General features: G+C 37.1%; 5 protein-coding genes across 7 annotated transcripts; 4 read left to right on the top strand and 1 right to left on the bottom strand.

Moving 5' to 3' along the window:
- Nucleotides 1-28,501: 28,501 nt before the first annotated feature.
- LOC110737536 lies at nt 28,502-29,020 on the top strand. The gene has a single exon (XM_021917881.1). The coding sequence runs from the start codon at nt 28,502-28,504 to the stop codon at nt 29,018-29,020; it is 519 nt and encodes a 172-aa protein (XP_021773573.1).
- A 16,129-nt stretch (nt 29,021-45,149) lies between these two features.
- On the top strand, nt 45,150-46,329 carry LOC110737535. Its single transcript, XM_021917880.1, has 3 exons — nt 45,150-45,510; nt 45,594-45,691; nt 45,820-46,329. The coding sequence occupies exons 1-3, from the start codon at nt 45,150-45,152 to the stop codon at nt 46,327-46,329; spliced, it is 969 nt and encodes a 322-aa protein (XP_021773572.1).
- A 1,003-nt stretch (nt 46,330-47,332) lies between these two features.
- Nucleotides 47,333-55,652, bottom strand: LOC110737758 (tRNA dimethylallyltransferase 9-like). 3 transcript variants are annotated; one of them, XM_021918103.1, is made up of 11 exons: nt 55,262-55,652; nt 54,310-54,363; nt 53,935-53,977; nt 53,386-53,494; nt 52,867-53,065; nt 51,693-51,906; nt 51,046-51,140; nt 49,994-50,088; nt 48,200-48,275; nt 47,968-48,107; nt 47,333-47,846 (listed from the first exon to the last, which is right to left on the bottom strand). In XM_021918103.1, the coding sequence occupies exons 1-11, from the start codon at nt 55,532-55,534 to the stop codon at nt 47,744-47,746; spliced, it is 1,401 nt and encodes a 466-aa protein (XP_021773795.1). In that variant the 5' UTR covers nt 55,535-55,652; the 3' UTR covers nt 47,333-47,743. The 3 variants fall into 3 exon arrangements, 2 of the variants coding, with proteins under 2 accessions (XP_021773795.1, XP_021773796.1); XR_002514442.1 differs by lacking the exon at nt 47,333-47,846 and adding an exon at nt 49,257-49,294 and having other exon boundaries at nt 47,982-48,107; XM_021918104.1 differs by lacking the exons at nt 47,333-47,846; nt 47,968-48,107; nt 48,200-48,275 and adding an exon at nt 48,282-49,294.
- Nucleotides 55,653-56,994: 1,342 nt separating this feature from the next.
- LOC110737757 (protein trichome birefringence-like 31) lies at nt 56,995-59,435 on the top strand. The gene is made up of 5 exons (XM_021918102.1): nt 56,995-57,682; nt 57,916-58,087; nt 58,180-58,379; nt 58,517-58,663; nt 59,068-59,435. Exons 1-5 carry the CDS (start codon nt 57,288-57,290, stop codon nt 59,414-59,416), a joined length of 1,263 nt encoding a protein of 420 aa, XP_021773794.1. The 5' UTR covers nt 56,995-57,287; the 3' UTR covers nt 59,417-59,435.
- A 5,591-nt stretch (nt 59,436-65,026) lies between these two features.
- On the top strand, nt 65,027-66,848 carry LOC110737534 (protein FAR-RED IMPAIRED RESPONSE 1-like). The gene is made up of 3 exons (XM_021917879.1): nt 65,027-65,527; nt 65,626-65,818; nt 65,863-66,848. Exons 1-3 carry the CDS (start codon nt 65,027-65,029, stop codon nt 66,846-66,848), a joined length of 1,680 nt encoding a protein of 559 aa, XP_021773571.1.
- The last annotated feature ends 5,241 nt before the right edge of the window (nt 66,849-72,089 follow it).

The following is a 72,089-nucleotide window of genomic DNA, read 5'->3' as shown; positions in this document are numbered from 1 at the left end:
AGGGGGGTTTTGAACCGGTGCGCATTTCATATTTTCTACTAGTGCATTAATGTAATTGGATTCCACCTTCCCTAGTATTTTGTTGATTGCTTTAAGTAGTGTTTTAGTTGTTCCTCTTTCTATCTCACAACTTTCCTATTAGTTTAATTAGCTTAAATTGATACACTTAGTCCTTGTGGTTCGACCCTAGCTTACCACTATCTTGTGTAAACTTGGTAGAGTAAGATTAGGAATATAAATTGCTGATTTAATCTAGGATAGTAGACCACGACCTATTATCTGGCGATCAGACAATATTCAAAATAGGGTATCAAGACAATGTCTTGGATAAAGAAACACCTATTAAGTGAACGTTGAATATCATATCGAAACTATCCCTAATCGAGGTCATCTGAAAGTTGGACAACTAATGACCATGTGAGATTAGTGTGTAGTATGATTTATAGCATCGTTGCTTGTGCTATAAGGACAAGAATGTCATAAATCATTTGCACAGATATTGGTTTAGAACTACACCGGATCGACCTATGAGAATACTTTAAGAGACTTAACAATTGTCATAAGTATGTTACTCATTATGGCTATCGGAACCTCTTTCCTCAACCTTGAGTATTGTAATCTCTTGTTTGAGTACTAGTCCGTTTTGATGTTGTCAGACGTTTGTCGTACAAGGGGATTATAAAGGCAACACTCGGGCGGCTAGGGCCTCTTAGTAGGGGAAGCTAACAATGCAAGACTGGGAATGTCCCCATATTGATAAATAAGGAATATGTCTTTGTTTTTTACAAGGCCTCTCGAAGAGCGAGACTGTGAAAATGCATGGCCATGCTCAGATGGATTTTAGAAATCATCTGTTTATTAACAGTCGAACTCGGAATTCAAGAAACACTTCTGGACGTAATAAGGATGACAAAAGAATCTTACCTTATAGTTCATGAAGAAGCATTAAGTGACATAGGAAATAGGATATACACAAACAGCACACTTGTCCAGAAGGACAAGTGGGAGATTGAAAGGAATGGTGTCCTTCGAACAAGTGTATTATTCCGATAGAGGGTTCGAAACTAATTAGGAATGCTAATTATTCAGTGAGGTCAAGTGATCGGAAAGCCTAGCTGGAGGCCGCTTTCGATCAGTAATATTAATTTATAATTAAAATTACAGCTTAATCTTGACTGAACCCTCGGGTCACACCTAATCGTGTAACTAAACCGAAGCGAAAAATTAATCCGGAGGATTAAATGAGTCAATAGAGATTTTACGAACTAAGACGTCGGATTCCGAGCTTAGAGCGTCGAAAGTCGAGTCGAATGTAGGAATTGACTAGACGGAAAAATCAATCAAACGTGCACGAAAATCCTAGCCTTGCAATGGCCTAGCCATACGAGGGATAGGTAGGCTAGCATGGCTAGCCAAGGTTCATGCCTCAAGGCCAGCACTGGCCGCAAGCCGAGCTTGGTGCGCGCACGCACAAGCTAGGATTGTTGGCCGAGTGCGTGGTGTTTCGGGGTTTTTGTCCCTTGGGAGAGTTACGTAACCAAGACTAGATTTCGGGCGCCTGTACCTACAAAACAACGGAGAGTCCGGTTGGGTGGAGTTCCGCCTCCGACGATCAAGTTAGAACGTGTACGGAGAAAGTGAAAAGGTGCGGAAACTAAAGTGAGATCTTCTCGGATTCCGAGATCAGGGGATTTCTCTTATGTGATAGAATTGCTTGTATTGTAATTAATGAATGTATGAATCCCCAAAGTGGGGTGAATCTCCCTATTTATGGGGTCATTGGTGCCCCTATCTAGGTCATTCTGACCTAGATTTGGGGGCTGCGCCGTTTTGCAGCTTTTCTCGGGAATTGGGCCCTGAAGGTCGTCTTTTTCCCCACTGATTGGGAGTGCCACGTGTCAGCTAAGGATTGATTCATTTTGAACCTCTCCTAAGGTGACACGTGTCACCCTTTGATTGGACCACATGTCCTGGGTATTTTTACCCAAAACATTTGCCCCTCAAAGGTGTGACGTGGCATGCTACGTGGCGCATATAACACTTGTCACTTAGGCATTGGTGAACAGTTATTATTGTTCACCTTCGGGGAGAAATTACAGGGGTGCCCCTGAGTTTACCCCCTTATAAATAGGGTTTTACCCCCACCTCATTTTGTCATTTTCAAAAAGTCTAGAGAGAGAGAGTCAAACGTCCTAGAGAGAGAATACCCGACAACCGCCTGTGAACCTTCCAGAATTCTCCTTTCTTGCCCAACTTGTTACAGCCGGTCAACCGTCTGTGCATTTCACAAACAATTGCTTGATTTCTGCCCGCCTGTTACAGCCGGTCAGCGCTTAACACCCCATTCAGGATCAAATCTTTGAGGTACCGTCTCTCCCCTTCTCAGCTCTTTCATACTTTTTCCATTAGTGTACATATCATTCTATAATGGATTCACCAACAGCACGCACAGCATAGCCTAGGTCAGTAGTCAGCTGGTCCCCTGGTACGACTGAGTCTAGGACTGGGGGTGCCGCCTCTGGGTGTTTGGATCACCCTTACTCATCTCCAAATCCGACCGTCTCCGTGTCTGTGCAGGACACTATGGCTCGGACGATGTGGATGGCACTTAATCCGGACTATAGAGAAGAAGGCACAGAAGGTGTGCCGCCTGAGGAAGAGACGACTAAGGTGGGGGCACCAACTGAAGAGGAGGGAGGATCTCCTCCTGGTGCACCCACCACTCCTAGTGATGGGATCCTTGAATCAGAAGAGAGAGACGGTGAGGGAGCCGCCTCTGCATCTGGTGTTGAAGAGGATGATGCTGTCTCTGGGAGAGATGGGGGAGAGACCGCCTCTGGGTCTAGCTCTGGGGAGAGCAGTAGTGGCTCACTATCGCCGGCCAAGGATAGTGAGGCAGAAGAGAGAAAAAAGTGGAGCAACGAGGGGGATCCGTTCCGAATCCATGTGTCTTCCAAAGACAGGGCAAACATGGAAAATGGCCTGGCGGACTTCAAATTAAAACATTCTCTTGACGAGGGCTATGACATCCGGGTGCCGCCTGCTTTGGGTACCATTGCTTAGAAGGATGACCAGCCGAATGCCAACAATTACTTCGGCTGCTATGAGGCGGCCTTCCTAGCCGGTCTCCGCTTCCCCCTTCACGATGCAATAAAGGCTATCCTACGAGGATATGGCCTGGGTGTGTGGCAGTTAACCCCAAATTCTTGGGTTAACATTCTAGGCTACATTGCCGCTTGTGAGATATAGGGCCTCCATCCTGGCTGGGAGGCTTTTGCCCACATGCACTATCTTAGCCGTAGCCCAAGCGGCTGGCGGGCCTGGTACACCTTGACCACCTACCCCAATTATTTAATGACCTTAGACAAACCGTCTAAGTGGTCTGACTGGAAGAACAGGTTTTACCTGGTTTCTGCCCCCAAACGGCAAGATAAAAAGCTCGATCTATTGGATCAGAAGTGTGCTCTCCCAAAGGTTGCGGACTAGGATTATGAGAAAATAATAAAGCCGGGGTTCTTTGAGCTTACAACCACCCCCTTCTCAACCGCCGAGTTAATAAGGGTGCCCAAGAACTGGGTACCCAAACATGAGTGGCTGAGAGACGAGGCGTTCTTGTCCGCCTGTGGTCTAAGCGCCATGTTTGAAAAACGTACGTAGAGCATGCATTCGACAATTTTATGCCATCTTTATTGTTTCTAACTTGTGAATTCTTGTCTACTTGATGATCTGACAGACGGTTCTTTTTGCAGAAACCAGCAGAAGCATCAAGATAAGACGCCTGCCTGCTCTGCAGCTCAAATCTGCAAGGATAATGCGGAGAAGAAGAAAGCCAAACTGGCGGCTAAGGGCTATTATAAACCGCTTGCCCCTGCTTCTCCCATTTCATGTTTATATATACAGACGGCTATAATCCGACTGTATTCTTAATGTCTGATTTTTTTTCTTCAGGATGGAGACAAGGGGGCTCCCAGATCCTTACCAAGCTGATCAAACGAAAATCGGATGACGAGGTCACCAGCTCGGCCAAGACCCGAAAGGTGTCTTCTGCTCAGACGGCTCCTAAGTATCCGCTTGGGAAGGGTCGTCTGACCATCGTTGAGAAGAGTATCAGGAACGCTGGTCTGGGGATAGAACTCTCAAACAAGCCAGGTGCCTTTGAGGTGCCGAAGGGTGGCAAGCCACCCAAAGCTGCAAGCGGTTCTTGTAACACCCCCAATTTACTAGCTAATAATAAATAATAAATAAAGGAAAAATAAACAACCTTTGAATAAAAACTGCGGAAGCATACACCTAAATCGGAGGTATTACCGCCACACTCAACAACTTGTCATGAGCTAAGGCTTACAAAATCCCAATAATTACAACCCAATAACTAGGTGAGCTATTTATACAACTTTACAAACTTGTTATAAAATACTAATCGAAACAATTGAGCTCCTTTAGCTACGATCACTTGATCAACCTGTTTAGATAAACTTGACTGCTCACCATTAAGGACAAATTCCAAAATAGATCGTCGCAGGGCCACCATAAGAAAAAGACATGGCCGCAAACACAAGTAGCACAACAAAATAACACACACGTCAGCAAAAAGCTGAGTACTCACCACTGATCAAAATACAAAGAACAATAGAATAATTAATATAATTAACTCACTTAAAACAATGTAGTTCGAAACTACATTACACATATACACCTCAAGGGTAAAATAACTATGTACTCAGAAAATAACCCCTGTCAAACTCAACCTCAAATAATTATACGATCCTTTACTCAATAAATTCATCTAACCAATAAGTGTGCCGTGCTCTTTGTTCAATACCTAGCCTTGGACATGGGCGATTCGAATAAATAAACCAACAAGTATAAAAACTTGAATACTCTCAATAACCAGAAAACACCTCTAACCATGACCAATATGGGTCAAATCCCACTGTAGGGGACCAAAAAAAAATATAAATATAAATAAAGATTGTACCTCATTCTTAACTTATGATTATCATCTCCTTACCAACATGCCAAGGACTAAGGTAATTAACATCGAGCCTCGAATCAAGAACAACATAATAATTCTCAACCTTTTTGATCTCATAATTGATCAAATAACCATTCAAAAATTAATGAAATAGTATCTCAATAATGGCACGGGTTCCCAAATAATGTAACACGACATTTCCGGTTTATAAAATATCTCAACTCTTAACGGACAATAAAACTAGTTTCCAAATATAATTAACTCACAACCCAAAAACAATACTCTGCATTAATAACCCTAAAACCTCAATATAACAATACTCCCTATAGCAACAACATGAAAATCCTAGAAATAATAATAACACGATCAATCAATACAACAATTATATCATATAATACAACACACTAATCACATATATGAAAATCGATCCTATAAATAACAAATTATAAAATTTTACACACAATAATACGAAATACAATCAATACTAACAATCTATAATCAAACAACTCCAAGAATTAAAATTGTGTGATTACATAAAATAAATAATACAATTAAATTATAATCAAACAATTCCGAAAGATTGATAGTGTGATTACATATAATAATAAGAGTAAGCAAGCAACTCTAAAACGACGAGTGTGATTACCTTTCAAGAATTAACACCCAAATATTATTACTCTACGCAAAATTAGAGCAACTCCATCTTCGATCCACGCAAAACATGAGAAACCATAATGGGTTTCTAAAGTAATGATAATATATATAATTATGAGATTGATCATCAAAGAATTATATTAGGAAATTGGGTTTGGTGATGATGCGATGGTGTATAGAGATGGGAAATTAATCTTGGCTAAAAGACAAGACCTTCTTTGCTTGCTAGGAATAAAGATGGAAATCACGGCTACTATACATAAGAAAGATTAATAATTAAGCTAGGTTAACAAGTATTTATAGTTTGGTAAACAAGAGTCCAACTAGATATAAAATTGGGTTTAAGATACTTTTTATAAGATAACAAAAATAGAGTACAAGATCGAATTTATAAAATAATTTAAAATATCTTATTTTAGTCATAAAATATATCTGATAAAATCATAAAATATTCGGGTATTACAGTTCTGCAGCGACTGTAGGCGATCTAAGCCTTCAGCCTCATCCCCAAGGTACGGATGACCCCTTCGACTCCCCCTTTGAGCTTGGTTGGCCCATGCGGGTCAAGTCACGTTCTCAGCTACAATCGGAGGGTTCCTCAGGCAGCCGACAGTCTGTTGGTGGCGCCTATGTAGCTTTCTCACCAAATCTACCTTCTGCTGCAGATCAATCCTCCTGGTGGCCGGATGTGCAACAGTTTTCTAAGACCATGCTGAGGTCTATACCCAAGGAGGACAAGGAGGCCATCCCTGGGATTCAGTCATTTAATGTCGACCGCATCTTTCCCCTACTGTTTGAGGTATAATAACTTTATTCACATTCCTTTAAAGTATAATGCCGATTGTTTTTTCTAACACACCGTTTGCATGTATACAGGCGATGCTGAGAGTTGATGGGCTGAAGAAGCCGTATGCTCGGAAGTAGGAAGAGGTAAGGCGGGCAAATAAATGGGCGAATGAGTCCGCTGACGTTGCTCAGTATCAAAATACAATAAATGAACTTGAGACTAAAGCTGAGCTAATGACGCAGGCGGAATCCATCAGGTGGCTAACGACTGCTCTTGCTGAGGCTAACATGAAGGCCACCAATCTTGAGGCGGCGCTCAAGAACGCCCAGGCGGACCTCAAAACTCTGAAGGGTGCCGAGCAGACGTCAACCGTCTGAAGGGTGAGATGGATGCCTCTAAGGGCAACTTCAGAGCAACTCTAGAGGCTGAGCAAAGCCGCCTCATTGAGGAGAATGAACAAGACTGTGAAGATCGGATGAGGATGGCATGGGACCTTGTGCATCAGGATGCTGATTATGGTGTCTGGGCCTAGGCCTACAATTACGCAAATCTTGTTCTTTCTACAAGGGTTGAGGGGAAACCGGAGCCGGATTTGTTTGAGAAGTGGGCAAACAAGGTGGCCTCAGACGGGGAAGAGCCAGCTCAAGCTGCAGGAGAGGAGAGGAGCAAGAGCAACAAGGAGACGATGCACAGGTGAACTCTGCTCTACCTCCACCTGAGAAGGATGCGTCGGTGGCCCCCCCTCAGGAAAATTAGCTTTCCTTAGTTCTATGCGGCCTTTGGCCGTACGCATTTTTGGCTTGCGTGCCGAGTATCTATTGTATTTTTAAACAATCTCTTTCAATTTCACGGACGTAGATCAGGTTTAATAATCACTCTCCCGGCCTTTTGGTCGGGCTTTATTTATGAATTGACCGACTGAGTCGGTTTTGTTAAATTTTTCGATTCTTGCAATTTTTTATTTGCTTTGATTTGTTATATATATATGCTTGAATTTTGCCTAACTTGTTAATTGCATGTGGCAACTAACAAACCGACTGGCTCTTTTGCCCCAAGGCGGCTGTGTGGGTGGTTTCAAAAACTTGATTGATTGACTTGGGGACTTTTGATACTTTTAGGAGTATGATGAGTTCCTAAGCCAATCAATCACAACCGTGATTGCCCCAAACCAAGTACACATTCGTCCAAGGTTCAGGCGGTTTGAGCCGACAACCCAGGCGGTCTTCGGGGATTGCTTAGTCTATTGGACTAGAATCGTTTTAACCGTCTGGGGTATTTGTAACCCATTCATATACTCAGGCGCCCTTCTGCCCCATTGGGAGGACTATAATTATATGATTCTTAATGCAATCTAAGTTGGAATAACGGTAGGTTACCGGCTGAGTCTGCGGACACGCGGTTTTTGTATACCGTCTAGGTTTCCTTTAGATTGCTTATGTGAAAAGGCTATGAGTGCGCCTCATTGGGCTAATCAATCTTTGTCGTTTGCAATAAGTTTATAGAGCAATGTACCACCCGGATGGGAGATGCTCTCTGCGACGAATTCACCCGGATGGGCGTCGTCGAATGTCTACTCATGTTGGAGCAGACAATGGGCTTTAATAAGGCCGTCTGCACATTGCACAGACGGTATTCCCGTTGGGAGATGTATATAGTTAAAACAATAAATAAACAGAGTTGAAAATAAAAAGCAACTTTTCATTAATGGGCTTTTATTTACAAAAAATTTACAAGTCTTAGAAGTAGTACTTTTTAAAGTTATCTACATTCCGAAATCTGGCTAGTTGCTTGCCGTCTGGAGTTTCCAGGCGATAGGTGCCGCCTCTCACTTCTTCATAGATCTGGTAGGGGCCTTCCCAATTGGGAATCAACTTTCCTTGCTCATTGGCCCTACCGGTTGCCTCCATTTTTCGTAACACAAAGTCCCCTACTTTCAAGGGTCGCTTGTGTACTCTTTTGTTGTAGGCTCTTGTCATTCTCAAACGGTAAATCTCATGACGCAAGGCGGCATTGCCCCTGCGCTCCTGGAGTGAGTCCAATGCTAGCCGCATGGCCTCCTAGTTTGCCTCTTCGTCATACAGCATGACTCGAAGAGTCGGCTCATAATGTTCAATGGGCAAGACGGCTTCTGCGCCATATGCCATGAGAAATGGGGTTTAATCGGTTGCCCCTTTTGCTGTTATTCTGATGGCCCAAAGGACATGAGGTAACTCATTCGCCCATAAATCGCCAGCTCTTTCAATTTTCTTTGTAATGTCGTCTGAGATTAGCTTGTTGAAGGCTTCAACTTGGCCGTTTGCTTGGGGACGACCGATTGACGCCAAAAAGTGAGAGATCCCTTGGTCTCCAAGCCAATTTTTGAGGGTAGGCGTCTCAAACTAAGGGCCATTGTCAAAGATCATAGACATAGGTACCTGACAGGCGTTAAATCGGTCGCTACAATCTAACTCTCAATCAAACAATACTTATACGAACACCCTATAACCAAGTACAATGGCAAATAAAGGTTCGGTCCACGAGGAACGAGAGTAATTGCAAATCAATCTTAAACCTAAGCTAGTTCGAAATCAATGGAAAATGGTGTTCTAAAATACTACTAATAAGATGGAATAAATCAATAAACTAAGACACTAGGGAGAACGGGAATTCACCAAACCATCGGTAACTACGCAACAAGGAATCATAGAGACAAACGGGATATGCAAAGACTATATGTCTGATCAATATCGTGTGATAGGAAGACAACGGGCAATACTAAGCTTGGATTTCTCATGCACTTAACATTACTCGATACAAAATCAAACCACATTCAATAATGAAATACTCCATTCACAATCTCTTGTTCAAATCAAGAATATCATGCAATCAAATTCAAGATTCTAGGTTAGCTACTCCTATTATAGTGAATTAACATGCAATCGCATATAATCAATTTAATCACAATCCGCTTATCAAAATCAATCCTTAATTACGTAGATTACCTAGGCCGGGTTTCATCCCGAAACCCTAGCTAGGAAACTACTCACACATATTCATAATCACAACAATAATAGATTCCATAAACATCATAGATCTAAACATAAATTCTGATTAAGGAATAATAAAGCTAGATTAATAAACAAGAATGAATAATACCAATTGTATTGATGCGAATCAATGGAAAAGTTTAGAACTTTGATATCCGTCGTCAATGAATAATACAAAGAATCTTCACAAATCTTGCTTCAAATCAATCCGAGAAACTAAAATCGCTAGAATAATCTTTAAGAAAACTAATGAATCTCTAATACCAAGAACGTTCTCCAATAACTCTCTACAAAAGCTCTCAAAAACTATCTCTAAATCTGTCTACAAACGCCCCTTAAAGTCGGGCCTTATATACGTCTTCTAATTCGGAGAAGTCAAGCGCGCAGTCAACCCTGGATCAGCGCCGTGCTATATTTTGCACGGCTGTGCTAGCTTGTCAGTAGCTAAACCAGATTTCTTCTTCAATTTGGCACGGTCGTGCAGCTGCCTGGCACGGCCGTGCTAAAAATGACACGGCCGTGCTGAATATGCTCTAGCACGGGGCTCATACTGAAGCTGACACGGGCACGGGCAACATCTGGCATGGCCTTGCTAATGGCCTGCACGGCCGTGCTGGTGCGTGGATACTGACACGGCCGTGCTATTGGCTTGCACGGCCGTGCTGCCTTGCCTGGGGCTGCTTGCTCATAGGCCAGCACGGGTGTGCCTATGGTAACACTGCCGTGCTGCCTGTGCTATGTAATCAATGCACGACACTTGAACTTCCTTAACTCATCGGACTTCGGTCAAGGCTAGCTCGGTTACGCATCAAGGGCTCGGGATCTGACTAAACTCGGTTGATATTACCTGAAAACACATCAAAAACAAACCGAAAACCCGTGAAGCACGTAATATAGGGGACATAAGCATAACAAGGTAATAATCAGCCAAAACGGCCCCAAATACATCCAAAATCATCCTAATATATGCTCTAAAGCGCGCCCTAAAGTGCGCTTGTCAGTACCCCAAACCGGGTGATGATATTCTTCCAGATGAAGGAGATGACATCCTTTGTCTTAATGCCTTTGACCGCCTCTGCCTCTACCCACTTGGTGAAGTAGTCAACGACGACTAGAATATACCGCTGTCCGCCTGGCGCAGGTGTATACGGACCTAGAATGTCCATGCCCTATTTGGCGAATGGTACTGGGCTGTGAATGGCCGTTAGATCAGTGGCCGGATAGTGTATGAGTTTGCCGAATCTTTGACACTTATTACACTTCTTCACCATTTCCATGGCGTCTACTTCAAGAGTGGGCTAGAAGTAGCCTTGTCGCCTGGCCCTTTTTGCTAGAGACCTTCTGCCTATGTGTGAGGCACAAAAGCCCGAGTGTAGATCCTCCAGAATCTCTTGCCCCCTTTCTAGGGTGATGCATTTCAAAAAAGGTTGCAGAAAACCCTTCGTGAAAATCTCTCCATTATGAATTTCAAAGTTAGCCGCACATTTTTTCATTGCAGCCATTTCTGGATATGTATCCGGTAAAGTGCCGTCTAGCATATAGGCTCGAATGCCATCCATCCAGGTTGAACTCCGGTCTAGTATTCCAATGGGATCTTCTTCAATACTTTGCTTTTCCATTACTTCCCAAAAGACCGACCGAGGTGTATCACAAGAGGTGGATGATGCCAGCTTAGAAAGGGCATCTGCCTGATTGTTCTCTGACCTGGGCACCTGACTTAGATGAAATTCATCAAGTGTCCAAGCCTCTTCTTTGACCGCCTGCAAATATTTGATCATGGCCAGATGGGTGGCCTCATATTCACCATGGTACTGGCTAACGACCAATTGTGAATCAGAGCAGACGTCAATTTTTCTTGCCTTTGTCGCATTGCACATGCGGATATCGGCTAGTAGGGCTTCATAATCCGCCTCGCTATTTGAGGCTTGAAACTTGAACCGTAGTGCATATTCATACTTGTCCCCTTTACGGGACTGACATACTATCCCTGCACCACAGCCGTTCATAGTAGAGCTCCCGTCTACATACACTTTCCAAACCTGGTCGAGATTCTCTGGCTCAGCTGGCCTTGTCATTTCGACAATGAAGTCGGCAAACGTCTGACCCTTCATTGCCTTCCTTGGTTCGAAAGAGATTTCAAGACTTTGCATTTCAATAGCCTATTTGAGCATCCTACCGGATGACTCTAAGGTTGTCATTGGCCACTTGAGGGGTTGGTCTGTGTATACCACAACTGGATGTGCCAAGAAGTAAGGCTTCAACTTCTTGACTGCCATGAAAATAGCTAGGCCAAATTTCACAACCATTGGGGTACCATAGTTCATCATTTCGAAGAACATGGCTAATGAAATAGACTGGGTGTTGGATGTCGTCTCTTTCAACAAGGAGAACGACACTTAGAGCATGGTCTGAGACGGCTAAATACATGTAAATCGTCTCCTTTGGCAGAGGGCTAACAAGCCTCGGTAAAGAATGTAAATGTTGTTCCTTCAATTTCTGAAAGGCCGCCTCAGCATCATCCCCCCATTCAAACATAGTCTTCTTTCTAATAGCTTGGAAAAAATAGAGGCACTTGTCACCTGACCGACTGAGAAATCTCCCCAATGCCGCCAGACAACCTGTTAACTTCTGAACTTCTTTGACAGTGCGGGGTGACTTTATGTCAATGACCGCCTGTATCTTCTCTGGGTTGGCCTTTATCCCCCTTTGATCAATTAAAAATCCGAGAAACTTCCCAAACTAAACACCAAAGACACACTTCTTGGGATTGAGCATGACCTTGTGCCGCCTGAGTGTGGTGAAGGTTTCTCGGAGATCAGCAAGGTGATCCGTCTGTAGCTGGGATTTGACTATCATGTCATCAATGTACGCCTCTACATTCCTCCCAATTTGATTAATGAAGATTGTATTAATCATCCGTTGGAATGTAGCAGGTGTATTTTTCGCATAATAACCCCGATCAGTGACGAAATCCGTCATTTCTTGATCTTTCTTCCACAGGGTTATCTAATGAAAGCCAGAATAGGCGTCCATAAAACTCATCAAAGCATGTCTGGTTGTTGAATCGACCAGACTGTCGATCTTTGAAAGCGGGTAACTGTCCTTCGGACATGCCTTGTTCATATTAGTGTAATCAATACACATGCGCCAGGTACCATTCGACTTCTTTACAAGCACAACATTCGCAACCCAATCCGGGAAGTGACATTGCCAAATGAACCCGTTGCCTAACAACTTTTTCACTTCGGCGGCTACTGCCTGACTTCTCTCCTCGCCGTGGTTTCTTTTCTTTTGCCTAACAGGCTTCATTTTTGGATCCACGGCGAGCTTGTGGACAGCGAGATCCGGGCTGATGCCTGGCATCCCTTCCACTTCAAAGGCAAAAATGTCCTTGAATTCTTTCAAGAAATTGTGCAAGTCTGCACCCAGCTTTGCAAGAGCAGCCACCCCAACCTTAATATTACGCTCCGGACGTGTGTCGTCTAGAGCAATATTAACATGTTCACCAGGCGACTAGGAATGGAATTCATTTGACTGTTCCCCGGTCAGTGATTGCTATTGCTTCTCTTTTTTCACTACCACCAACTGGTCGACCTTTCTCTTCTTGTCGGCTGCTATTCGAGCAGGCTCGGCTTCCTTAACATCGTCAAGGTCTATTGGATCCTCATCCCGGCCGGCTGCGGCCACTATGGGCTTGACGTCTGAGAGGTAGCACTCTCTAGCCGTCTTCTGGTCCCCATTCAAGGAGCCACAGACCCATAATCCTTCTCAAATTTTAGCAGCATGAGGGATGGAATAATGACGGCCTTGGATTCGTTCAGAGTCGGACGAACCAATATCATATTATAGGCGGTCAAATCCTCCACTACCAAGAACCGGACAACCATGTCGCGTCCCTCTCCTTTCTGCCCCAGCTGGATGGGTAGGTCAATCCGTCCGACTGGGTGCACAACCCCACCCCCAAAACCAACCAAGGGGTAAGACACCTTGTGCACGCTGTCGGGCTTGTACTTCAACTTTGACAAGCACTTCTAGCTGATAACGGCAGACGAGCTACCAGTATCAATGAGGATCCGGCCAACCTTCTGGTTGGCTACTTTGCATTAAATGACAATGGGTTCATCATGCGGTCGGCGAACCTTGCCCTTGTCCTTTTGAGTAATGATGACCTCAGGGAAGGTGTCAATAGACGCCTGACCCTCGTCAATTGAACTGACATCCAACTGTCTGACATGGTCCTTGGTGCCCCTGATGGTTGGGCCCCCTCCAGTAAAACCGCCTGCTATTGTGTAGATCGGCTCTTTGTCAGTGTCCGAACTACTAGCAGGTTGGGCATCCTTTTTGGACGACTGCCCGGGGTTTGTCTTCAGGGTCACCTTAGACTTCAAGATGTAAGACTTTAACACCCCCTTATTAGCTAGACGGTCCAACAGCCGCTTGAGACTATATCAGTCGTTGGTGCCGTGGCCAATATCCTCATGGAAGTGGCAATACTTGTTTTTGTTCCGATTTTAGGCGGAACCTTTCATAACAGCGGGCTTCTCTATGGTCACATGATCTTTTACTCCATGAGGATGGAGTAGCAGTCTTTGTTAAACTCTTACTTTGGAACGTACGGTTTAAACTCTTTCTTCTTCTAGAACGGCTAATCAGAGTCGTCAACCGCCCAGATTTCTTTTCTCTTCTTACTCTCTTCAGCTTTCTGAGCCGGCTGAGCTTGCCGACTCCATTTTTTGTCAGACTTCTTGGAGTCCCCTTGCTTGCTGACAGAGCAGAGCTCGGTTGCTTCTATATAGGCTTCTGCCTCCCTCAGCGCTTCCTGGAGGGTGGCAACCCTCTTTCTGACGAGGTCAAACTTAAAAGTTGACCCGTCCTTCAAACCCTTGAAGAAGTCTGTATAAGCCACATTGTCAGACAACCCTTGAATCTGGATTCTCACCAGATTGAACCGCCTGACGTATGACCGTAGCCCTTCTCTATCCCCCTGCTGCACTGCACTCCACCTAAGTCAAGACTTGTTTTCTTGACAGGGATATTTCATAGAGAAGTTAGAAGCAAATAAGAACGCAAGCGTCTAGGAGCTATTGATGCAACCGGCTGGCAAATTGTCGAACCATTGTTAGGCGGTGCCCTTCAATGTAGCCAAAAAGCATCGGCACCAGGTGGCGTCATCCAACCCCTGCAAGTACATGAGGTTGGTGTAGGCCATGAGGTGGTCTTTAGGGTTGGGAGTACCATCATAAATACCCACCAAAACATTATTAACCTTGGCGGGCTGTGCCGCCTCGGTTATTTCCTTGGAGAACGCATAATGTTGTTCCCCAAGTTTTAGCAGACGGAGCTGCTAGTCCAAAGGTTGAACGTTTTGTGCCGCTTGACCCCCAAAGAAGGTCGGTTGCATGTAAGGTTGTCCATATGGCATGTATGGCTGCTGAGGCACATACGGGGCCGAATGGATCATTTGAGGGCCGGTGTAGACGGACGGGCCGCCTGACTAACTCTCTCGTACAGATTGAGAATACCTCATTGAGGTATTCTAGAAGTTGTCTGGGTAACTCGACGTTGAAGCCGACTCAGACAGTTGTTGGTTTCCCTTCTGCTCTATATATTAGGAACCGGGCATCAGAGTATGTCTTCTTTGAGCCATCCGGCTAGACATGCCGAACGACCTTCCTCTTCCTTGTCTCAGGGAATCGGATCTTAGAAAGATCAATCAAGGGTCGCTTCCCCTCCTTTGATTTAGGATGCGGAGTAGGCTCTTGGTCAATGATTAGCTTGTTCTTCTCAGAGTGAGAAGGCTTCTTGGCCGACTGACCCTTGCTTGGACCAGCCGTCCTCTTTGTGATCAAATCCTTGATCTCTCCCTTGAAACTCGCCATGAGTTTCATTAGCTCATCTCGGGTAACAGGTGCAGTCTCCTTTGCCGCCTGGGGCTGATCAGATGGCTGGCCGGATGACCTGCCTAGACCTGATTGATCATTGCCCCGTTCCCCTATATCTTTGGGCCGGATGCAACAAGTTCTGAGTGACCCATCTGCGGCCACATACGTTTCGACTTCAAAGTGATCAGTATCATGGTCCGAATGGACCCTAGCTTCGGCCGTAGGCCGTTTCTCATTAGGAGGCGGTACAGACTGTTGTGAAACTATCTTAGAGGTACTCTCCCCACAAACGGCGACAAATGTTTCAGGGTTTTTGTCCCTCAGGAGAGTTACGTCACCAAGACTGGATTCCGGGCGCCTGTACCTGCAAAACAACGGAGACTCCGGTTGGGTGGAGTTCCGCCTTCGACGATCAAGTTAGAACGTGTACGGAGAAAGTGAAAAGGAGCGGAAACTAAAGTGAGATCTTATCGGATTCCGAGATTAGGGGATTTCTCTTATGTGAGAGAATTGCTTGTATTGTAATTAATGAATGTATGAATCCCCAAAATGGGGTGAATCTCCCTATTTATAGGGTCATTGGTAAGTGTGCCCTTATCTAGGTCATTCTGACCTAGATTTAGGGCCTATGCCGTTTTGCAGCTTTTCTCGGGAATTGGGCCTTGAAGGTCGTCTTTTTCCCGATTGATTGGGTGTGCCACGTGTCAGCTAAGGATTGATTCATTTTGAACCTCTTCTAAGGTGACACGTGTCACCCTTTGATTGGACCACATGTCCTGGGTATTTTTACCCAAAACACGTGGTGCTAACACTAGGCCACCAGCAGCCATGCAAGGCAATATGCTAGGCAGCCTAATGTTGTCGCAAGCTCGCACCCGCATGGCCTGCTAGAAAACCTTAAATATTACTTTTGGCATTTTACCAACTATCCCACATTGAAAAATGATGGGAATTCTCAGGGATATTTCCCTATAAATACCAATCATTTCGTATTGGGAACTTCACTTGAGTTGGTGAACTGTAAGGGATCTCCAAAAGCGAGAAAACCTTAGTTCGTAAACTCTAAGTTATTTTGGTCTAGCCTCGTCTAAGCTATGGGGTAGGGGCTAGTTACGGTTCGGTAGTGAGGGTGTGAGCCGTCGGAGGTTTTCGGACTTGCGGAACTTGAAACTTTCAAGTCCGAGCTCATCGGTTGAGCGAAGCACGCTTCCAGGGTGAGCACTCTTTCTCTCTCTCTCTTCTCTTGTGTTTGTGTTTATTTGCATGCTTTTGTTTATGTTGTAATTATTATGCATGCGATCCGGTTATCGGGTTTTGTTTCCACGCGATGTCAGACACCACAAAACTCAACAGGATTTAATTAAACTTTATTTAATAAATAAGGCAAAATTGTGTATTAATAAGTAAGCTAATTAGGATGATTGTTTACGGAAAAAACTCGTGTGGATCTGGTCCACAATAATATTATTGTGGACCTGAGGTTTATAAGCACGCAATTGACGTTATATTTGAACATAGTGACCCTAATTTTAACATATTAACCTTATTTTTAACATAGTAACCTTTATTAAAACTCGTGTGACCTTTAATACTATTGTGAACCTGAAGTGTGACGTTATGTTGAACATAGTGACCCTAATTTTAACATAGTGACCTTTATAATTCATATTGACCAGTATATAAAATATTTCATATTAAAAAAAAACAAAACAAAAAAAAAAAAAAACCTCTTATAGCCTTTATAATACCACAATGACTTGTCAAAAAAAAAAATGATTATGATCTTTATTTCAATTTAATAACCTTTATTTTAATATAGTGACTTTTTTTTTTTTATTAATAAAACAACCATAGTGTCTCTAATACTAGTGGTCCATAATAAATTAGTGTGAACTAGGTTCATTTAAGAGTTTGTAACCTATACGTAACATGTTGTAGCAAGTCAGATACAAGTTGTGTCTTGTTTATTTATTAGTGATAGTATGTATACTTCCTCTGTTCTTTTTTATTTGGTCTATTTCTTTATCACGCTTGTCAATGCAAAACTTTAACGATCAACAACTTTAATTAATCTTCGTAAGTAAAAATTATAAAAGTTATATATTATGATAGTACTTATTGAGACGAATTCAAATAGATCCAACATGAATATATTTTTTCTTACATATTATTCACAAAAGACAGTCAAAGGAGGGGTGGTGAATAAAAGTCAAAGCGGGTCAAGTAAAAAGAACAGAGGAAGCATATATATATATCACTAATAAATAAAGTCGGTCTCGTAGCCAGGCCACAAGACAACGACACTTGGTGTAGACACCTGATTGTGTCTCCCCAAAAACCAAACCCAGTGATGTGTACCTTTCACGTCTTTGATTATCGAGTTCAGGGAAGAGTTGAAGAGTCTCGTGAATTTCCCTTTATCCCCGACCATTTCCAACCTTACCTAAAGTGTTTTAAGCCAAAATCATTTATTTTGTGTCTTTAAACCCAAAATCATTCATTCCGTGTCCTGAAAATCATTCATTTCATGTCCAATTTATAAAAACGTCCAAACCTAATTATTTTGGTCCATAATCTCAGTCCAATTATTGCTTAGTTGTATGGGGTTTGAAAAGAGATTTCCAACGATATATTATAAGCCCAAATCCAAGTTATAATGAAGAAGTTATGGCCAAAATACTAAACCAAGCCCAAACCGAGCCTTACCTGCGACCCAATGATCACGTGGAGGGTCCATTAACCTTAACCTCATTCCTAAACCCATTAGGATTTATTACAATCTTCTAGAATCTTCTAAGAGGCTGTTTTCACTCCTAAATCCATTAGGATTTATTATTAGCTTCTAGAATCCTCTAGAAGGTTCTAATTTATCCTGTTTTTGAAAGATAAAGATTAAGAATTTTATATCGAATAAAACACTTGTTTTCAATGATTTAATTTTGATAAAATTAGAATACGTACGGTAATACGATTAACCTTATTTGATTGAAAGTCGGATTCCGTACGGATTCTATCTTCTGCAAAATATCGCATCGCGATAGAAATATCGCGTTGCGTTGTGCCTATCGCGTCGTGATAGCTCCAGTTTTACTCCGAGTCGGATTCTGACTCTTTTCTGATCTTTCGACTCTCGTTTTTCCTTATAAATAGAAGTCGTTTTCCCCCATTTTCAATCATCAACAAGCTTGATCACCAACAATCATCATCTAATCCTCTCTCTAAGCTAAAAGCTTTTCTCCCTCTTTCTTAGCCTAGCCTAAACGCATCCCAATACCTTCTTGATATCACACACCATACCTCCTTCACGAGCTTTGAATACTCCAAGCCGATCTCGTAGTTGTCTTCGACCTTGACGTGAAAGGTTGATAGTTCTGAGGGTTTGGTCCCAAATCTATAATTCAATTATTATTTGATTTATTTGATTATTTCTTTCTTGAAGTTACTAACGTGTGTATTGTTTTGATAGAAAGAGATATGAGACATCAAAGTAAGTAGATCTACTATCTTTATTCCTTGCTTTTGATATAGAAATCATGCCTAGAATATTATTTTAATTCCTAGTATCATGTTAGGACGTTTATTTTGATTCCTAATATCATGCTTAACTAATATTTCTAATGTTATCATGCTTGCTAGTATCATGTTTAGGGTGTTAGCTAATATTTCTAATGTTATCGTGTTTGCCAGTATCATATTTAGGGTGTTAACTAATATTTCTAATGTTATCATGCTTGCTAGTATCATGTTTGGGGTGTAAGCTAATATTTCTAATATCATGCTTCCTAGTATCATGTTTAGGTTAAAGCTTTGATCTTTATTATTAGTGACACGACTAAATAACTTTCCCGTGGCTAATAAAAACTTGTGCCACGGGTAATCTAATTCCCGTGGCAAATGGACACCGCTGCCACAACTAATATTATTCCCGTGGCAAACAAACACTTGTGCGATGGGTAATATTTTCGCCGTGACATTCATTCTAACACTTGTGCCACATTAAAATTTATTTTCATGGCAACAAATACATTAATACAAATAAACAAGCTATGCTATTTTTACAAAAATAAACTTAGACTAATGACATGAATCTTATAACATGAATATTATTTTATGGCTAAATTTACGTATACAACTTAGTTTGAACCATGAGATACATACTAGTTAAAACTTACAAATATTATAGTGACAAACTCATTCTAACTTATGATTATTAAAAAACTTAAAACTATTATAAAAGACATACGGTATTAATTATGCTTAATATTGACAGTATAATATTATATTGATCCAGAGATATTGCTAGGTTGATTCTTTTTTTCCAGGTTTATTTTCAATTACTAAACTACTACTCCAAGTAGCGGCTTTCAATTTTAGGAAGTAACAATTTTTTTACAAAATAATTTTTACTCTCACTCTTTGTAAAACTTCCTCTCTGGTCCTCTGTGAAAAAAAAGTCTCCCACACAAACAAAAAATAACACACAAAAATTGCAAAAAGTAGTTTAGGTCTCGTGCCATGCACGGTAATTATCAATTACGACTCTATAATTATTAACACTATATTTAATTATAAAAAAAATCTATTTAAGTTACTACTTTGTAAAATGAATTAATTATGAAAGAGTCTATTATTAGCAAAATAAATAATTTAAAATACTTATATATGTATATTTATATATATTTCACTAACTAATTTATATCATTTCTTCTTTTAACCAAATGAATATCTTACAACTATGTATCTAATTCGTAAATAGATTTACTTTTTACACACTATTAATCCTTTCCCTCTTACGCGGTATTTATTTTTCTTCTCAATAATCAACTGGCTTAAAAACAAAAAAAATTCATATCTTTCTGAGCAAGCTATTCAAACATACTTAAATACAAAAATATTTTTTAAAAAAATAATCCTTGTTGTAAAAATGGTAAGAGTAGTATGTAGTACTATGTATGTCACAAATTATGTTAAGAATTTGATTTTCATTTTTTTAACTTTAGCTTATTGTATCAATATATATAGTGGAAGGATACATTAAATCTTTTTAATCTTCTATTTATATATAAGATTTGTTTCCTAAATAGTAACCTTTTTTTTTTTTTTTTTTTTTTTTTGACACACCAGAAAATGACACGTGTCATTGCTGGTGTGTCTTTTAGTATATAGTTATTGATTGATTGATAATATATGCGCTTAATCCCACTTTTGTCCCAAGAATCTGATTAGGCGCTTAAAACTTTTCCATTAGCCACCAATTTAGAATAAAAAATCCCTCTCAAAATCACAAAGCCTGATTGCTTGTGATTCACAACCGTTCGCGATTTCTAATTCCAAGATTCAAAACACAAGTCATGCTTCTTAATCGGGATTCTTGCGGAAAAATTTTAAGGTAAGATGCGTTAACTGTTCGTTTTTCTTATATTTTGTATTTTAATAATGTATGAAATCAATGGTAATGGCTATTTATTTCAATTCGAATATGGTAGCCTAGTCGAATTTAATTGTAATTTAGGTAGCCTAGTGTCCTACTCGGATTTAATTGTAGTTTAGGTTGTATTATCATTGCGATGCTTGAATAGAATTATACTCCAATTTTAATTTTATTTTTGCAATTTTCTGCTTCAATTTCGTATGGCTCAACTGAATTGTGTTCTTTGATTTTGAGAATTTCGTATGACAGTCGAAATTGATTCAATTTAATTATTTCATTTTTTTAGAGTAAGTAATTCGACCTTTATATATATATATATTGTGTTTAATATGTATATTATTCTGATATGTTTATGGCTGCTCTTCAGGTTATTTATTTATTTATTTTATTTTTTTGAGGAAAAGGTTATTTATTTATTTTTAATATATGCTAAATATCATATAATTACTTTAATGCTGTATATATTTGAAATGCTCATCAGGTTCCTTCTCGTTCTTCAACCATTATATTTTTATTTTATTTTTGTGGGAAATTTTGGATTTTTGTGGTGAGTTTTAGTGTAACTGTGTGTTTAAGCATTCAAATCGATTGTTTAATTTTGGGGACTTTAATTGATTTGCTGAAATATTTAGAGTTTTAGACTGCATATGCATGACATCCCTATGCTCTGTCAGTCGTAAGCCTTGTGAGACTGTGGGTGGCACTAAGTTCATAGTGAATATTTGTTCAATTACTTGTTTGTTTTTTTGCATTTATATCACCTTTAATATGTTTTAAAGAGGATAGTGAATTCATGGACTTAATGTTGTGATGAGATGACATTCCATGCTAATGAAAACTGAGATATTAGTGTGATTTGGACTTGCATAAGGTACAATGGACTGCTATTTGTTGGTTTTTGCAGCATTTCATCTTTTGGACCAATTGTATTATTGTTTTCAGTATTTCTAACACCCATTATCATTAGTGGTTATGAGATAACAATTAAGTTGTCAAGTTAATTGTCAAAAAAAGTTGAGTTTGTTCATATATCAAATGAGCAATCAACTCCTTGTTTATATATCAAATGATCAAACAATTCTTTGCTCATTTATCAAATGAGCAAACAATTGTTTGCTCATTTATCAAAGGGGAATTCCCTGTTCCTCATGGGGTATGTGTCAAGAGAATTCCACTCATTACACATAGGCGATCCCCACAAGTGAAAAACATCACATTAATTTCCAAAATGCCATTACGAGGAACACTTGAGGAGTCGGGGCTCCCTCTTTATCAAATGAGCAACAATTCTTTGTTCATTTTGTCAAATGAGCAAACAATTATTTGCTCATTTATCAAATGAGCAACAATTCTTTGTTCATTTTTTCAGATGAGCAACAATTCTTTGTTCATTTTGTCAAATGAGCAAACAATTCTTTGCTCATTTATCAAATGAGCAACAATTCTTTGTTCATTTTTTCAGATGTGCAACAATTAACTTGTTCATTTATCAACTGAGCAAACAATTCTTTGCTCATTTATCAAATGAGCAACAATTCTTTGTTCATTTTGTCAAATGAGCAACAATTCTTTGTTCATATATCAAAGGAGCAAACAATTATTTGCTGATTTATCAAATGAGCAAACAATTATTTGCTCATTTATCAAATGAGCAACAATTCTTTGTTCATTTTGTCGAATGAGCAAACAATTCTTTGTTGATTTATCAAATGAGCAACATAGGGTTAAAAATTTATAACATAGAAAAATGATTTAAAACATATATTTAGAGATTAGGTAGAAAGTTTTAAAGAATAAACAAACAAAATTTAGAACAGTTGTAGTAAATTTTCGAGCATATTTAGTAAATTTTTGAACTTATATGCAAGAAATATTTATAACATATGATAAAACCTATTAGCTCAATTGGTAGAACACTATGCAAATGCATAGGGAATCTAGGTTCAATTCTACATAGGTAATTTCTATAAAAAAAAAAAAAAAAAATTAATTAAAAAAAAAAATCAAATTCGCATTAAATTATACGAGCAACAAATTGGTTTTAAATGATTTATAACTATGTAAACTTTGTTACAACAAAACTCTCATACAAACGTGTGTCTTCACATTACATAAATGAATCTACGTGGGATTTGAACCCACATTTTTTGTGCATTTAATTTGCACAATGTTCTACCCATTAAGCTAGTAGGCTGATATATATAAAACATTTAAACTAATATTAAACCTCGAACTTACTTACTACATCAGAAAATATAAACAATTGTTGGACCATAAGAGACCAACCATGTACTAGTTTATATTATGCACTTCATTTGCTGCCTAATTTTAAAGTAGAAAATTCATAAGATTAATTTATACATGTTATTCTGCTCATATCCTTCACAAATGCTATAATATTGCCATACCTATACAACACCAGAAGTCTATAAGAAACAAAGCTTTAGGTTTTTGTTTTTTATGAAGCCTTCATAACAAAATAAAGCACATGCGAGCGCCACATACCTTACTACTACCCCAATAATTTAATCTTAGCTTTGAACTCGTTACATTGTGGGAAAAGGTGTTCATCTCTGACTATGTTGGTGATGTCGCTAAGACTGTCCATAGGAAATGTTTGTTGTAGTGATACATTGTTGTGTCTAAGCACAATCATCTTCTGTGGGCCGGGGGAGCACTTGCATTAACATTTAACCACCTAACTAGCTAGGGTAGCACATAATCATGTGCTCCAAGTTCAAGAAATAAAGTTTTTGCAGGACAAATTCATTCAGACAGCTTCAAAGGCTACTATGCCAATATATTTATAATTATCATAGTTGTAACAACCATTATAAATAAATTGTCAAGCTAAGAACAAACATACTTGCTAACACACATTACTATTCTCAATTCTGTATGAAGCAAATTGCAACATGTCTACAAGGTTAGTATCAGTTCAATCACAATATCTTACTGCGTAAATGCAACATAATTGAATTTCACATTAGTGCTAGGTAGAAATTCGACAATTAATTAACTTATCATAGTATATATTTTTGTATAGAAAGTACTATGTCTCTAAAAAAATCTTTACTTCAAAAATGAAGGATATGCTACACTCTATCGTATTTCCAACTTATCGATTTGCCTAAATACTTGCTCATTGCATCTCACACACCAATGACCTATAGCCTGCCTCTACACAGTCACACATCATCACCTACAACTATGACACCACCTAACCAATCACACTCCCTCTTACACACAACATACAATAGCCCATTTATAGGCAAACTCACAAATCTGCACATCACAACATACACTGGTGTGAAATCAACACACTCACAAGCATAACTTCACCAAATTACACACATGTACACAAATGAGCAACCTACTGTTCATTCACACACTCGCCCACATCACACCACCACCACACATAGACATGAGCAAACTAAATTAAAATGAACAAACTAAACTAAATTAAAATGAGCAAACTGAATTCAAATGAGCAAATTAAAATAAAATAAGCAAAAACACATAGTAAAAATGCATAAAGGAAAATCAAAGGAGAAAACGTAACTATATTGATTGAAAATGAGCAAATGTAATCATTTCTGAAATGAACAAATATAATGTAACCATATCTTAAATGAGCAAATATAACCCAACCATATTTAGTAAAGCATACCACACATAGAATCTCGTAGCTAGTAATTGATGAAACTTTGTCATTTAGAACATGAAATACTAATATAAAGAAAAGAGGAAAAACAGAATCTCGTAGCTAGTAATTAGTAAAGCATACCACACATACTCTTTCTATCCTAAATATTCAAAAATTCACCCAAAATTCACCGATATACGCACAATTATCCCAAAATACTTGCAAATTACTTCAAAATCCATCTACAAATTTTCAATTTAGTCTATAGTTTATCAAATTTACTCTTATTTTTTTTACAAAAAATGAAAATGAAAGAAAAATATCTTGAAATCTAAAAAAAACAAATGGATGTTAGTAAACAACACGAATAACAAACGGAATCAACAACATTAACTTCCTAATCGACAATTCAATAAGTTATAATTTATGAATTTCAATTAATTTTGACATTTTCAATTCGAATTTTTTTATTTTTATTTTTTGTAATATGTGTTGATGACCTTAAAAATCGCTTTAATGAGGAGATAAGCTTAGAGGTCGCTTCAATGGGAGAGAGAAAGCTCAGAAGTCGCTTCAATGGTGGAAACAAGTCTTAAGAATCTGCTTCGATGGAGGAGAGAGAGAGAGATGGGTACATAAAAAGTTACTGAATGTTTTTGGAGAGATAAATCAAATGACGTGAATAGTAAGATTGAGAGTACATGTTCTATAATATTACGAAAATGCCATTACTCACCAATTAATCTCAACCTTCAAATGAAATATAATTAATTGTCTAGATTTGTTCTCACGTAAGGAAATGTTCTTACATAAAGGATGGGTTCTCACAAGAGTCTCTTATATATATATATATATATATATATATATATATATATATATATACACACACACACACACACACATATATAACAGATCAAATCCGCTGCTAGATTGTACTTTTCTGTCGCTAAATATAGGTAGCAACAGATTTTGAAACGGAATTACTCCGTTGGCAAAATTGTTGGCGCTAAATGAGACTAGCAAAGTTGTATTTGTTTTCCGTTGCTGAACTTAGCAACGGATTTTTATTTCCGTCGCTGGTTTTAGCAACGGAAAAAAAAAACCATCGCTCATATCAGCAACGGCGCTCATATCAGCAACGGAAAAAAAAAACCGTCTCTAAATTTAGCAACGGGAAAAAAAAAACAAATAAATAAAAATCTGTCTCTTAATTTAGCAACGGTAAATATTATTTTGTGTCTAAAAGTAGATGCTATTAGGTTCGACCTCACTCGGGTTAACCCGACTCGGTTTTGCATGTAAGGCTCCATAAATCCCCAATCTCAAGAATCGCAATAGATAGGAATCGAACCCGTGACCTTAAAGTCACATAGTGAAACTCTTACCAACTATACCAAATTTTATTTGTTTACTTCTACGCACACAATTGATAATAAGTGAAAGAAATATTAGAGACGGAATTTAAAATCCGTCTCTAGCTTAGAAAAGGATTTTCAAATCCGTCTCCAGTTCAGAGACGGAAACCTAGAGACGAATTTGAAAATCCGTTTCTAGTTTAGAGACGGATTTTAGTTTACATAATTCGTATCTGAAGTAATATTTTACGTAATTCGTTTCGAAAATAATTTAAAGACGTAATTAAAAATCCGTCGCTAATATCAGCAACGGAAAAAAAAGAAAAAAAAAAAGAAAAAAAAAGTAAAAAAAAAAATCTGTCTCTAATTTAGCAATGGAAAAAAAAAATATGTCTCTAAATTTAGCAACGGAAAAAATCCGTTTCTAATTTAGAGACGGATTTTCAATTCCATTTCTAATTTAGAGACGGATTTTTTAATTCCGTCTCTAATTTAGAAACGGATTTTTTTAATTCCGTTTCTAAATTAATTTAGAGATGGATATTTTAATTCCGTCTCTAATTTAAAAACGTATTGAATTCCATCGCTAGAATTCCGTTTCTATATGGACATTTTTTTGTAGTGTATTATATATATATATATATATATATATATATATATATATATATATATATATATATATATATATATATATATATATATATATATATATATATATATATATATATATATATATATAGACCAATGCCACTTACAAATATAGAAAATAATAACAAACGTGTAAAAAGAATAATAGGTAGTGTTTCTACTCTCTTTTTGTATCTAACATCTTTAAAAAATATAAATGCTAATAATAATAACTATTATTATTGTTATTATTATAGTTATTAATAATAATAATACAAAACATGCCTACAAATAAATACACTCTTTAAAATGGGCGGGGCAATGCTCGGGGCAGGTACTAGTATATACATAAAGGGGAGTTTTTTCTTGAGTTGTTAGAGAGCCACGTAGGATTAAATTTCTCAACACGCCATGTAGGATTATAAATTTTAGTTATAACCAATTAAATAAGAGATTTGTAATTTCTTTTAAAATTAAATAATTCAAATGCCACATAAGTGAAATTGGCGAATGAGTTTTTCAGGTGTAAGTTAATTAAATATAAAATTATATCTTTTGAGATTATAAATATTATCTAAATATAAAACGAATGAAAGAAAGTTCACAATTTATTTTAAAATACAAATATTAAATGATATTTTAAAAAATACAAACAAATCGTGCATCGCACGGGCTTCATCTAGCATATAATTAATAATGAGTGTTTGGTAAAGTAGCTGTTAACTAGCTGTTAGTTGTAAAATTCTAAAAATATAGAAGAAAATTCCAACAGCTGCCTAGCTTTTCACAAAAGCTGTTCCAACCACTAAACTCTACTCCCATTGCTACATTGCCAAACACTCATATTTTTTTTTTACTACTAGGGACGCTAACGATTTTTACTACTAGGGAGGCTAACGAGCGCGATGCGCGCGCCATAACTAATAACTTTTGGGAAGCTCTTTCGATTTGTCCTTACATCATAACTTTAGTTGTTAGTACCATTAATGAGAGAAAATATATAAACAAATATTTATAGGGTTTTAAATGTCCGCACATTAATTTTAAGAGTTTAAAAAAAGAGCTAATTAACATTAATGGGAGCAATTAAGTAAATATTAAATAAACATTTTAGAGGGTAATTGTCCAAGCACTATTCATAAGTGTTATCTCATACTTCCTCCGTTCTAGTAATATTGCAACAACTGGACTTTTACACTGTTCACCATGCTTGTTTGACCACATATTGTGATTTATACGTAAAGTAAAATATATTCATGTGGAGTCGGTCTTGTTAGATTCGTCTCGGAAAATACTTTCACAATATCAACTTTTTATAATTTTTATTCTTATATAATTATAGATATTTAACATATAAAATGTGTTTTGGGATGCGTAATTTCATCCTTGCTGCAATATTTGTGGAACAAAGAAAGTACTTTTTAAAAGGTAGGGAAGTAATGGTTTGAATAAGTCAAACCACTAAAAGCTACTCAAACGCTAGTGCAGGACACGCCCTTAATATGAGTAAATATAAGGACAATTTCAAATTTGGTACCACTAAAAGTCATGCACCTCAATTTTGCTACCTCTTAAAATTTTTTTTTTTATTATACTACCACTCAAATCAGTGTTGTCAAAATTCAGTACCATTTGACTGAGGCTGTTAAGTTTGCCGTTTGGTGGGCCCCACTTCAACGGTACTTTTGTTTGTATCCTGAATATAAGTAACTGTTGGTACCCCCATCTTCTCCAGCTGTTAGCTTAAAAAAAAACGTAAGTTGTTAAAATCAATCTATGATGTTGGAGAATTTGTCAAATTGGATCAATTGCGAATAGCAGAGAAGGTGAAATTGCTGGTTGTTGTTTACTGGTGTTAAGGTGAGCACTGCCATTTAACCCAATGATTTCATTTATGCGACACCAATAAGGAGACGAAATAGGTGTTTTTCGTTGAAATTATTGCTGGTTAATGGGTGATTTTAATTGGAATGAAGCATAATACAATAATTCTTTTTCAATTGTGTTAATTTAGTACTTAATTTCATTCAATCGAGTTAGGGTTCATAACCTAATTGAAATTGGGGGTTTTAAGCTGGGAAATGAGTAGGTGAAATTGATTTTGATATTTGTTAAACAATGATTGTACGAATAAAATTGTTGATAATTCTGGTTGAATTACAGGCTGCAATGTCGTTCATTAGGTCTTCTCCCTCCAAACAGAGGAAGTGTGACTGTGGGATTCCTATGGCTAGGCTGACTTCATGGACAAGAGAGAACCCTGGAAGAAAGTTCAAAGCCTGCAAATTCTATGATCCTAAAACAGAAAGTAGGGGTTGTAAGTGCTTTGAGTGGGTGGATGAGGAAGAAGGCACTGAGTGGCAAAGGGATGTCATCAATCAACTTCTACTGGATAAAAAGTTGATGAAGGGGGAGATGAACTCACTGCAAAGAGAACTTGAAGACTTAAGTGGCCAAAGAAGGTGTTTGCTAACTGAAAATGACAACCTGATAGTGAAGTGCAAAGCTCTAAGTTCTGAGATGAAGAAATACAACAAGGAAGGGCAGAACAGTGGTGTTGGAGGAATGCTTTGTGTGATAGCAAGTGTAATGTGTTGTGTATTTGTGATTGTTGGTGTGTTAATTGTAATGAAATGAGATTAGGGTACTGTTATTGCTTCTGTACTTAGGAGAAGTAGTTTTGTGAGTACAAATTGCAAATGTAAGACTTTGAAGTATTTTGAATAAAATGGTGGAAGTTTAATTGTGTTGGCTAAAAAAATGACCAAGATTCAATGCAACTTGTAAATATTTGCAGTGCAATGACAATTAACATATAAGTAGACCAAAATCATTAATATACTGGACAACACCAAAGTGCATAATGCCAAGTAATAACTTGTTCTTAGTTGTTACAGACAAACTGTGCCAAAAGATAGTTCACTTAAAAACAGTAGTAGCATAGTTGCAGGGTACATGACTAGGTTCTCAAACAGAAGTAAAGCCTAATTCTTCTTCTTCCCTTTCCTTCTCCCCTGAGTTGTTGGCTTCTGTGCTGCAGTTGTAGTTGTTGATGCCTGGGAGGCTTGGGTACAGGGAACATGTTGTTGGGGTGTCTCTTGAGGGAATTTCTTGTTAGCTATGCTCCTTGGTCCAGGAGTTCCACCAGCCTGTTTTAAAAAAAATAGAAAAATAAGAACACAATCTACAGTTTGTGTAGGAGAAATTACACACCTTCCAAGCAGCCCTTGCCTCCTTCCTCCTTCTTTGCTCCTTGACCCAATCATTCTGCAAAAGAGGCTTGCATGCTTTGGTGGCCTCTGGTGGAGGTGCTGGAACTTGCACTGGTGCATTTTTACAAGTCTTGGCATAATGACCAAACTGGCCACAGTTGCCACACCTCTTCTGTCTTTTATTGGGGTTTGGTTGGCTGCTACTGCTTTGAGGTGCTCCCTCACCTCTCTCCAGTTTTCTTTTCTTTGACTTTGGCCTCCCAGGCATTACTCTGATTGCTGGAGGTAAGGGCTCTGTAAAATGATGCTTCTCCCAATGCTTAGGTCCAGGCATGGGCTTAACAGCTTCCTCATAAGCATGCATATATTTCTGCTTGGTGTAATACTCATCCACAAAGTCTTCTGGGTCCACCTTCTTATCCAAAATGCATGCAAACCCATGTATACATGGAATACCAGTTAATTGCCAATGGTAACATGTGCAAGTCTTGTTACCTATGTCAACTAGCACTGTATCCCCATTTAGCTCAACCTCATAGGAGTCTCCCCTTGAATCATGCACTATGCAGTGCCTTGCAGCCCTCTCAATCCTCTCAAAAAGCTTAGTGACATAGGGTGTCACCTTACCTTCCATTATCTTGCCAGCCTCCCATTTCTCATTGTGCCTCTTCATCATATACCTTCTCAGCCACTCCATCTGAGTGAGTATTGGCTTGTCCCTTGCTTCTCTTATAACAGCATTGAAGGTCTCACATACATTGTTCAACAACATATTTGATTTGCAATAAGAAGAGAATGCATGCCTAGACCAATACTTAGCAGGAATGTCATCAAGAAAAACAAATGCATCCTCAGACAGAAATTTAATTGATTCCATTGCCACCTTAAAGTCAGCCTACCACATCATACAAAATACATCATAACTATTTAAGAAACATCCAACATCTCAATTTAAGAGAGCAATCAAATTAAAGCAACTAATCACAGTTGATGCATCTTCAAACAAATTGAACAAACTAATCAAACATAGGAGTAAAGTTGACTGACTCACCAATGTTGTAGCCCTAGCAGCATCCCAGAACAACTGTTTGAAGGTTGAGCCACTGAATTGAAGCTTGAAGTTGGCCCAGATATGCCTTACACAGAACCTCTTCTCAGCAAATGGGACTTGCACCTCCAAGGCTTCAAGGAGACCCTGTATCCACAATCAAGACATTAATGCATAGCTTGTCAAAACAAAGTAGTTCCTGTAATTAGTAGTATAATTAGGGTAGCTCACCTTCTGTCTGTCAGACATAAATGTCCAACCTCCACCTTCACACACATCACCAAGATCCTTTTTTAAACACTCCAAAAACCAGCACCAAGTGTCCTTGTTCTCAACTTCAACTGTAGCCCAGGCCAGTGGATATATGTTGTTGTTCCCATCCTTTCCAACAGCCACCAGTATTTGTCCTGGGTAGGCTCCCTTTAGATGACATCCATATATACCAATCAGAGGCCTGCACCCTTTTATCATACCACTTCTCAATGGTTGAAGACATATGTACATCCTCATAAAGAGTGGTGGTTGAGGGCTGCTTACTTCCCCATCTACAACTTTGCAGACCCCAGTGCCAGGACTATACTTGATAACAGCTTTGCCATAATCAAAAACCCTGGCATATTGCTCTGTAGCTGACCCATAAATCATCAGCTTTGCCCTAGCTCTAGCAAGCCAAGCTCTGGAATAGCCTACTATAATGCCCAAGTCACTCAGCACCCTTGCTCTAAAACTTTTTAAATCCCAACTAGAGTTGTGCCTCCATTCCTCAACATACTTCTCAGCTAGATACTCAGCATTCACCATTGAATTCTTTTTACTCCTCATACACATATGCTTTGGTCTGAAATCAATGATATGCCATGCTTGACTGTTGTACATTCTTCTAGCAGCCACCTTAAACTTGCACTTTCTAACCTTTGAACTGCAGTTACATTCCCCTGTGATTTTGCTTCTTTTATAGTTCCACTCACACAAACACCTTCTCTTATAGAATGTGGTTATCCTCTTACCACCATTGTGCAGATAGTAATACTCATATCTGTTCTCTATAGCATGTGTCCTCAATGCTTTCCTTAGAATGGTGCTGTTTTTGAACTGCAACTTATTCACTAGTACAACTGGTTTTTTGAAATCAGTCTCCTCATGAAACCATGGACTTTCATCCTCTTCCTCATCTGACCCATGCAAACTTCTAAGCTCATCTGAATCAGAGCTTTCATCATGCACATCCACTTCCTTCCAAGCAATGTCCTTGCTCAGTTGTTTCAATTTCCCCTCCCTTTCAACACCAAGACCCTCTGAAGTTTCACCCTTATGTGTCACAACCTCCAAGCTTTTGTGCACTGCAGTTAGGATGCCTTCTCCAGTTTGCCTATGGCACTCATCATCATCATCACTGTTTGCCTCTTCTTCCCAAGGCTCCCAATCAATGTCTATATCAGTTGCATCTAAGCTTGATGACCCACCTGATTCCTCCTCTTCATCCAATTTCAGAGCTCTCTTTGCTTTTTCTTTCTTAATTCTCTTCCCTCTACCCTTATGCAGACTCACACCAGTATCACCACTTTCTACTGAAACCTTACCCTTCCCCTTATCAATAGATCTACAAAACCTAGGGCTTCTCCTCACTTTGTTCTCAACAGGTTCTGTTTCAGGAACTGTAACAAGTCTAGGGCTTCTTCTCAGCACATGTTCAGTAGCTTTTTGTGTTTTATTCTGTTTTTCAAGCAAGATAGGGCTTTTCTGTGTTTGGGATGGCTGTGTTTGGGTTGGGTTGGATCCAGGAATAGTTTGGACAGACTTTTGTTTTTGAGGTGGGGTACAACATTGTTGTGTTTCAGATTGATGTGCTTGGGTTGGGTTGGATCCAGTAACACTTTGGGCAGACACATGGGCACTTTCAATGCTTTGTGGGTTCTGCCTAGGGGTGGGGTCATCAGAAACTGTACAATACAACTCTAAATACCCATCCCTGTGCTTGGTTTCTAATAACCCTGCCACATCCTCATCAGTTTCTATCTTTCTTTTACCAGTCATCCAAGACTTACCCTTCTCTTTGAACCACACAACATATAGGGTAGGTACATCCCACCCCATGTCCCTAATCCCTTCAACACATAAATACCTTAAGTATCCTACTGAAAAGTAATTGAGAGACACATTCCTTTTCCAATATGTGAACCCACCTTCATACACTTGGTACTGCCCTCCTCCCTTACGGTTCTTAATCAGAAAACCCCCAAATATTCTTAGCTTAATGTCAACCTCATTATCAACAACAGCCATTTGTTTTTATCTACAATTAAAGAGCAATAAACAAATACATCAAGCCCTATTTTATTATAAACTGTAACTAAATCAATGCAAGTCATTAACAAAAAAAGGCGAATACCCTACCACATGACTGTGAAAGCATCAATTTTTAATTAGTCAAACCACATTGCTTAAAATAATCAAAGCTCACTAATCTAGGGTTTACTGCATATTCTTCCTAAAATACCCCAACTACAAAGAATTATTGCAAAATTAGCACCATTGTTGGACCACTATAAATAGATAGGGTTACGTACCTTCTAATGCGTCGTTGTCAGGCGAATCTTCAACTTACAACAATGGAGATGACGCTTTCTCGCAGGGCTTTGTCTTCCTCTGCTTCGTTGTTCCAGTTACTGCCTTCCACGCACTCAATTTTCACCTCCAATTTGCAGAAAAGTAGAGATGAGAGATGGAGATGGTGATGGTGACAGAGGAGAGATAATTGTTCGTAAAATTTTATTTTTTTTAAATTAACTCAGCCTTTAATGGAGATGGTTGTGAGTATTCAATGAAGGCAATGAAGAGTTCAGGTAGGAGAGAGAAGAACTGAAAGGGTGTTAGTTAACTGACGTGGGGCCCACCAAACGGCAAACTTAACAGCCTCAGTCAAATGGTACTGAATTTTGACAACACTGATTTGAGTGGTAGTATAATAAATTTTTTTTTTAAGAGGTAGCAAAATTGAGGTGCATGACTTTTAGTGGTACCAAATTTGAAATTGTCCTAAAAATAAAGAGAGTAGCCCCTAGCCAATAGGAAAAAAAGGCTGAACAGAAACACAAATTCTCCAAAACGGCGGGTGTGCGTTAATTTATTGTAAGACGGGTTAAAGTTATGTTAAAAGTATTTAAAGTTACCCTTTATACTACAAAAGTTATTATTTTTCAAATACTCCTTCCGTTTCGTATTAATTGCAACACTAGGATGTTCACAATTTTTAAGAAAATTTATAGGGTGGGGTCTAAAAGAGGATTTTTTATAATATAAAGTATTGTTGATAAGAGAGAAAAATTATATATAAAAAAAAAAAGTAGTATAAGTGGGGTTAGTGTGAAAGAGAAATAATAAAATATTTGTAAAAGTGGGGTTAGTGGGAGAGAGAAATTATGGAATAATGGTGGGTCCTTTCCAAATACAGAAGCGTTGTAATTAATATGAAACGGATATAAATGAAAAGTGTTGCGATTAATACGAAACGGAGGGAGTAATAAATTTTTATCTTAAAAAATACTTATAATGTATTAGATTAATCATAGTAGCCTTTATAGCATGTAACATGAATCTAAAAAAAAAAATTACACATTAAAATAAAATTTAAACCAACGACAAATTAAAAGTTACCCTTTAAGGGTTAAAGTTACCATAAGCATAGTTAAAACTAGATTAAGTCCCGTGCCACGGGAAAAAGACAGTACAAAATTTTATAACGAATTATAATGTTAATTCAAAATCTACCAAAAAATAATCCTCATATTTTTAAATGCAATTGAAAAAGTTTGAATCTTAATTTATACCCAGAATTGAGCCTCAAATTCGGATTAGACCAAACGGTGAACCAGGTAGAACACCAAAAAAAAGTAAAAGATATAGAATAATATTTTATACAATAAAAATATGGAAAATATGATTTATTTTTTTAGGAAGTGAATCACAATTATATGATTTGGTGAATATTTTTTTTAAGAAAGTGAATTACAATTGTATAAAGAATTGAATTTTTTTTTTAGGAAGTAATTAAAAAAAACAAAAAAAAATTAGTATTGAAGGAAAAAAAACAGTACCAAAAAGTGACGCGTGTCATTTTTAGGATCTATTTTAATATTATGTTATTGATCGATTACTGTCAAACAATAATAAAATTTCGAATCAACGGATTATGGCCCATCAAACTCTATTCTAAGCAATATGTTGTGGCCGTTGTGGGCTGCCTGTTTTAGAAACTACAATAATTCAAATTGAATTCAGCGAGAACAGTACCGATGGAGCCGTGGATAGTCTGGGCCATCTTATCTAAGAAGAATAGTATATTGCGACTTGGATTCATATTAGAAGTCCGTAAAATTTATTAAAAATCTTTAGGGTTGGGACTGAATACCTAAGTATCACTGATGTTACGTGCATAGTTGTTAAAATCCCGATCTGGATCTTACGATCCTACGATTCTACGATCCAAAATTGTGTGATCGATCCGGATCTTTGGTAGGATCTTAAAGTTTGTAGGCTCTTACGATCCTACTTCGATATTAATTATGAGTGGCAGGATCTCAACACGATGCTACGATTCGATCCAACATTTTACTATAATATAAGACTTTGATTTATTTTGACATATTTTATATTACTCATTAGGTTATATGCACCTAAATTTAATGTATTCAATAATTATCGCTAATAAATTAGTGAATCCGAGACATTAATATGATTTATCAATTGACAACTTGCAATTGTCATAGTTAAGGTCTCATTCTTGACAAATTTGTACATAATTTATTAATTTAAACTTGTGTTATTAATCTTCTAACTACCATACAGACAAAGCTAAATGAAGATCGACCTTTCTTAAGCAAACCAATGTCTTTTAGCATTGAAACCCCTTAGAAGAAATGTTTTAAAGTCAATTTATAACATAATATATAATATTATTCGTTATTAAGTAGGATCTTACGATTCTACGATCCGATTCTATCGATTCGATCCCACCCCCCCTCATCGATCCAAGCTAGGATCCCGATCCTAACAACCTTGGTTACGTGCGAGTTATTATTCTCTTTATGTCGTAAAAAAATAGTATAATGTAAATTGATATACGAGTTATTCCTTTTATGATAGTTTCACATAAAATCTTTATTAATTTTGATGCAATTGAAAAATACACTCTCGATATATAAACTATAAAAAAAGAAAATTGAACAATGATTAAACTATCAAGATCAAAGCTTAAAAATTCACGCATAAAATTGTATCTAACCCACATAAACATCCCTTATTACCATTCTTTTTAAGGAATGGTTTATCATTAATTATTCGTAATAAACACTTATTCCATTTATTCTTCACATTATCAACCTTTAACCACCTCTTGTTCTTGCTTTTGCTCTTTGTATTCTTGTTTTCTTTGGTGAAAGTGTAGCTTCTTAGATACCTTTGCCTAGAAGCATATTGCAATTTCAACAACAACAATTGTGATGGTGATGGTAGTGATGGTATGGAAAATTTAGAGTAATGATTTTCTTCGTTGTCGCGACTTCTCTCTTCTCTTTGAGCTACTTTCTTTAAGAATTCGACATCCGAAATAGGCCATTCATAGAGCTTCGAGAAATTTATATTCATCTTTGTTCGTTGATTTAATTATATAATAATTATTATTCATGTAACTATTTATATATTTTATTTTATACAAGAGCGAAGCAAATTTGATTTGAAGTAGAATTTGATTAAAACTGCAGTGTAACCATCTTATCTTGTTATCTTATCTTTTTTTTTTTTTTTTTTTTTAATATATATATTTTTTAAAAATTTGTATATTAGTAATCCGTAATATCCTATTAGACCTCAAAGGAATTTTCTAGATTTTTTACAAAAAGATTATTATTACAAGTTTAAGCATGACATAAATCTCACCTAGTCTCGCGTGACACCTTTTTTATTGACAACAAATCAACAATGCAATTGATGTAAAATCAACTTCATTAGGGATAAATTCTTTTTTTAAAAAAAATAAATTAAAAGTCAACTAATATCATTACTTTGAACTTTACAGGTGAATGTAGAATCCGAATCTTCAACGACAGATCCGAATCCAAAGCCAGTTGAGTTGGACAGCCAAAAGACTGAATATTAAATTTGAGTTTCTTTGCTGGAAATTATCAAGTGCAAGTTCTATTTTCACTGTGATTGTATGTAAGCTTACTTGATTATTGGTTCGAAAGGAAACTAAAAAGTAAAAACGACTGTAGTAGTATTGTGGTTACCATACGTCTTGTGTCAGTCAATTTCAGCGTGAACTTTATAGCTGGTTGTATTTAACAAGGTATAATAGTAGTTAATCGATTCAGTTGGATATTAAGAAAGAAAAAAAATGATATGAGGTCATGTACCATATAGCTGGTTGTGTTTAACAAGGTATAATCGATGACAATTTGTAAATTTATTTTTGAATCTTAATTTAGGTATAATGATTTTATCAAGGTTTATTTTCGGAGGGTGAGGGATAACTTTAATAAGAAACAAACTTAGAAAATTAAATAAAAATTCGTGAAGCATTTTTTAGGATTACTATTTATCCAAGCTTCATGGGAACATCAATGATTCCAATTTCAATTGGTTTTAATTTCAATTTGAATTCAATTTTCTTCTCTCGTCCATTTTCTATACCACGTGTACAAAATATGACCTATAAATGAGGGTTAATGTAAACTTGTAAAGTGGATGAATAATATCAAAAGTAAAATTATACAACTAAAACAACAAAGGTAGCAGTACGTTACTCGTAGTTGTTAGATTTAGAAGTAAAATACTAACTCTTAAGAATCTATCCTCGTAAAATCATTGCCTAATAATATCAATTCCTAGAGAGTCCAAGTTTATGCAACCAATCCTCAAAATACTTTATATAAACCCCCTTATTGGCCTTATACCTCAGCATCAAAATTACACAAATTAACGTTCATAACCTTTATTGAGAAGCAAAAAAAACCTAAACAAAAACACTACAAAAACAATGAAGACAATTATATTAATTGGTTTACTAGCTCTTTTCATAGGAGGAACCTTTGCCCAAGAAGTGCAACCGGAGGTGTTCCTACACCCGCGCCTACACCCTCACCCACACCCTCACCCTCACCCTCACCCTCACCTTAAGCCACCTCACCACCGCCACTTGTTCCCTGGATGGAAGAGGTCATTGCCACCATTGGCTGATTTGCCGCCGTTGCCTCCATTGCCTACTGGCATTGATTGCAAGAATGAAGTAGGAGATTATCTTATCAATCATCAACAAGGTTCCTTGAGTGATGAATGTTGTTCGTTACTCGAAAACGACCCGAGTCCTTTAGTCAAGAGCATCTACAACCAAGCTTGCTCTAGTGGTGCTGCATCTCCTCCTAGTGCTTAAGAAAATAGTTTAGTACGTAATTAGCATTACAGTAGTTTAGTTTTTTTTTTTTTCTATAAATGAGGTAATCACATATTTTATATTTAAATATGTACTGGTGGTTCTCTTTAGGTGATATTAGCAGTATATGACTTAGTAGTAGTACTATTATAGTTTAATACGGTTTATAAACTTTGTTTTTACCGAAGTTAATGTAGTCATATTGTTATTTTAAATTTGCATATATATATCCTTTGCAATTTTATTTTTTTTATATTTTTAATTTTAGCCTTGTGATCTATTACGCCATAATTTTTCGTTGTATATTTGCTTGTGTAGGTTATAGTGTTATACAACAACATTGTTATAAGTTATAACATATTCAAGTTAGTTAAAAAAGTGGTTTATATTTTTGGCCTAAAATTGGTACCTAAATCATGACAAAATATCTACTAGCCAACAATCAAATTAATAGATTAAATCAAATATAAATTAAATTTGATTATATACGTACTTAAAATATTATGCCATGTTCACCTCACCTTAAAAAAAAAATATTTAGTAAAACTAATTTCAGCTCAGTAAAAATCAGTAACTTTAAAGAAGAAATATAACATAAAATCAGTAAAAATAATTTCAGTTCAGCAAAATAATTTTAGTTCAGTAAAATTAATTTCAGTTCAGTAAAAATAATTTAAGTTAAGCAAAAATAAGGTGAAGTGAACAGGGCCTTACTCTGCAGTTTCTATCTCAACCAACAAATTTACAAATTTATTCTTTGTATAAATATTAATTCGTTATAAATGTCACTTTGTTGGAGACCAAACGGAAGATTTTGAATTTTACTATCTACTATTTCCAAAATCATTAAGGGGTCGTTTGGTTTGCACGGGGTAATCGGAATGCAATGAACAAAGGGAAAGAAAGAGAATGGAATGGAAAACCCTTAAATTTGTATGTTGTTTGTTTTGAAAAACAATGAGAAATAAAACCACTAGTCCCACCACCACACAACCACCCATTTCTTTCAAAACCCACCTTTTTTAGCCACCACCCAGTCGCCGTTCGCAGCACCACCCTCGTCGCACCTCCCCCACCATTCGCCGCCGTTCGCAGCACCACCCTCGACCTTCGCGACCCCTCCCCTCCCTCGTATAACTTCCCCTGCCCCGTAAACCTTAAAAACTCCTTTCTCTCCCTGTAAAACCGTCAGTCGCCTCTCCCACCACCCTCGAAACCCTAGGCGCTAGGGTTCCGAGGGTGGTGGGAAAGGCGGCTGACGGTTTTACGGGGAGGGAGAAGTGCTTTAAGGGTTTTGCGAGGGTTGGAGGAAGTTTTACGGGGGAGGGGACATATTTGCGGGGCGAGGGGAAGGGCGGCGAGGGGCGGGGGAGGTGCGGCGAGGGGCGGCGGTGGTGCGGTGGCTGATTTTCCGGTGGTGAGGATAGGTAAGAGGGAGGTGCTATGGTGGTGAGGTGGTGGCTCAGGAATGGGAATGGAAATACCTAGGGGGGTGGGGAATCAACTTGGAGGGATTTGGGGGAATGGAGAGGGTAAAGGGGATTGGAAAAGTGGCCTAACAAACAACAACAAAGGGAATGATTCCCGTCGATTCCCATTCCCTTTGTTGAATACCCCCAACCAAACGGCCCCTAAGTGTTTTCACTTGTCCAAACCTCCTATATGACGTCTGATTTCTTAATTGCAAATCCAAATTATATGTACACACAAAATTAGGTACTTAATTTATGAAATTGGGCTAATTATGTGATGGCGTTCTTCCTTTAGAGTTGTTAAATGAAATTAAGAGTTTGTTATTTAGTGATTAATTTACGAAATTGGGACTAATTTACATCAATTTCATGTATTATATATATCTTCAATTAGTATATATCAAAATTGATTTGATTGTTTATATAATTCTTAATGATTGTAATGAAGAATTAGGGTTCATATACATATTTTGGGGGTTTTCTTAAATTTAATCGTTTTTTCTAAATTATGATTTATAATTCTAAATTGAGCGTATATATTTCCTTAATATAGAGTTAATCTTTGTAAATGATGCTTAATTTAGAAAATTATATCAATTTGAAAAATTCCCTAAATTTGAAATAAACCCTAAAGAAGAACAACAAATTATAATTGATACATGTTGAATCGACTACTAAATATTTTTCCCTAACCCAATTTTAACGTGTTGAAAAAAAACGCAATTAAACATGAGAGTTGAGGGTGTTTTTGGAAATTGTGCTAAAAATCCAAAAAAAAAATATATTGGTAAAAATAGTCGGTAGTTATTTCCAAAAAATCCAAGTAAAAATTAAACAACTAAAACAACAAAGGTTGTAGTACTCGTAGTTGTTAATCTTCCTTTACATTATTATTTACGTAAAACTATAGTTAAACTCAAAACAAATTACAAAGATTTTTAAGAAGAGAAAATCAGAAAGATTATATATTCATTAACCTATCCCACAAATAGTTTTATACTAGATGAAACTCGTGCGATGCACGGTTTGTTTGTATTTTTTCAAATAAAATATTTTACTAACTATATATTTATCTAATAAACTTTGTGATATTCGCTTTCTTACTACGTTAATTTTTTATTATAAAATGAATTACTAACTTTGTTTCTCATATTTAGATAAAATTCGTAATGTAAAAACTTAATATTTTATTTCACAAAGTTTCATATGTGGCTTGTCACACCATGTGGTTAGGATTACTTAGTCAGGAGTTACATGGTTGGTCAAGGGTTACTCAATCGATTAGGGGTTACTTGGACGATCAAGGGTTACGTACTCGGTCAGTGTTTGGGTGTGTCTCAACCAGCCACATGATATGACCAGTCACACCAAAAACGCGCTGTTTTATTTTTATAATTAATATAAATTTTTTGATCTAAAATAAATTGCAATACTTTTTTTTCATTGACTAAAATATAACATTTTCCTATGTGATGCTCTAAAATTAATCTTACGTGGCATAATCCTATTATAGCGTTTTAAAATTATTAATCCTACATGGCGCTTTTTTTTTTATTATTATAATCCTACGTAGCGGTTTAAAAAAACTAATCTTATGTGGCATAATCCAACTGTAGTGTTTTAAAAATATTAATCCTAAGTGGCGCTCTAATAATTTTTTTAAAATTAAAATCCTACGTGGCGCTCTAAAAACTCGGGAAAAAAAATCCCTTTTATATATAAATACTAGTTTTGTGCCCGGGCGATGCCCAGATGATTGGTAAAATTTGTAGTTTAATTTTTCAATAGATATCTATGTTATTATTGACTTGAAATTATTTTTATTGACTTTAAATTATTTTTACTGAACTAAAAGTATTTTTACCAAACTAAAATTATTTTTACTGATTTTCATTATTTTTTTAAATAAATTAAATATACTATAAATGGATCTTATTGTAAAGAATTTTTTAAAACGAATTTTATGAAGGAAATAGAACCAAGTCATAGGATATTTATTAAAAGTTATGATTAATTTTGTGTATATGAAATATTAGAAGTATATCAATAATAAAACTCTATACAAAATTTTTATCTTAAAAAATCTATCTAAAATTCGCTTACTTAGCATCATATGTGTCACAATTATATCTATTTGTCGCCTATATGACGTGACACCAAGGTTATCAGGATCGGGATCCTACTTTGGATCGGTGAGAGGAGTAGGATCGAATCGGTAAAATCGGATCATAGAATCGTAAGATTCTACAAAATTGATAAAAAAAAAAGTAATAAAAGGGTTGCTACATAATTAGATAACATTTTTTAAGCCATAAAAATGGTAAAATTTATAGTTTTAGTAGTTGGATAGTAATTTTCTTAGCTTAGAGAAAAGTTTAATTGCTTTAGGCTCATTTTAATAAGTAAAAAGTAAGATTGTACGATCCTGACCGATCCTACTCGATTCTGACCGATCCTGCACGATTCTGTTCGATCCTGACTGATCTTGTACAATCCAATAATAATTAAGTGAAAAACAGGATCGTCCGATCCCACCCGATCCTTTACGATCCTAGCTGATCTTGTGCGATCCTACAACGATCCTGCTTACTCTGCGATTCTGCATCCGATCCAAATCGTTTGGCTAAAATGAGATCGATAATAAAACTTTATACAACAATTTTTTTTCCCCCTCTTTGGTAAAGGGTGAAATAAGATTTTATCAATGGTAATCAACAATTTATTAAACTAAACTAATGGTGACATGAGTTAAGTAATAGATTAATGTATTGACCATGGTTTAGCTATTTTAATCTAACTGATCACGAAAAGACAAAAATACCCCTATTTATTTCCCTCCCCAACCAGTTGTGTCTAATCAGACTTAAAGGATTTAAGGGTTTGTTAAAACTTCCATCACCATTTTCACAAACTCAGTTGATGATCTGAGACTAAAATTGCGAAGAAAATCAAGAGTAGAAAATTGCGAGCTTTGATTTTACGTAGTAGAAAGTGAGTACAGGAGTATTATTCTACAATTTGGGTAAATTTATGGGGTATTTGGTTAAATTTTGGGGGATTTTTCGTGAAGAATTGTTGCGGAATTTTGTTGAGTTCGCTCGTAAATTCTCACATTGGGCATCAAAGATCGAAGCTTTCATCAATTTCTGGAGAAGTCGGCAATATTTACTTTGAATCGAGCTAGGTATGTGTTCTTTTTCGTATTCTAGCGTTTTATACTCTGTTTTTTTGCATTCTAGGGTCAGATTCTTATATGTGCTGTGTTTGTTGGGTTGTTTCTGTGATTGTTGGTTTGTTTGTGTAATTGTTGCAGAATGGATGATAAAATTGTGTTGCAATTACAGTATAAGGGTAAAGATGTTACCATTACAGTTGATGATATTGATAAGGCTAACATGATATACCTAATTGTTGAATATTGGGAAAGAGCAAAGGAATTGAATATAGAAACACCCCAAAATCCCACTTTTGATTAAGTATGTTTATAAAATGAAGCATGTTGAACTAAAGAGTGATGCAGATTTAATGAAAATGTTTGCTAATTTACCTGGGAAGAAGGAGATATATATATGGATTGGGGATGGGTTAAAGGACATTGGGGTGGTGGCAGCTGCTAGGTCATTGATGTTAGGTAAACAACATGTTGTTAATGCAGTTGAGAATAGTAGGAGACAGAAACTCACACCTAGAAAGAAGAGAATTCTAGAAGTTGAAGCTCATGTTGTTACTTAGGAAGAATTTGAGAGATGTTTAGGCTATTAGTAGAAATGAAACCCCAGATAATGTTCCTGATGTTGAGTTCTTTCTACCCCCAAACACAGACATGGAAGCAACATTTGCAGACATTGTTGCTGAGGAAGAGTTGATAGGAAGATGGAGAGGTAGGGGGAGAAGGAGAGGTAGGTTAAGAGGGAGAGGGAAAGGGAAAGGAACCGGGAAAGGGAGAGGGAGAGGTATGGGAGAGGGAGAGGTTGTTCAACAAGCTGATAATGGAGGGATTCCAAGAGGGAGAGGGAGGGGAACTGGGAGAGGGATAGGAAATGGAAGAGGTAGAGGGAGAGGGAATGCCTTAGAAAACTGGTTCAACATTTCTCCAACCCCATGGCAGCCTGAACAACCTATTTTTGTAGAAATGCCTATCCCTGACTTTGAATCTGACCCCCAACCTCAAATGCCCACTCAAATTAGCAACCAACAAACTCAACCTCAACCATCAACCCAATCTGTTGTATCACCTATGAAAAATGTTGGAGAGCATAGAGTTGGGTAGACTTCTAATTCCTCAAAATCTGACATGGGGTCAGTCTTCTTTAGGAGAAGAGTGCCTAGGACTACAGCAAAGAGGAGAGGCATTGTAGTAAGCTTGAGTACAAGTGGAGGTGAAAGTGAGCAAAATATTGAATCTGGGGTGGGAAGTAGGGACTTAAGTCTATCAATGGGAAATAGTGGGAGTGAGAGCTTGTCTGTACATGATTAGCAGGGTGATGATGAAGGTGGTGAGAAAAAAGATGGGGCCTATGAGCCATATGATAGTGAAGGGGATACAGATGAGAGTGTGGACGCAAAAGATGCAATATCTGAAGATGAATATGGTCCAACGATTGAAGATTCATGGGATCCTTTTGAGGAACAGTTGTTTGAGTGTGAGAAGGATAAGGACAACTACTTAGCAAAGCTTTACAATAATGGAGAATTCTTCAAAGATGAGGGTTTTGGGAGAATTGTTTTGAAAGAGTGGCAACTCTTCACTAAACAACATCTCAGAGGTGTTGTCAGAGACTACTGCATTCAATGTGGATTTGCAGTCATTATAGACTATGCCAGCAACACTCGGTACTCTGTCAGGTGCTCAAATGCTCATTGTAGATGGAGATTACACGGTTCAATTCTGCCAGATGGTATTACTTGGGCAATCAAACTAATTCAGAACTCTAAACACACATGTCAAGGATTAGGGTCTAGGAACAACGTGGTGAATGTGAAGTGGGCAAAAGAGTTCTGCTTGATGATATTAGGGCCAACAATGTCATTCCTGCTAAGTCATTGAATCAACTGTTATGGAAAAGGTATGGGGTGGAAATGGCCCAGTCTACCTTGTATAGGGTAAGAACTAAGGCTCTGAATGAAATTCTTGAGGGCCACGATGTGTCATACAACCTCTTACCTAGGTATTGTGATGTAGTTAAAGGCTTGAACCCTAACTTATTAGCCTTTTGTGCCTGGAATCCTCCAAATCACCAGAGAGCCCTTTAGCATTTAGTAGCATCTTCATTTCCTTCAAAGCTGCTCTAGATGGGTTAATTGGTGGCTGTAGAAGCCTAATAGGTGTTGATGGAGCTCACTTAGATAAAAGGAAATTATGGGGGATGCCTGCTGTCAGCTGTGGCATTGCATGCCAACAATGAAATATTTCTAGTGGCCTGGGCTATTGTAATAGGGGAGGACAGTGAAAGCTGGAAATTCTTCATATGGCACCTGAAGAATGCATTAAAGGATAGTGGCAGATGAGTGGTGTATCATGTCTGATAGACAAAAGGTAACACTTTACATCATTTGTTTTTGCTTTTTATCATTATTTGATCACTATCATAAACTAATATGTTCTTAAATGCATTGTAAGGGTATTGATGTGGCACTTACTGAGTTGTGGCCAAAAGTGGGGAGGAGATACTGTTGCAAGCATCTTGTGAAGAATTTTAAAGCACAGTTTCCAGGCTTGCTTATGTTCCAATTGTTCTGGAAGGCAGCTGGAGCTTATAACCCTTTCACATTCAGAAAGGCAATGGAAGCTCTACAAAAAGCTAATCCTGAATCATTGGTCTGGCTAGCAACAGTAGGACCACAAGCAACCTGGTTCAACGCATTCAACCCTGCTATCAAGTCTGATGTAAACAAGTCAAATTTTGTAGAAAGTTTCAATGCAACATTGGGCATTGATAGATGCAGACCTGTGATTACTTTGCTTGAAGGTACTGTCATCAACTTAAGAGGCTCTAATATTGTGTACACACATAAGTACACCATTAACATAGTTGCTTCTTTGATGGTGCAGGTGTTAGAAGGCTTACAATGGTGAGAATGGAAACAAGAAAGGAACAATGTCAGAGCTGGAGGGATGATCTCTGTCCAAATATCATCAAGAGACTCCAGGTTATTAGCCATGAGTCTAGAACTTGCAAATGCTTGTTGTCTGGAGATGGTGAGTTTGAGGTCTTAGATGGCAAACTGTTCTGCCAGTGAACTTAGGGGAGAAGACTTGTGCTTGTAATGTATGGCAGTTATCTGGTTTGCCATGTAAACATGCAATGAGAGCCATTTATCACAAGTATGTGAGTGAATGGTACTTAGTTAGAAGGTACAAGCTAAATTATAGGAACAATATTAAGTCCATCCCTGATGTAGAGAAGTGGCCAAATAACACCTATCCAGAAATTAACCCCCCACCTATCAAAAGAAGAATTAGTAGGCCAACAAGAATTAGAAGGAGGGAGGAAGGTGAGCAGGCAAATGGGAAGAGGTCTAAGACTATTAGATGCAGCAAGTGTGTCAACTTTGGCCATAATATGCAGACATGTCAAGGTGGATTTACTGGAAAAGAGAAAGCTGCAAGGGCTGCAGGGCAACAGAAGACTAAGCAACCTCCTAAGCCAAAGAAAGGTGTTTCTCTGTCTCAACCTGACCCAACCACAGTTGCTTCTACATCAAGTCAACTAGAGCTTCAAAGAGAGCCAGGAAGGGTGTTTCCGCCTCCCAACCAGTTTAGAAGTTTATGTATAATTAGATCATGATAGTAGAAATTGTGCAGGACAAGTTTTTTTTTTAACTTATTTACTGTTATTTGAACGTCAGCCTTTTGAGAGCAATGATGTGTTATTGCTAAAACAAGTTTTAAGTCTTGATGTTATATTTTGGAACAAATTTAAGTCATGATGTTATTTTTTGGAACATGTTTGAGTAAGTATTGCAGCAATTGAAAGCAACAAATGAAAATTTCAGAAAATTTCTCTACTTTTTTTATTCATCTTTAAGGATCATTGCTTAAATTCATAAGGCATAAAGCCAAGTACACAATAATGCATACATCACTTAGAAACAACAAACACAAAATACAGAATGAGTGCCATTTTGGCAACAACTTTGATAAAATTTGCTAATTCTTCTACTTTATCCTTCGCAACATCATTTAGACCTTGTTCAACTTCCAATTCCTCCCCAACCTTGATAATATCTTCTTCCCTAAGCCAAGCAAAATAATTGCAAGCCCTGCATTTAAAGAACAACCTTCTTGGATTTTTCGTGGTTTCAGAAACCTTGACAACAGCCACTTTAGGAGGAACATAGTTGCAGGAAACGTGCTTCACCCAAGCAATCTTGTCGTCCATAGTGATAGACCGCATTGATACAGACGAAGAACCAGACTTAGCCATGAAACGAGAGAGAGAGAGAGAAGTGCGAATTACAGAGGTTGAAGATGAATTGGAGAAATTAGGGTTTTAAAAGGGGGGAAATTGAAAGGAGGGAAATTAGGGAGGAATTCCATAGGACAATCCCTTATGTAAGGGTATTAGTGTAAAACTTAATCATTTAACCAAGATTAACTATAGTTACTCTTTTAATTGAATTAAATTATCAGTAATGTCACCATTAGCTTAGCTAAATAAATTGTTGATTACCATTGATAAAATCTTATTTCACCCTTTACCAAAGAGAAAAAAAAAAAAAAAAAAAAATTGGATGTTACCTGTGAGAATTTCCCTTGTATTTTTAACATTTTCAACGCTAATATAATATGATTGTGGTCAAAATTATTTTATGAAAGTGAAGCTGCATCACATTTATTTAGAAAGCCATATAGAAGGAATTCAGTTATTTATTTAGAAAGCCATATACAAATTTCGCATAAATCTACACACGTAGAATTTGATTACATGACTACTTAAAAGAACAAAAAATGGTACAAGGGATTAAGGGTACATGACAATGTTTAATTGCTTGTATTACTGATTTTCACCAGAATAGGTGAAAGGGTGAGAAAAAAAGACACTCATCAAAGCTTTTGTAGCGCGAACAGAGTAGTTGTATTGTATAAACAAGAATGTTCTGTTAGGTTGATCAGTCAGGGAGGCACATGCAGGAGACAGGGATCGAACACTTGACATAATTCTTGCAAGGCACTATGGTTCTTCCTAAATGATAATTCCTCTATAGTGTGCTGCAGTGGCTAGTAGGAAGTGTTCCTGCTATATTACCTTCAGTTCTTATCCATGCCAGAATATCAGCACAATCTTCGGGTTTAACAAAATACCTTCAAATGCAAACAGAATACACTCAATACAGAGCTTAAAAGTTGTCATAGAAGCATTCAATGATAATTTTTTTTTTTTTTTTTTTTTTTTTTTTTTTTTTTCTAGCTTTAAAAATTGTACCTATTTTTGGTCATATAGGTCTTATATTCATTTTGTTCTTGACGGTTGGGTGCATCTTTCTTCATCCTTAGCCATTCTGGTACAGTTAAAGTAGTACTCTGATCATGATACGCATCATGAATGAAGTCCAGAAGCTTCTCCTGCATTACGAATATTTGTAATAAAGCTTATGGCACACACTCACGTATCTAAACAATCAAAGATTATGGTGCACATGTAATAGATGACATACCAAGGGTTGAGAAGCATCAAGCCAATGATAAATAGGATCATTACGGAACCATATCATTTGTCTTTTTGCAAAATTCCTGAATATTTTTGTGGCGTTCTCTCGTTAATACTTGAAATAAGATATAAATAAGGATGCATTGCAGTGTAAACACCATGATACAAAGTTTTTCGATTCATAATTTGAAATGTCATGTTCTGACATCAAGTCAGTTAGTTCAACAAGAAGCAAAGCAAGTCAAACAGAAATTAGAAAAGCAAACCACAGATTTATATGTTTGTGTAGATGAGATGAATCAATAAAGCATTCCCATATCAAATCTACGTCAAAATGCAAACGCCATATTTTTACTTGGAATAAAAGGTCGTCTAAAGAGGTTTTATGGAGCCAGAATGGATATTAAAATCATTCAATACATGACAAACTAGCAAAATCTTATTTCATTCAGCCATTCAATATCGCTCATTTTATTAGATGGTATTGGACCACTAGATAGAGATGCAACTTTTTAAAAACAAAACAAAGGTGGTCATACATTGAATTACTAAACTCGGAATTACATAGACAGATTGCCTAGAGAAGCCAAGTATCTAGAGAACAAGGCAATGTTCCAATGTTTGAATATATTACAGATACATATAGAGGGTCAAAGACTTATGATGCTTGAACAGGATAGACTGTTTTGCCATCAATCAGCTCGGCCACAATCCTATTTGCAATGATTGTGATCAAGCACATATCCACATTGGTCTTGGAGCATGGAACACATTCAAAGAAGACTCCTTATTTCATTTATTTGAGTAGAAGATATCATACAATGCACTTGGCATAAAAAGCACTATGTAAGAACCTCCACCTTTTCCCATGACAGCAAAAAATGGCTTATACGGAGAGATGCAAATCCTTAATAGGTAGTATGTAAGAAAATGTGAAGGAAAGAAATAAAACTTTAAGTTATTCATAGCTGGTTGAGGAAAAGACAGAGGCCACTTAGAGTCTAGGGTGCCATGGTGGAGCTCAGAAAACATTTATAAACCACAACTAGTTACTCCAGCCATACCTAAATAAAGTTCCACATCAAGCACTTCAGAGATGTTCCTGAAAAAACTTCAAAATTATATCTCAAGGCAATAAAGCTATGCCTACAGGAACTTCTATATATGCTCCTTGAAAACTGATTGATTGGAGTAATAATATATGCCTTTGACAGGAGTAAATATGTTTAAAAGGAAAATTGTTCTAGTTACATGCACCTATAATATCTGCATCAGTAGCGAAGTGGACCTTTATTTTGGGACAGAGGGAGTAATCCTTACAAGCCCTAGATAGAGCCTCATTGCACTGATACAATGACTTAACATTGAGACTAATTTTATAGCTTTTATCTTTCTAAACCCTTTGTTATTGTTTTAATTACACATACTGAGTCCTTAGCTATTTTAATAGGTGAACTTGGAGTGACTTCTCCTTTTGATTTCTTTATTCTATCATCTAGCCTTTTCATCTTCCTCATATTTATCATTCATATTAATTTCCATAACATTGGCATAAAATTTGTCTTTTTATCAGTATTCCTTTCTTTTATAAAGTTCTATCATAACAGAATCTATTTTCACTTTTACTATGAAATTTCTTCCTTGTCATAAATTTTTCTAATTCCTTGATTTTCTACAACTCAAACAATAGCCTTTCTGATTCTGATACAACGTTATCCTCCCCAAATGCAATAAAGGCGATTATCACTTATCAATATATAATAGCAAGGAGCAATCTTCCATCCTTGGGTTCTGTACAAACCTGGACACCTTCTGAAATTCAAAAAGAAAGGAAAAAAATTCCTTTGCAGAGCTCTGACCATCTTGTTTTCTGCATTCCAAGAGATACTCCATGCCCTGAATATTAGCTGACGGGATGAGTCTCAATTTTATTACATAGAAAATCAACATGGAGCAAAATGTAAACAAACAAAAATCTTAGAGTTGTCATACATCCAATCCTGTCAAGTGATTTTGCTAATTATCAATTTTGTCAACTCCTTGTTTGAGCAATTAATTTTCAATTGCTCCAAACACCCCTTTTACTCTTGAGAAGATGATTCATGTTTAAGGACATAACCTAAATTTAAGGTGAGGTTATACAAATCTGTGCCGGCAAACAGATTTACTGCTGTAACTAGTATGTCCCATTTGCACACATTATTGAGAATTACTAAGTACAAGAACTTCCTACGAATCTTTTTAGTTGACACGTTTCTTTAGTCACTGATAAGCAAAAATTATGAAAAGTTGATATTTTGAAAATATATATTGTGACGAATCTAACAAGATCCCACATGACTATTTTTTCATTACGTATAAAGCACAAAACACGGTCAAAGGGGAGTGTGTGAATAGTGCTAAAGTCAAAACGTGCCAACTAAAAAAAAAACGGAGGTAGTATGCCTCAATAACTTGGATGAGATAAGCATACGCAAGAAGTGCCTCATTTTAGACTATTAGTGCAAATTCTATATGAAGGTAAATACTTCCTCCGTTTCACAAATATCGCAACAATTACCATTTTAGGAAGTTTCACAAATATTGCAACATTTTCCTATTTGCACTTGTTTTTACTCTTTCTCTCTCCTCATCACATGGGTCCCTACTCCCTATCTTTATTCCTCTCTATCTCTCTCCTTTTCTTAAAATCTGTATTCCATCCCCATGTTGCGTTCTTAGGGGGACGGAGGAAGTGTAATTTATCACATATCAACATGCACCTCCCATATTCGTATGAGCAGTTATGCCTCTATAATCAGAACAAAATAAATGCAGGATAATATGGGTAGGTAGAGCTAATTCAAAGTACACCTGTCGATAACCAATCGATCGGGTAGCAGGACTTGAATTGGGAAGAAGACCCATGTCTAGAAGCCATTTAGCCTCCGCTAGAATCCCATCACTACCTGCAATCAGATGCAGTATACAGCTTACAAGTGGAACTAACGAGTATAGTCACGTCATCAGATAGAAAGCACATACAAAACTTGAAATGACACACAAGAATCACATAAGAAAACTATGATTATCAACAGATGCATACACCTGCAAGACTATTTGGAGCATTGAGATGCATCCATTTATTTGTTTCGTGGGTAGGAGCGGGGATTGAGGTTGTGAACAGGTAATGCTCTCAAGTGTAGAATAAATATTTGACTTAACACTGTGTTACTTGGTGGAACTAACGAGTATAGTCACGTCATCAGATAGAAAGCACATACAAAACTTGAAATGACACACAAGAATCACATAAGAAAACTATGATTATCAACAGATGCATACACCTGCAAGACTATTTGGAGCGTTGAGATGCATCCATTTATTTGTTTCGTGGGTAGGAGCGGGGATTGAGGTTGTGAACAGGTAATGCTCTCAAGTGTAGAATAAATATTTGATTTAACACTGTGTTACTTGGTTCTGTAATGAAGAACATAACAAAACAACAAGAAAAACCATACCTGAAAGCATTTCTTCACATCGTAAATCAATTGATCTATACAAGTTTAATCGGGGGCCTGAAAGGAAAAAGCAAATGAAATCGTATTCTAGTTCTTTAAATTGGCCCCCCTGCATTCCATCCATGTTTTGACAATCATCCGTTGCAGCTAAATTGAGTTTCTCTTTGTAGGAATCATATGGCATTTGGAAGGCTGATGGAGGCGATCCACAAGACTGCCAGGTAAAAGAACATTCATTTAATAATTTTATTATCAACTGCTTAGTTAGTATAGAGCTACCCTATTAAAATCACACGGGGAAGTAATATAGCTTGTCCATATACATTTTATAACAGGTGGGAACGAACTTTCTACAGGGAATTTGGTTACAGTTTCTCGTAAATCTATTTGCTTTTACTTAGATGTGGAATGCTCTCACTTGGCAAACTAAGTAAAGAAAGTAATTTATAAGCAATGCTGGCAGCGAACTAGAGGAAAGATTATGACATAATAATTGCGGTAGATGGCTCTTGGAAGAAAATCAAAGTGGAATTGAAAAGTAAAACCAAAAAAGGACAGGAGGTATAAAAAAAGTGGAAATAGGAGAAAGCTTGGAGAAATCAGGCAGGCTTATATGCTATCCTTTTCCTTCAACATGAACCCATGGCAATCCTTAAAATACTTGAGTAGGCTTCCAATATAACTTAAATGAAATCAGAATATTATCAGAAGACTCATTGATAGAAAATTAGTAACCTAGTTAAGAGGTTAGGAGAATTATAGAATATAGAGGATTTCTAAGAGCATAGGATCTCAGTTAAGGCATGTGCACTTTCCTATGTTTCCAGAATATTAGTTAAACTAGCCAATGACCTGGCTAATAAGCCTGGCAGCTTGGCCTAATTAGCCAGGTTATGGTTAAACACAACATAAAAATTATTAGTGGAGAATATAGCTTTTTCAAGGTTCGAAAATTTAGAAAAGAACAACGCACCATAAAGTCAATAACAAAAACTATGCAGTATGATTTGCTCTAATTCTTTATCAATAACAAGTGAAAAGGTGATTCATCTAACTTAGTTTATCTTCTTTATGGCTCAAATCACACTTGGCATCACAATATAAATGGAAATGAAATTACAGGGAGTACTTTGATTGTCAGCCAGATAATAAAATGACAATGAAAATATTAAACCTTAATAATCTCAAGGCTACGCTGTAGGCGATACCAATTGTTTGTTGGTAAAGACGGGGCGTTCGGATCTCCCGCTTCAAGCACCAACTTTACAGCTGCATCCCAATCCCCATTATATTTATAATTTTCAAGCTCTGCCCACACTTGGGAAGAAATATTGGGCGATGCTATTGGAACATCAGGCTTGCCATATATGAACCTAGCATTTGAAAAACAATTCGTGACATCTCTATATGAACCTATCCTCTTACAATTACCCAGGGTATGCTCAACTGAACCAAATACCACATTCAGCTTTGGTTGAAACCTTAAAATAATATTAGAGAATGCAATATCTATAGAGGAAACTTATAGTTCACATTCAAGGTTCCACGATGCATTACTCAACTGTAGCAAACAAGTATAGCTAACATGATCCATGAGATATTATGCATCTTGTCTTTTGTGTGACAGAAAACTTAATGCACAATGAACTTTTAAAGCTCATCCAAACAAAAAATAGAAATTGTAGAAACATACCAACGCAAATACAAACCAGTTCCTCCAGTAATTATAGGAACATGGCCCTTGTTAAGGACATCTCTTGTTGCTTGCCTTGCATCGTCATAAAATCGACCAACAGAATATTCTACGAACATGGGAGGTATAAGAATTAAAATGAAGATACAAAGCAACATAATTGATCATTACATTTTACAAGCAGAAGGATCAATCATTTGCATATGCTTAATTACCATGTAACACATTGGTTCATTTTTATCCAGTGTAGACACATATGCATGTTAAAGACTATTCATCCAATAGCTCAAAATTTTAGAGAAGTTTTGTTCCTCACAAAAAACAATTTTCGTCAAATAGGTAATTGCAGACTCCCTCAAGAAAAAAAAAGAACACGAAACAAGAAAAACAGAATTGCCTGGTTTAGGGGAGCTATGAATGTTATGGAACAAGAAAAGAGTATGCTATAGACAAAAATTGATTTGATTTACAAGCTTCTGCCAAGCACATCTTTTAGATTAGGTAGCAGTAACTCATTAAGCACATATAGTATGTAGCTCTCATTTCTACCTTCAGCTGGGTGCAACATGTCCAACAAATGATGAGGTACCTCCTGTAAAAAAAAAAAAAAAAAAAAAACAAACAAAATTATTACAAAAAAAAAAAAAAAAAATAAAAAAAAAAAAAAAAAGAAGAGAGAGTGAAAAATGGCTGTTGAAAAAGGCAACGGAAGAAAAGCAGCAAAGTTGATTTCAATTGCTTTACAAAGGGTTCCTACAATGCCTAAACAGGACAAGGACGGAAAAAAAAAGAAAAACTACTATGTGATAAAGATAGAATATGTTCAACACATTTGCTAAAGTATGTTAAACACAAAATCATCTTATGATAGCATATCAATATTGCCAACAACTACTTTGTTTGTAACAACCAAATTAAAGGCACCTTTCGCTCACTAGATGAAGGTTTTGCAGACCCAACATCAAGACCTTGATAGACCTGTATCATGCAAAAATAAGGGAAAAATGGAGAAAATCATCAGACGAAAACTAATTAAAATTAACGCATCATTAAGTGATCAACAGCAAAAAGATTTCATATGCAACAAAAGTAAAAGATAAGGGAACTCAGAGCAACTTGCCTCCAGAAATAAGAACATGATCATACAATCATTAATTCATTATATTCAGGAAAGGAGCAATACCAAAAATGGCAAAATACTGATGGGCACAATTAACTCTGCAGCTAAATTTCGAATCAGGAAATTTTTGTATTAAAGCATAATTAGTTATAATCAAGTTAACTTCCTCCATTTCAAAATAGATGTATGCTACTCTCTTCGTCCCACTTAACACTTTTTTTTTTTAAAGTGACAAAACTACAAATCACCTTTCATAGCACAAATTAAATCATACAAAGTACATATTTTTCTAATAAAACTCTTACTTTAAAAACAAATAATAGTAACATGTTTGTTCTCAACAGTTATAACATGTCAAATGAATTCTTCAAAAATAACCTCGAATAAAATGTGGCCTGTTAAATTGGGACGGAATGAGTAATATTCTACTATTATGATAGAGTCAATATCGATCATATCACAATATCACAGTACAAATCACATAATGGAACGAATTTAGCCCATATGATAATGTAAATAATGTATCTTTTTTTTCTTTTTTTTTTTTCTTCACATTATAACTTCACTCACACAAAATTAAATGACAAAGTTATTAGGAAAAATTACATGAACTTCATTAACAAAACGCAGGAAATTGAAAACCTCTACTATAATGATTTCATTCAAATTAACTTCTAAAAACAACAACAATTAGCAAAAACAAATTTAATTAAATTGAGAGATAGAAAAATAATAATAAATAAAGAAAAAGGAAACCTGAACAGAGTCAGCAGTGATAATTTCACCATTAATGCGCTTAGCAAGCTCGAAAGCAAGGCGAGATTTACCGGCGCCAGTGGGGCCAGAGATGACAATAACCTTCTGTTTTTTCTCTCTCCTCGGAAATGAAGAAGAAGAAGAAGAAGAAGAGGAGGAGGAGGAGGAGCAGAAGGAGGAGTATAGGTGGCGCCGGAGATGAGCGGTGGTGGAAGAGTATTGAAAGTGGTGGCGCATCCCCCATTGACGTAAACCTCCGCTTACTCCGCTCATTTTTTTGAGGTGGCTGATGATGAGAGATTTTAAACCCAGCGTTTTATAATTTATGGATTTTTGTTAATTTTGGCAATTTTGTTGAAGAAAGTACAAGGATTTTTTTTTTATTTTTTATTTTTTTATATATATAAGAAAATACAAGTTTTATTTTGATATTTGTAATAAAATGGAGTAAATTTTGTATTTTATTATTATAGGTTAAACAACTAACATAGTAAACCGCTTAATTATTGTCCGTATGGTACCGCTGTAGTTTTTTTTTGTTTTTCAAAATCATATTATATGATATATGCCATATGATGAATTAAAAATCGGTCAAACTTATTAAAATCATGATGATAATTTTGAAATAAACTGATAATAAAAAATAAAAAATAAAAAAAAAACCTTTTTCTCTAGTTTCCAGTTTTTGGTTGTTATTAAAAAAAACAAAAAATTGAAAACAAAAAACGATCACGAACAAGCCTTGTGTTAATGCTTTTATCCCAAAATATTACTCCGTACAACTTTGTCATTTAATAAACAATGATGGTAATTACTCAGAATCATTTATAAAGTGCATCTAGGCGTATAGCGCCTATTTATTAGGCATGCACATAGAAGAGCAATCTGGTTTTTTTTTTTTTTTTTTTTTTTCATTTGATGTTTTTCTACGGTGGTACATTTTTGTGTACTATTATACTTGTATAATATACCATTAAAGTATAAGTTGATCAAGGGGAATGAAGAGGTAAAGGAAGCTCAAAGATTAAGGGAAAAAAAAAAAGTGGAGTTAAATCCCCTTAAACACCCTCATAAAAATGAGGGTTACACATCAAAGAGAATCCAAGAAAGAAGAGAACAAAAGTCAATAAATCTAGGCATGAAAAAGTCTACTTCACAACCTATCAGTGGACAAACATGATACGACACAACCTACCCGTGGAGTAAACTGATCAAGCTTTAGAAAATCAATTATCCAACCAAGAAACATGTCTTTTACTTTCTTTATTCCAACACCTTGTATAATACGGAGTATTAACCATTAACATCTTTACTTAATCATAATGTAACACTTTGTAGAATTCTATATACCAACTACATGTGTTATAAAATCATTAAATCCACCTCAGATTTCACAAAAAAGTAACGTAAATGTCTCGTTTTGCGTATTAAAGCATGAACACGTAAATCGAGATATTTTTTAATATACAAAACGAGACATTTAAATTGTTTTTTTTGCCAAATGTGAGCTCAATTTGGACCCTAAAGGGCTAAAATAGCCCCCAAAACCTTTAACGGAAGGTTTTTTTAACGCGCAAATCGATAAAAAAAAAATATTAATAAATGGAGAGTGTGTCCCACTAACGTAATTTTTTAACGCGGGATAACGGCAAGGTTACCGTATGGAAACAAAATATATATTGGGATTACAGTGTGAAATTAACAGGATTACTATATAGTAAAACCCTAAATAAAAAAAATCCTTATAAACAATGATCGACTAGCTCATACTCTTGCAATACGTAAGTCTACGTATAAGTAATTACAATCACGGAGAATAAAATTTATAATCATTTTAACAAAAGACACCTAAATTCAGATACTTTACCAACCGGTAGTTGCATGGGTAACGGGTTACTTCTAAAAATGCTTGAATCTTAAGTTAAAGCTAAACATTGCAAAAACCATGTTCAAAAGACGTACCAAACTCGTACAAATCTTTCTTCCTTCCTTCTCTTAACCTTCCAAGATTTAGCCGAAACCCAAAATGACCTCACAACAATCTCCCAATCGCGCTAAGTACCATTCCATCTTACCTATCGCGTTGGCCTGTGTACTTGTGCTAGGGACCGCGAGGCTAGTGTTTGACAACCTAAAGAGTAACCGAGAAAGTATTTTTGGCCAATGGCAACTTTGGTTACGAGGGGGCGGATTTCATAGGTACATTATCAATGCATTTGATGATGATGATAATAGCTATGAAGATATAGAAGATTGTAACGTTTTCGACGGGAAATGGGTTTGGGATAACGTGTCTCGCCCGTTGTATAGTGAAGAGAGTTGCCCTTTTTTGGTTAAACAAGTTACTTGTCAAAGAAATGGAAGACCTGATAAATCTTACCAGAATTGGAGATGGCAGCCTAATGAATGCAATTTGCCAAGGTAACATTTTTTAGTGTATGGTAACAAAAATTTGATGTGAATTTATTTTGAAGATTAGACTTAAGAGTGTGAGATCAATAAATGTAAACATTTTTGTAACAATATGGATGGAGCATCTTAATTTTTTGTCGAGAAAGTTGCAAGATTATGTTGAATACACCTGTTGTATACAAGACCTATCGTACATACTGTTGTTTATTAGCTAATAACACTAAAATATATGACGTGTACAGGTTTAATGCAGTAAAACTATTGCGTATACTAAAGAATAAACGCTTGATGTTCGTAGGAGACTCGATCCAAAGAGGTCAATTCGACTCGATGGTTTGCATGTTACAGTCTGCAATACCTGATGGAAAGAAATCACTTCACAAGGTTCCTTCTAAGAAGATCTTCTATGCTCAGGTAATAACAATAACTTATTACAACTTCCATATCATAGAGATTAAAGAAGATTAATTATATGGAATTTTGAGAGGCATGGTTTACACATGCAGGAATATAATGCAACAGTTGAGTTCTACTGGGCTCCGTTTATAATTGAGTCGAATTCGGACCATTCTACAAATCATTCAGTGCTTAAGAGGCTGGTTAAGCTTGATCGAATTGCTGATCACAGCAAAAACTGGGAAGGAGTAGACATTTTGGTATTTGAAAGCTATGTTTGGTGGATGTACAAGCCTATTATAAACGCAACGTAAGTCTTAATGGTAATTACATATACAATCAATGATGTGCTTCACTTATACTATAGATGCTGAATGTTAGCTGATTTATATTTCCGCGATTTTCTTTCCTCTGGATGGCTGAATTTGATGGAAAAATATGTTGTAGGTATGGAAATCTCAATGATATACAAGAATATAATGTTACTACAGCTTACAAAATGGCATTGCAAACCTGGGCAAATTGGTTGGACTCTAGCATCAATCCTCAGACACAGAAGGTCTTCTTCATGAGTTTGTCTCCTACACATTTGTGGTAAGATTTTCTTCTATTTGTAAGTAGCATCAAAGTCTGAGAGGTCGTAAGTAGGTAGTTTCGGATTGGATATGATTCAGGTTAATCTGTTCAAGGAAATATTCTAGTGATAAAACATAGAGTTTGGTCTATGCACATTAGATAAATTCCGAATGAGGTCAAATTCAGGTTACCCAAAACCAGGTTAAATTTGGGTCCGAGTCCTGTTGGTTCCAACCGGGCAGTTTCAACCAGGTCAGCCTATCCTGGTCTAAGAGTCTGGAACTTGTCTAACACCTGAATGAAACAGGGCAATGACCGTTCAGTATTCAAAGTTCGAACATGTACTTGTAATCCCTCTTAGAGCCTACATTGCAGCCGGATTACCTTGCTTGTTAATTAATGTTAATCTTTGCTTTTAACAGGAGCTCAGAATGGAACCCAGGAAGTGACGGGAACTGCTTCAACGAAAAGGAACCCATCCATGGACCATACTGGGGGATGGGTACGAATCGTGAAATCATGAAAGTAGTGCAAGAAACAATACAAGGTCTAAAGACAGAAGTAACATTTCTGAATATAACACAGTTATCAGACTTCAGAAAAGATGCACATACTACAATATATACAGAAAGGAAAGGCAAACTCCTAACCAAGGAACAAAAGGCTGACCCGAAAAACTTTGCAGATTGCATTCATTGGTGTTTACCAGGAGTTCCTGATACATGGAATGAGATTTTGTATGCACATTTGTTACAAGAGTTTTATAACTAATCTCTTTGTTAGGACCAAATTTTGATTCTTAATTTCTAATTACGTAGTGAAAAAACATATACTATATTCTATAAAAACAAAAGTTTCAATTGCACCAAAAAAAAAAAAAAAAAAAAAACTAAAGTTTCAACATGAAACATTGCATTGAGACATTAAGAGCAATGAATCAGGAGGTCTATTTTTCGAGATGGTTAGAATTCAATAAATTGTTCTTAGTAATTGCGTTGGATAGGAATAAGAAGTACTAGTATATATTTAGATTAAATGAAAATTATCTAGCTCTACTAAAATAGTTATCTAGTCATCGAAATTTCTGCCTAATAGTTCTCTAAATCTTTGATCCACTAAGTCAAATGCCCTTTACCCAAGTTTATAAGATACAAGTCAAAATTTTTGTTCACCATCTAAACTGACAATCTCCCAATCTATGTCTTCAACATACTCCGCTTCAAAATTCTTCAGGATGTCCTGGGCACTTTTACTGAGGTGACTGAAATCTCTATCACAGTCGCGATATGGTTTTTGGACCTCTTTACTTTCTTCCGGTGTCTTCCTAATTGGAATCTGTAACATTTTATAACAGAAAATGAAGAAAATGAGAGTCCACTTAGGAAACAAATACTGATTCTGATTCAAAGCCTGAGAAAAATTACAATACAATCTTAACTCGCAGCAAAATGCACTTAGTCTAGCTAAAACAAGCCTAGCTCCTAGTTAAGGTGCATGGACATAAGAATTTGTAGCTCATATATAAATTATGAAACACCATTATCGAAACAGACTTCTGGTCGCTAATCCATCAGGGAAATTCCCTGTTTCTCATATTGAGAAACGAAATTTGTTTCTCATGGGGACATTTTCGTGAAGAAATCAACAACTTTTTCATTATTGTAGGTTTCACAATTGAATAAAGTTGTTGATTTACTTACAAAAGTGTCATGTGAGAAACAAATCACTATGAGAAACTGGGGCATCCCCCATCCATAACTATATAAGAGTACATCAGCAAAAATGCATACGCGCAGAGACAGATCCACAGAGGTCTAAAAAACAATAATAAAAAAAAAATATGACTCAATTATTGGACATGAGATTACTCTCATAGTGTAGTCACTAAGACTAATTACAATTTCTATCTTCTGCACGAAAGCACCATCAGCAACCTTGACGACTTTATACCAATTAAACAAAGTATTTAACTGTTTTTCTTTTTTAAAAGAAGGTTTCAATTGGAAGTACCTCAAAATTACTTCCATATAATTCGCGGCCATATGCTCTTCTAAATGAAGTCGAGAGATTGTCCTCTTGAATATCATCATCAAAGAGAGGTAATTGTTTCATTGCAACAGCTAACTTCTTGTCATTCTCGGCTGTTGTCTGCACTTGGTCTCTGACGTTACCACGAGCATTCTGCATTTACAGACGAATAAAATTAAAAATTGATCAGTAAATTGAAGGCCTGAAAGAACCGCGATCTTTGCAGTGAAACGGATAATCCTGACATCCTAACTTAGGTTGCATGGAAACGGAAACGGAAACGGAAATGAGAAAACGGAGAATCGGGAAAACGGAAAATTTAAAATTATGGGAAACGTAGACACAGAAAAGTAATACTCCCTCCTTTTCATAATGTTAGTTTCATATGAAATCAATCACATAAAATAAGAAAAGAAGAATATTTGGAATCTAACATTAAAGTACAAAATAATTCATAATTAGTTTACCTTATCTAAAGTTTTTTGATTTTTTTTTTTTTGGAAAAGTATAAATCATAATTGCATAATTCAATGTAGAAATTTCTTTACTTAGAGTATGTCATCAATCCACAAACAATTAATTCCTAAAAAATTAAAAATGAATGGTATTCAATATGGATAGATCTTTTTAAAACGTCCAAAATAGTATATGGACTAATATTATGAAACGGAAGGAGTATGAAATATCACCTTCTAAAGGCAATATTATTGACATATTTTTTAATGAAAAGAGAAAAATAAAGAAAGAAAGCAAAAAAAAAACAATAAATTAGGCTATATTTAGGAGATTAAGTATTAGAAAAGATCAAATTTTTATGTGAAAAAACGTTTTTTCCCTTTAAATTTCATATCTCTAAGGGTTAATTTTAGTTAAAGCTTCAGAGAAGTTTACAGAGTTTTGGAAACGGAAACGTATGTGAGGAGTAATAACCTGGATCATTATGTCATCAATTTCACGGCACATATCATTGATTGTCTCGTATATAATTTCAAAAAACGACATACACCCGCAATTTATTATCGAGTTCAACATGATGGCGCTTTTAATAATGGAGATTAACAACACTCCCAAACTTTGTGCAACTCAAATAAGCTGCAATATCCAGAAAGTTAGCACTTAATTAGAAACTGGTAACAATGTAATATGCAAGAATTATGAACATTAATATTACGAAAAAAAAAAAAAAACCTACAACTTATAAAACAACAAAAATCGACAACAACCAAAAAAAACTACTCTACGAACAACATAAACAATCCTAGTTATTATTCTCCAGCACCATCCTTGGTCTCGCCCTTTTGCTCAAGTGCTCCAATAAAATTTACATTATTAAAATATAAGTACTATACCTTATTTGTTAAGTAAAAACGCCAACTCTAGCGGTGTCATGATTCCTAATAATACTCTAATTAATCTTAACTTATATGTGTGCAATTTGTTGGATAATAAGCATATGATTTGCAATTGTTAATGTAGAAACTAGCACATTTAATCATCATAAAAATCAAACAAAAACACGAACCCAAAGTTTTCATAGTAACAAGAATTGAAACGCAAAGTGTAAGGTGTACGTTGAGTTGTTGATAGTGTAATCTAAACTAATAACACGACAACTATATCCGGACAGAGTGGTAGTAATTAAAAAGATCAAAGAAAAGGACATAGGCGTTAAAGAAAAGAGCAAAGAGAGGAGAAAGTATAACCTGTGATGGGAAACAACGTTTTCTCAAAGCAATCAATTGTAGGCAGCTCTGCAATTATATATAGTGATATTCTTTCAAACAGATTTTTTTTCTTTTCCAGTTGATTATATCTTGATATTCTCAAGATGTAATTAATAAAATAAATACTACTTCTGTTAATTATATTATGTGAGATATAAAATTATCCTTTATTGCACATAATAATTAACAGAGATATAGAAGATAAAATTCGGAATTCGAGTTTTAGTTGGATCAGGAGTCCGAGTTCTAATCAAACTACAAGTCTAAATAAACCAAAATTCGCAACTATCACTAATTTTTCCCGATAACAAAAACATACTGTATTATATTTTCTTAGACCAATGATATGATTTATACACGACCATTTATTATATAATTTGTTTTATTAAACTATAAATCTAATGTATTATCAATAACATAATAATAACTTAATACTAAAACAGACATTAGGAATGACACTTGTCGATTTCTGTTGCTATTTTTTCCTCCAACTTTAAAAAAAAAAAAATATTTACCATATATATATATATTACCTAATCAGAAAACCATTGACTAACATTATACGAGTACATACTTTATAATTAGGTCACCGGATACTATATATATATATTTTTTTTTTTTTTTTTAAATGCAATGTCTCCTATGTTATTAAGGAAAATCTATTAAACAAAATAATTTTAAATAATTACAATTGATTTACTTATACATACAATGTATATTACAATAATAAGACTTACCAATTTGTTATTGGTGCACTGGTGATTGGGGCTGCATTTGGTAGGGAGAACCCGTGTTCGATCCCCTCGCAACAACAATCGGGAGGGGATTGGAACCTAACCACCTTGAACTGATCCCCTAATCCGGATTAGCCCAAAGGGTGAAACGGGTGGAGCACAAAAAAAATAAAATAATAAGACCTACAAAAGTGTATATCAAATTAATAATCTCAATTTATAATCTATATTATTTTCTTCTCATTTTGGTAATCATATTCAATCTGTATACAATCAACTAAAATTTTTGTACATATCTTCAACAAAGCTTCTTGCGTACAACCGGCTTACAATAATGTTATTGTAAAACCGGTCTCGCACGTGCCATACTTAATATAAAAAGCTGCGCATGCAATTTCGCTGCAAACTTCTTCTTCAACCTTCTTCTTCAAACTTCATCTCACAATTTCGCTGCAATTCTCTGCAAAACAGCCATGAATTCTGTAAATCACAAATTATTACAATCTCAAAAACAAATTCAAGCTCCAATTTCAAACGTTGATTGTGCAATTGATGTTGATTGTGCAATCGATGTTGACTTAAGCGACGAATTTTTGCAACAAAACCTAAATTGCAAGCAATGTGGCAACAATATTGACCTAAATTGCGAAATCAATGACAATGCATTGATGCAACAAAACCTCAATTCAGGTACGTAGTTTTTTATATTATGAATTTATATAAATTTACCAAAAATAGGTAAACTGGTGGTTGAATAAATTGCGTTCAATGCAGATTCATATGAGAGTAGAGTTATTCTCGATGAAGAACAAATCTCAGCTGATGAAGTGCAAATATCAGAGGATGAAAATTCAACTGCTGAAGGTAACATTAAGCTTTTGAACAGTTGTGGAATTGTTTAAATTGAAGTTTCTGATTAATATTGAAATGTACAAGTAAAATTGAAATTGCATACTCGTTTAATGTATAGTTTAACTTTCAGAAATAGAAGTATACCTTTAAGAAATAGAAGTGTAACTTTAAGAAATAGAGGTATTACTTTAAGAAATAGAAGTATAACTTTAAGAAATAGAAGTATAACTTTAAGAAATAGAGGTATAACTTTAAGAAATAGAGGTATTACTTTATGAAATAGAAGTATAACTTTAAGAAATAGAAGTATAACTTTAAGAAATAGAAGTGTAACTTTAAGAAATAGAAGTGTAACTTTAAGAAATAAAAGTATAACTTTAAGAAATAGAAGTGTAACTTTAAGGAATAGAAGTGTAACTTTAAGAAATAAAAGAATAACTTTAAGAAATAAAAGTATAACTTTAAGAAATAAAAGTGTAACTTTAAGTGTTTATTGTATTACTGAATTATAGTTATACTTTTTTCATAAATCCTAAATCTACCATACTGTTTACATTGCAGTAATTGAAACCAATATTGATGTTGGAAGAACACTATTAGGGATCAGAACAAAAACCTTAGAAGAAATGCATGAGATTTACAAAAAACATGCATCAATTGTAGGATTTTTAGTAAGGAAACATACAGGTAGGACTAGGGATAAAACTGGAAAAGTTATTGTGGAGAAATACTATGTTTGTTCTGCACAAGGTAAAACAAACACTGGGGAAAGAAAAAAGAAAAAAATAGAAGCAATTGTGGAGAATGCAGAAAACAAAAAGAAAAGAAAACCTAGGCAAGTTCCTATCACAAGAACAGATTGTAGAGCTTGTATAAGAGTTAAGATGAATGAGGATGGATTATTTGAAGTAGTACAACATGTTTTGGTACATAATCATGAATTCACAAGAAAACAATGACACTATCTTCATCGATCGGAAAGAGAGATGACAGAAGAAAAGGGACAAGTAATAGAAAACTTGCAAAAGTCACGACTTTCAGCTATGGACTCATATCGAGCTATGTGTAATGAAGCTGGAGGTAAAGAAAACTTGGGACACACAAAGAAAGACCATCTGAATTATTGGACAAGATTGAAAATGAAAGATATTGAAGGTGGTGATGCACAAGCAGTCTCTGAAATAATGTACCAGGAACTTGCTAATGATCCTGAATTTTTCTTTAGATTTAGATTGAACAAAGAAGGCAAGTTAAGAGCACTATTTTGGAGAGACTCAATGATGAGAGAAGATTATAGTATTTATGGAGATGTTGTAGTGTTTGACACTACATATAGGACAAATAGATACGATTTGATATGTGCACCTATTGTTGGAATAAATAACCACTGGAAAAATTGCATATTTGGTTGTGCTTTTATTGGAGATGAGAAAATAGAATCATTAGTATGGCTCCTTGATACTTTCAAAAAGTCAATGGGAGGGAAATGCCCAATCTCAATCTTCACAGACCAAGATCAAGCAATGTGCTCTGCAATACAGAAGGTAAGTTTTAAAGTTATACACAAATATGTTAAAGTTACCCTGTTTCTATTGTGTAGTTACCTTTTTGTTTTCTAAAAATATATCTGATTATAATTCAGGTCTTTCCAGAGGTCAGACATAGATTATGTATATGGCAATTGGAACAAAATGCTATTACAAGATTTGGATCGTTGAAACGAGACAAGGATTTTAAGAGAACATTCTCCTACTGTTTGAAACAATGTGTAACTGAAGTTGAGTTTGAAACTGAATGGAACTCAATGATTGAGAAGTATAATTTACAAGAAGATAGTTGGTTCCAAAGAATTTATGATCTAAAAGAAAATGGTGTCCAGCTCTAAGCAAAGACTTCTTCTCAGCTGGTATCCTCTCTTCCCAACGAAGTGAAAGTACCAATCATGCAATTGGGTTTAGAGAAAATAGATCAACAAGCTTGACTGAATTCTATACCATTTTCAAAGCTTGTATACAGCGTTGGAGAAGCACGGAAAAACATGATGAGTTCTCGTGTAGTAAATCAACTGCATCATCAGCAATACCATTATCTGGTCTGCTGAAACACGCATCAGAAATCTACACTTTGTCTTTATTCACAGATTTTGAAGAAGAATTTGGGTATTCCATTGCAACTACCACAAAATTGCTTTGGCAAAATGGTAGTACCTTGTTCTATTTAGTGGCAATTGAAAGTGAACCTTGGTCGGAACAAAAAGTCACTTTTGAATATGACAGCAACCAAGTTAAATGCACTTGCAAGAACTTTGAAGCTTCTGGATGGTTATGCTACCACTACATCAGAATATTACACTTACATTCAGTGATGAGAATACCAGATCAGTATATAAAGAAGAGATGGACAAAGTTTGCAAAATCATCAATTTGGGAAGGACAAGACAATGAAGAACCTGAACAAAATCAATACGCACCTTGGCGTCAAACCATGGCTAGAAAATTCTATAATTTAATATTGAAAAGTCAATTGAATGAAGAGGCAAGAACCCTTATCGAGGACAGTTATGCTGCTAGCCTTTTTCTTGTTGAAGAACTACTAACAACCATCAACAACACTACTGAAGCAGAGACTAACCAAGCTACTGAAACAGAGACCAATCAAGCTATTGAAACAGAGACCAATCAAGCTACTGAAGCAGAGACCAACCAAGCTATCGAAGCAGAGGCACCTCTTATATTAGATCCTGAACATACAACAACAAAAGGAAGGAACAAAAGGCCACGAGGACCACTAGAGAAGAAAAGAACGAAGACAGCAGTACCACCACTTGAGTTTGGAGCTATAACCCCTAATTTGAGACTATTTTGATTGATCTTAGACACATTGTTCTTTAATTTTGAACTATATTCATTGACATTAGACTATTTAAGACTATTGTATTTGATACTATATTCATTGATCTTTTTTTTACTATATAAGTAATGATGAATTTTGCTAAAAAAAACTATAACTTTAAGTAGAATTACTATAGCTATTATAATAGTATCCTTAACTTTAATTTGTATTATCCATAACTTTAAATAAAAATACCATAACTTTTAATAAAAATACCATAACTTTTAATAAAAATACCATAACTGTTGTTTCGGGGGTTTTTGAGGTGTCCCACGGGAGAGTTACAGCACCGGGAATGTACGCCTGACTTCTGTACCTGCAAAACCACGAAACTCCGGTTGGGTGGAGTTTCGCCTCCGACAGTCAATTTAGAATAACTTCGGGTGAAATAACGTGCAGAAGGTAAATTGGTTCTCTCGGGTTCCGGGAGATTCCGCAATTAATATTGCTCGGGTCTTGTGGGTGTATTTCTGAATGTCAATAAATGAGGTAGATTCCTTTATTTATAGCAGATGGGTCTGCTCCCCCATTGGGGGTACGATGCCACGTGGCATCCATTGGTTGGATGCCCATGGTGCAATGGGGGGGATGACACGTGTCAGATCCCCATAGGGCCACGTGTCCAGGGTAACTTTTACCCTAAACATTTGCCCCTCACGGGTGCTGACGTGGCTATGCCACGTGGCACCTGTGACACGCGCCATCCAAGCAGGAAGGGGGCGATTCGCCTCCTTCCCTCTCTTTTCAAATTTCAAACTGAAGGGGAGGGTGACGGTTCGCCTTCTGGGAACCCCTATAAATAAGCATCCCCCTCCCTTCATTTCTCACTTTGTCATTTTTGAGAGAAATTTCTTGAGAGAAAAAGCGAGAGCTCTGGACCCCGCCTGCTTAGTTGCGCAAACAGCCACTCTTCTGGATACCTCTTGAGTCTCGCATTCCGTCTCACTAAGGTATCCTTCTGACCCATTCAGACTGAATGTTTGATTATGCTGCAACCGGCATTTGCCGTCTGGAGCTTTTTAGGCAATTTTGTATAAATTGCGTCTATTGAGAATCTCAGCCGGTGTAGTCCGTCTGAGATATCTTCTGGCACATTGAAGGTGCACTCAATAGACCCTCAGTTGGTTCAAACTGTCTGGGGCATAAAACGGGCAATCTCAGTGAGTTGCATTCAATAGACCCTCAGCCGGTGTAAACCGTCTGGGGTATCTTCAAGCAATCTCATTGGTGAGTTGCCTTCAATAGACCCTCAGCCGGTGAAAACCGTCTGGGGTATCTTCAAGCAATCTCATTGGATGTGCATTCAAAAGACCCTCAGCCGGTAAAAACCGTCTGGGGTATCTTCAAGCAATCTCATTGGTGAGTTGCCTTCAATAGACCCTCAGCCGGTGAAAACCGTCTAGGGTATCTTCCAAGCAATCTCATTGGTGAGTTGCCTTCAATAGACCCTCAGCCGGTGAAAACCGTCTGGGGTATCTTCAAGCAATCTCATTGGAATTGCATTCAATAGACCCTCAGCCGGTAAAAACCGTCTGGGGTATCTTCAAGCAATCTCTTTTGGGCTGCCTTGCTGCCTACCCAGCCAGTCTCACACCGTCTGGGGGGTGAGCAGGCAATCCCCTTCTAAACTGTTGTGGCCCCTATTCGGTCTTTGCCGCTTGGGGGGCACCAAAACAGTCTTCACTTTAACGAGTGTACAGCCGGCCCTTCAGCCGACTGTATTGGCTTTTTAGTTGAGCTTTTTGCGAAACTCAGCCGGTTTTTGCCGGCTGGGGGGGTCTTTGCCTGATCTGATAAAAATCCCAGATCATTTGCTCGTCATTCTCCTCCATCCGGCTTTTACCGCCTGGGGTATCTTTGTGCAACATTGGTGATTAATTTCCCTTCTTTTGCCAATTTGCAGTTTGCTCAAAGTGATACCGTTTGGGGTATCTTAGATCAACAACCGTCTCTCAACTTCTATTCGATCTCAAGGTAACGTCTTGGTTCCTGCTCTTTTTTCGGAGTTCATTTTTGAACCTTTGATTGTAAATACCTTTAAATAATGACCTCACCCATTACACACACGGCACACCATAATTTAGAGGCCAGCCGGTCTCCTGTTACGGCTGAGTCTAGGACTGGGGGTGCCGACTCTAGGTACGGGGAGTCTCCTTGTTCTTCTCCGAAACCGACCGTCTCTGTCTCTGTGCAGGACGCAATGGCTCGTACTAAAAAGACTGCCTTCGATCCGGAGTACAGAGAGGCAGAATCAGGCGAGCTGCCGCCTGACCCTAGTCAGACGGAGGGGACAAGGGATTCCCCGCCTGGCACCCCAAGCACTCCTAGCGACGGGATTTTGGAAGAGATAGAAAGCGAGGAAGGGGCCGCCTCGCCTTCTAGAGAAATGGAAAACGAGGAAGAAACCCCCTCGCCTTCACAAATTGGACTGGTACACCAAGAGGGTGCCAGCGACGACGATACCGCCTCCCCATCCGGTAGAGAGCAAAGCGGCAGCAGTAGCAGCCTCTTGACACCGGATGCTGATAGTGAGGCGGAGGAAAGGCCTGGCTGGAGTAATAAAGGCGACCCGTACCTCATCACCGTCTCAGCCAAAGATAGGGCTAGTATGGCCAGTAACTTGGAGGACTTTGTGAGGATTCGCCCGCTTGGGGTTGACTGGAAAATAATTGTGCCGCCTGAGATGGGCACTATTGTTTGGGAAGACGAGCAACCCAATGCAGACGGGTATTTTGGCTGTTATGAGGCGGCATTCCTTGCTGGTCTCCGCTTCCCCCTTCATAACACAATAAAGGCCATCCTTCGAGGATATGGCCTGGGTATTTGGCAGTTAACTCCTAACTCATGGGTTAACATAGTGGGCTACATCGCCGCCTGCGAGATGCAGGATATAAACCCCGGCTGGGAGGCTTTCGCCCATATGCATTACTTGAGCAGAAGCCCAGGCGGTTGGAGAGCCTGGTACACCCTAACAACCTATCCCAAGTACCTGATGACTTTAGACAAGCCGTCTAAGTGGTCTGATTGGAAAAACAGGTTTTACTTGGTATCCGCCCCTACTAAGGCGGAGAACCGGGAGTATAGGGTATACAACCGGAAGCCTGACCTCCTGGGGCATAAATGCAAGAAGCCCCGTATTCCGGATGTGGACTATGAGCGAATAATAGAGTCCAAATTTTTCGAACAGACCACCGTCCCCCTCTCCAATGGAGACTTAATAAGCGTACCCAGAAATTGGGTACCTAAGCACGAATTTCTTCGAGACGAGGCGTTATTGTCCGTCTGTAAGCTTAGCACTCAGTTTGACAAATGTAGGTCACATTAGAGACTGCCCCTATCTTATCATTTGTTCCTTATTTTATTTACTGCTAACCGGATGGGTACTTTTTGTGCAGTGCGTGGATTAGCAATGTTGCCAGCTGACAAGACTCCCGCAAAGTCAGCCGCCGAAATCCGCAAGGCAAATGCGGAGAAAAAACTTGCTGCTCAGGCGGCAAAGAAGGTATCTTTATTTTCACTCTTCCTGCATACATTTCCGTTTGGTTTCAATGCCGCCTGACTGCTATGTTTGCTTTTAGGATGGGAGCAAGGTGCCCCATTCAGTTTCAAAAATAATCAGGCCAAGGCCTGGAGAGGAGCCGCCTGTGCAGAACAAGGCGAGGAAGACCTCTTCTTTGACGGTCCCAAGCCGTCTAACTATTGGGGGTAAATCCCTCAAAAACCTCGGCGTGGGGCTGGACCTGTCTAAAAGGCAACCGGATGCTCCACTAAAGGAGACGGTGCCTTCAAAGGCATCCGGAGCTTCAGTCCCGGCTGAGGACAGTCACGGCCCTCAACCTACCACCCAAGGTACTCTTGACCCCTTCAACCCTTATTTGCTTGGCAAGCCTGTGCGGGTCAAGTCGCACTCCCAGCTCCAGCCAGAAGACTCTTCTGGCAGCCGGCAATCAATAGGAGGGAAGTATGTTACCTTCTCACCGTCTGTTTCTGGTGCAGATCACTCCCCTCGCTGGCCGGATGTACAAAGGTACGCTCGGGCCATGCTGAAGGTCGTCCCAAAGGAGGAGAAGGAGGCGATCCCAGGGATCCACTCCTTCAACGCCGACCAGGTCTTGGCTGGCCTGTCTGAGGTACATAGTCATTGTTTGTTTTTAAAGTTATTATGCCGCCTGGTTGCCTCTGATACCGTCTGGGTTTTTGCAGTCAATGCTACGCGTGGAAGGGCTCAAAAAAGCTTATGCCCGCAAGTGTGACGAGGTAAGGCGGGCTAAACGGGACGCGTCTGACACCCATAACGTTGCCGAGTATTCCATGATTATGCATGAATTAAAAACTAAAGGCATAATCATGCAACAGGCGGACAACATCAAACGGCTCCAGAAGGCGCTCGATGAAGCCGGCACCAAAATCCACAACCTCAAGGCGGAAAAGGATAATGCCGAGGCAGAGCTGAAGAAGGTGAACGACTCTTCCAAGCTCCTGGAGGTGGCCAGGAAGGAGAACACAAATCTCCTTGCTGAGAGCGTCCGTCTGAAGGAGGTGGCAGCCAAAGCCACCGACAATTTTAAATCTACGCTGGAGGCTGAACAGAGTCGGCTCATCGAAGAGAATGAGCAAGACTGCATCGCTCGAATGCAGAAGGCTTGGTCCCTGGTCCATCCGGACGCGGAATACACCGTTTGGGAACTCGCCTATAAATATGCAGATCTTGTCATTGATGCGCAAGAGACGAACCAGCCGGCTCCGGAGCCTTATGAGGAATGGGTCCAAAAGCAGATTGCGGCCATGCAGGCGGAAAATGGCTCGGAAGGGGAGGAGAACCAAGAGGAGATTGCCCCTCCTGTCCCGGGGACCGCCTCGCATAGCCAGGATCAGGACCAGGCTCCGCCTCAACCTTAAGCTTTCTGTCTTCTTATTTTCCGGCCTGCGTGCCGTGTATTTGATGTATCCTCTTTTAACCGGATGGGGGTCCGGCTAACACTGAACAAGTTCTGTAATATAATTTTATGCCGACTGAGTCGGTTATTTTTTGTAAACCTTGCTCTATTCTTTGCTTTTCGCTGTTTGTATGCTTTTTTTTTTTTTTTTTTTTTTTTTTTTTTTTACAATGCCGAATGGGTTTATTATGCATGCCCCTGGGTGGGTGATTGTTTAGTGCAAACACTAAGCAAGCAGTCGCCCATACATTCCCATTCCCAGATTCAATAATCTGAA

The sequence above is a fragment of the Chenopodium quinoa genome, unplaced genomic scaffold (genome assembly GCF_001683475.1).
Source record: "Chenopodium quinoa cultivar QQ74 unplaced genomic scaffold, ASM168347v1, whole genome shotgun sequence".
Taxonomy (NCBI): domain Eukaryota; kingdom Viridiplantae; phylum Streptophyta; class Magnoliopsida; order Caryophyllales; family Amaranthaceae; genus Chenopodium; species Chenopodium quinoa.
This window is presented reverse-complemented; position numbering and strand designations above follow the sequence as displayed.

What these genes read in the sequence shown, in the direction of transcription:
- LOC110737536 (XM_021917881.1), top strand. Translation starts at nt 28,502, where the DNA reads ATGATTGTACGAATAAAATTGTTGATAATTCTGGTTGAATTACAGGCT.
- LOC110737535 (XM_021917880.1), top strand. Translation starts at nt 45,150, where the DNA reads ATGCATTGTAAGGGTATTGATGTGGCACTTACTGAGTTGTGGCCAAAA. An exon ending in TGTGATTACTTTGCTTGAAG is followed by an intron (nt 45,511 to 45,593) that starts GTACTGTCATCA and finishes TTGATGGTGCAG; the next exon opens with GTGTTAGAAGGCTTACAATG. An exon ending in ATATCATCAAGAGACTCCAG is followed by an intron (nt 45,692 to 45,819) that starts GTTATTAGCCAT and finishes AATGTATGGCAG; the next exon opens with TTATCTGGTTTGCCATGTAA.
- LOC110737758 (XM_021918103.1), bottom strand. Translation starts at nt 55,534, where the DNA reads ATGAGCGGAGTAAGCGGAGGTTTACGTCAATGGGGGATGCGCCACCAC. An exon ending in CTTCATCTAGTGAGCGAAAG is followed by an intron (nt 53,978 to 54,309) that starts GTGCCTTTAATT and finishes TTTTTTTTACAG; the next exon opens with GAGGTACCTCATCATTTGTT. An exon ending in GAATTTCAGAAGGTGTCCAG is followed by an intron (nt 48,276 to 49,993) that starts GTTTGTACAGAA and finishes AAAAATATTCAG; the next exon opens with GAATTTTGCAAAAAGACAAA.
- LOC110737757 (XM_021918102.1), top strand. Translation starts at nt 57,288, where the DNA reads ATGACCTCACAACAATCTCCCAATCGCGCTAAGTACCATTCCATCTTA. An exon ending in AAGCCTATTATAAACGCAAC is followed by an intron (nt 58,380 to 58,516) that starts GTAAGTCTTAAT and finishes AATATGTTGTAG; the next exon opens with GTATGGAAATCTCAATGATA. An exon ending in TTGTCTCCTACACATTTGTG is followed by an intron (nt 58,664 to 59,067) that starts GTAAGATTTTCT and finishes TGCTTTTAACAG; the next exon opens with GAGCTCAGAATGGAACCCAG.
- LOC110737534 (XM_021917879.1), top strand. Translation starts at nt 65,027, where the DNA reads ATGGACTCATATCGAGCTATGTGTAATGAAGCTGGAGGTAAAGAAAAC. An exon ending in TGTGCTCTGCAATACAGAAG is followed by an intron (nt 65,528 to 65,625) that starts GTAAGTTTTAAA and finishes ATTATAATTCAG; the next exon opens with GTCTTTCCAGAGGTCAGACA. An exon ending in GTATAATTTACAAGAAGATA is followed by an intron (nt 65,819 to 65,862) that starts GTTGGTTCCAAA and finishes AATGGTGTCCAG; the next exon opens with CTCTAAGCAAAGACTTCTTC.